This window comes from Strix aluco, unplaced genomic scaffold (assembly GCF_031877795.1).
Source record: "Strix aluco isolate bStrAlu1 unplaced genomic scaffold, bStrAlu1.hap1 HAP1_SCAFFOLD_80, whole genome shotgun sequence".
NCBI classification, from domain to species: Eukaryota; Metazoa; Chordata; class Aves; order Strigiformes; family Strigidae; genus Strix; species Strix aluco.
Window position 1 is genome coordinate 347,382 of NW_027436660.1, and position 72,089 is coordinate 419,470.

The window sequence follows — 72,089 nt, forward strand, 5'->3', positions numbered from 1 at the left end:
GTGCAGCAGGTCAGTGGTGGCCATGTCACTGTGAGCAACAGGCCACTGGTTGCCATGTCACTGTGGGGGCTATGTCAGAGTGGGCAGCAGGTCAGTTGTGGCCATGTCACTATCTGGGCTATGTCACAGTGGGCAGCAGGTCAGTGGTGGTATGTCACTGTGGGGCCCATGTCACTGTGGGCAGCAGGTCAGTGGTGGCCATGACACTGTGGGGGCCATGTCACATTGGGCAGCATGTCAGTGGTGACCATGTCACTGTGGGGGCCATGTCACAGTGGGCAGCAGGTCAGTAGTGGCCACGTCACTGTGGGGGCCATGTCACAGTGGGCAGCAGGTCAGTGGTGATCATGTTACTGTTTGGGACATGTCACAATGTGGAGCAGGTCAGTGGTGGCCATGTCACTGTGGGGGCCATGTCACAGTGGGGAGCAGGTCAGTGGTGGCCATGTCACAGTGAGCAGCAGGCCACTGGTTGTCATGTCACTGTGGGGCTATGTCACAGTGGGCAGCAGGTCAGTGGTGGCCATGTCACTGTGGGGTCATGTCACAGTGGGCAGCAGGTCAGTGGTGGCCATGTGTGGTGGTTTGACCTTGGCTAAATGCCAGGTACCCACCAAGTCGCTCTATCACTTCCCCCCCTTTCCCCTTTTTTTCTCAATAGGGCAAAGAAGGGAAAGAAAATAAGGAAAACAAAACAACCCTTGTGGGTAAAACAACAGCAGTCTTAATATAAGCAAAGCGAAGCAAAGGTCCGCGCGCGGAAGCAAAAAAAGAAAACAGATTTATTCTCTACTTCCCATTAACAGGCGATGTCGGGCCTTCTCAGAAGCAGGGCTCTGATACCCGTAGCGGTTGCCTCGGAGGACCAAGGGTGACCCCACCCCCTTCCTCCTTTCTCCCAGCTTTATACTGAGCAGACGTCATATGGTATGGAATATCCCTTTGGTCAGTTCGGGTCAGCTGTCCTGGTTGTGTCCCCTCCCAAGGTCTTGCCCACCCTGTCCCACTGTGGGGGGGGAAATGTCAGAAAGAGCCTTGGTGCTGTGTAAGCACTACTCAGCAGTAGCCACAACACCAGTGTGCTATCAACACCCTGCCAGCTCCCAGCATAAAACACAGCACCATGAGGGCTGCTACAGGGGAAAACCAATTCTGGCTCAGCCAGACCCGATACAGTCTCCACCCCTTATTCCATACCATTTACGTCATGCCCAGGTCCCACATAACACTCATTTATTCATTCCGTAAGCTTTCTTCACTCCTCTAGATGTTCAGTGACTTGGCTGCCATCTGTCAAGGTGGATGTTCAGGACAGAGCAGTATGTTTGACTGTTGGACTCCAGCACCGGCTAGGTTTGGGTCATCATCGCATGTATCTGGTTCACTCTTCGTCGTTCCTACTTCCTCCATCACTTCCTGCAACATACAACTCAGCTCACAGATTATTTCCCCCCCAAGGTTAAATCTCCTTGCGGCACACACTGAGTAGCCCCATTCTCCCGCATTACCCACCAAGTACATCCAGGTCCCTGAGCAAAAACAATCCCACGAGTGGGCTTGCCTTTTCCCAAGGGAGGAGCAATCCATACTGCCTTCCCCAGCCATTTCCCTGTGTGTACTACAGGGACCTTATCTCCTCCCACAGTATGAAGGGGTTTTGTTTGGGCAGGACCAGGACGGTTAACAGATCCTCTGGTATTAATTAGCCAAGTGGCTTCTGCTAAATTTATATCCCAGTGTTTCCATCCCCCATTGTCCAATGCTCTCAACATAGTCTTCAACAGTCCATTGTATCTTTCAATCTTTCCAGACGCTTGTGGGTAATAAGGGATGTGATACACCCACTCAATGCCATGTTTCTTTGCCCAGGAGTTTATGAGATTATTTCGAAAATGGGTTCCATTGTCTGATTCGATTCTTTCAGGAGTACCATGTCGCCATAAAATTTGCCTTTCAAGACCTAAGATGGTATTTCGGGCAGTGGCATGATTTACAGGGTACGTCTCAAGCTAACCAGTAGTTGCTTCCACCATAGTGAGTATGTAGCGCTTGCCTTGGCGTGTTCGTGGCAATGGTCCAATATAGTCAATTTGCCAGGCCTCACCATATCGAAAACTCAGCCATCGCCCTCTGTTCCAGGGAGACTTTACTCGTGTGGCTCGCTTGATTGCAGCACATGTTTCGCATTCATGAGTGACCTGTGAGATGGCCTCCATGGTCAGGTCCACCCCTCGATCACGAGCCCATCTGTACGTTGCATCTCTCCCGAGATGCCCGGATGTTTCATGGGCCCATCGAGCTACAAATAGCTCACCCTTGCGCTCCCAGTCCAGGTCCAGCTGAGCTACTTCAATTTTAGCAGCCTTGTCTACTTGCTCATTGTTTTGATGTTCTTCGGTGGCACGGCTTTTGGGCACGTGGGCATCTACATGACGTACCTTTAGAGCCACGTTTTCCACTCGGGCAGCGATGTCCTGCCACAGTGCAGCAGCCCAGATGGGTTTACCTCTGCGCTCCCAATTGGTCTTCTTCCACTCCTGTAGCCACCCCCACAGGGCATTAGCCACCATCCAGGAGTCAGTGTAGAGATACAGTACTGGCCACTTTTCTCGTTCAGCAATCTTTAGGGCTAGTTGGATCGCTTTTACTTCTGCAAACTGACTTGACTCGCCCTCTCCTTCAGTGGCCTCAACGACTTGTCTTGTGGGGTTCCACACAGCAGCTTTCCACTTTCGATGGTTTCCTACCACACGACAGGATCCATCAGTAAACAGAGCATACCGCCTTTCATCTTCTGGTAATTCGTTATATGGTGGTGCTTCTTGGGCACGAGCCACCTCCTCAGGCAGTGCTCCAAAATCTCTACCTTCTGGCCAGTCCATGATCTCTTCCAGGATTCCTGGACGGTTGGGTATTCCCAGTCGAGCTCGTTGCGTGATTAACGCTACCCATTTACTCCAGGCAGCACTGGTTGCATGGTGTGTAGAAGGGATGTTTCCTTTGAACATCCAATGTAGTACACGCAATCGCGGTGCCAAGAGGAGCTGTGCTTCTGTACCAACAACTTCGGAAGCGGCTCGAATCCCCTCATATGCTGCCAGAATCTCCTTTTCAGTTGGAGTGTAGTGGGCTTCTGATCCTCGATATCCCCGGCTCCAAAATCCTAATGGTCGACCCCGAGTTTCACCTGCTACCTTCTGCCAGAGGCTCCATGTGAGGCCATGCTCCCCAGTTGATGTGTAAAGTACATTTTGCACATCTGGTCCTGTCCGAACAGGCCCAAGAGCTACCGCCCGAGCTATCTCCTGTTTGATGTGCTCAAAGGCTTGTTGTTGCTCAAGACCCCACTCAAAATTGTTCTTCTTTTGGGTTACTTGATAGAGAGGGCTCACCAGCTGACTGTAACCTGGAATGTGCATCCTCCAAAATCCCACAAGTCATAAGAAAGCTTGTGTTTCCTTCTTGTTGGTCGGTGGAGACATAGCTGCTATCTTGTTGACAACCTCCATAGGCACATGGCGGCGTCCATCTTGCCATTTTATTCCCAAGAACTGAATCTCCTGTGCTGGTCCCTTGACCTTGCTTTTCTTTATGGCAAACCCAGCTCTCAGAAGAATCTCAATTACTTTTTGTCCTTTCTTGAACACTTCTTCTGCCTTGTTGCCCCACACAATGATGTCATCGATGTACTGTAGATGTTCAGGGGCATCACCCTTTTCCAGTGCAGTTTGAATTAGTCCATGACAAATAGTGGGGCTGTGCTTCCACCCCTGGGGTAGTCGATTCCAGGTATATTGGACACCCCTCCACGTGAAAGCAAACTGTGGCCTGCACTCTTCTGCCAAAGGAATTGAAAAGAATGCATTGGCGATGTCGATTGTGGCGTACCACTTGGCTGCCTTTGACTCTAGTTCATACTGGAGCTCTAACATATCTAGTACAGCAGCACTCAGTGGTGGCGTCACTTCGTTCAGGCCACGATAGTCTACTGTCAACCTCCACCCTCCGTCAGACTTCCGCACTGGCCATATTGGGCTATTAAAAGGCGAATGTGTCTTACTGATGACACCTTGGGTCTCCAGTTGACGGATCAGTTCTTGGATGGGAGCCAGAGAGTCTCGGTTCGTGCGATACTGCCGTCGGTGCATGGTCCTCGTAGCAATTGGCACCTGTTGTTCTTTAACTCGCAACAGTCCTACAACAAAAGGATCTCCTGAGAGGGCAGGCAGATTAGACAACTGTTTGACCTTCTCTGTGTTCACACTGGCCACACCAAAAGCCCATCGGTATCCTTTTGGGTCTTTGAAATACCCCCTCTTGAGGTAGTCAATGCCCAAGATACAAGGGGCTTCTGGGCCAGTTACAATGGGATGTTTTTCCCACTTATCCCCGGTCAAGCTAACCTCGGCCTCCAGTACTGACAGTTCTTGACATCCGCCTGTCACTCCTGAGATCCAGATAGGTTCTGCCCCTCTATAACTTGATGGCATTAATGTACACTGTGCCCCGGTATCGATTAAAGCCTGGTACTTTTGTGGATTTGATGTGCCAGGCCATCGAATCCACACTGTCCAATACACCCGATCATCCCTTTCCTCCTCCTGGCTGGAGGCAGGGGCCCTCTATTCCTGTTCTTGGTCAGAGTATTCACTGTCTGACCCTTGCTGTGCCAGGCCGGAAACTCCTTCATCAGGGCCAAGGGAGGTGATCTCAGTCTTCCTGTATCTGGGAGATCGCTGATTACTTTCTTGCGGTTTCACGCCAGCTACATTAACAACCTTCTTGGATGTTGTCTTCTTGGCAGGGGTCTTTCCTCGCAATTCATGTACACGAGCTTCCAATTTGAAGGTGGGTTGACCATCCCACTTCCTCATGTCCTCCCCCTGGTCACGCAGGAAGAACCAAAGTTCGCCACGTGTCATGCGCCTAGGTTTCCCTTTCCCTCTGACTGGGGTGGAAGAGAACCGATTTCTTGGGGTGCTCCTGACATTTAAGGCACTCAACCGTAGAGATGAGGAGGTTCCAAGACTCTCTTCAAAGTTCTGAAGCCAGGAAGAGACTGCCTCCACAGTTGGCGTACATCTTAGTCCTTCTCCCATATCCATTTCTGGATAGTACATCGCAGCCAAGCCCGCAGAACACGAGGATGGTGCACCTTTAATCACCTTCCTCCACATGGCCCGTGTGCACAGGACATCCTCTGGATTTTTAGGGGCTTCATCATTATCTGGATCACTATAGATGACTTCCAGCACTGCTAGTTCTCTCAGGTACTGGACACCTTCATCCGCAGTAGCCCACTTCCCTGGGGAGTTGTCCGTAAGATCTTTCTTGAAGGGATATCTTACTTTAACACTTGAAAGGAACCGTCTCAACAGACTGCAAATTCCTGTTTCTTTTCCAATTCCCCCTTCAATTCCTCGATCTCTAGCAAGGGAACCCAGCTGTTGGGCTTCCTTACCTTCCAGCTGCTGAGCATCAGCCCCATTATCCCAGCATCGAAGCAGCCAGGCAGCAATCCGCTCACCCGGCTGGCGGCTATAGTCTTTCCACAGATCTCGCAGTTCTGATGATGTCAGGGACCGGGTAGTTTCTGCCTCCTGTTTGAGTTCTGTTATTCCCTCTTCTGACCCCTTTGCTGAAGGACCCGCTTCTTCCTCCTCTTTTTCGTCCCTTATTAATCGAGGGTATGGACCTGTTGTTCTCCTTGTCCACTGTTTCTTTTTTACTACTGGGGCAATCTCTGCTGTTATTGTTTTTGTTTGAGTTCCCGTTTCCACCACAGTCCTTTGAGAGCACTGAACTGCAGCTCGATAAGCATAGGCCAGGCCCCAGTACAGCGCTAGGAGTTGCTGATTTTCATCGGGATAGACAAGGCACCCTTCTATCAGGTGTTGTGTCAATTTTGCGGGGTTGCTTGCCTGTTCAGGGGTAAGATCCCAGGCTACAGGAGGTGATAACCGTCCTAGGAATCTGCCCAAATCCTTCCACTCCCCCTGCCACCCAGGGACAGGCCGCCTCAGGGCACATTTTGGTATTCTCTCACCCAAAATTTGCCTTCTCTTACACCAAAAACCTAACGAGCTCCACACAGCCCACAATAGGCAAATAGCATCAATGAACAGTATCAAAGAGCTAACATAAGAATTAATAAGTACTTCGGGAGCTTGCAGAATAAAACCACTCATGATGTTCCCAATTTCTTCCAGCATGTTCCCGAGCTTAGCAAAATAAAGAAAAGCAGAGCAATAAACAAACCCGTGACCAGCACAAGAGCTTGTCGCTTACTAACTGCTATAGCTATAGCACAATTAATATAAACTGCTGTTGTCCCGCCCCACGTTGGGCGCCAAAAAAGACTGTGGTGGTTTGACCTTGGCTAAATGCCAGGTACCCACCAAGTCGCTCTATCACTTCCCCCCCCCCTTCCCCTTTTTTTCTCAACAGGGCAAAGACGGGAAAGAAAATAAGAAAGGAAAAAAAAAACCCAACCCTTGTGGGTAAAACAACAGCAGTCTTAATATAAGCAAAGCGAAGCAAAGGTCCGCGCGCGGAAGCAAAAAAAGAAAACAGATTTATTCTCTACTTCCCATTAACAGGCAATGTCGGGCCTTCTCAGGAAGCAGGGCTCTGATACGCGTAGCGGTTGCCTCGGAGGACCAAGGGTGACCCCACCCCCTTCCTCCTTTCTCCCAGCTTTATACTGAGCAGACGTCATATGGTATGGAATATCCCTTTGGTCAGTTCGGGTCAGCTGTCCTGGTTGTGTCCCCTCCCAAGATCTTGCCCACCCCGTCCCACTGTGGGGGGGAAATGTCAGAAAGAGCCTTGGTGCTGTGTAAGCACCACTCAGCAGTAGCCACAACACCAGTGTGCTATCAACACCCTGCCAGCTCCCAACATAAAACACAGCACCATGAGGGCTGCTACAGGGGAAAACCAATTCTGGCTCAGCCAGACCCGATACACCATGTCACTGTGGGGCCATGTCACAGTGGGCAGCAGGTCAGTGGTGGCCATGTCACTGTGGGGCCATGTCACAGTGGGCAGCAGGTCAGTGGTGGCCATGTCACTGTGGAGGCCATGTCACAGAGGGCATCATGTCAGTGGTGGCCATGTGTAAGAGTCGGTCAGAAGATCAGCATTGTCTCAACATTGTCATCAGGGACATGGACATTGTGGGACCCGACAACGGCCTGTTTGGAACACAGTTGTCGATCCCTGGAGTGGAATGTGGTGCAAAGTCTCCTGAATGCAGAACTGTGTGGCACAGCCAGTGCTCTGCTGTTCTCCTGAGCACTGACCCGTGTGGTGCAGGCAGTGCAGTGCTGTTCTTTGGTGCCTGAGCCGTGTAATACAAAGAGTGTTGTGCTATTGTTCGGTACCTGGGCCTAGCCGGAGCTGTTAGAGATAATTGCACAGCCCTTGTCAAAAAAGATGGATCGCGACTGTTGCCATAACATCGATGAAGAAATCATGAACCTTAGACTAACTTTGTTTCATTATAATACCAAAACACAATGCCTGGTTACCCGCCTCCAAGACTGACCACGCCTCAGACACTCCTCCCCATGCATGCGTGGTAGCCTCGCTCGAGAAGGGCGGAGACCCCCGAGGCAGAGGTGGAGCAAGGTGTGTTACTGAGCATAAAAGATGACTTCTGGACAACGAAAATGAGAAGCTTCCCCACCAAGGACCACGACGATCGACGACGCAGCCTCAGCTGGACCCGGGACCGTTAGGACGTCATGAGATCAGCGGTGGTAGCTATAACCTCTCTCTCCCCTCTCTCTAACCTTAACTTTATTTTTCTCCTTTCTTTCACCCATCTCGAACTATCGCGTGCCGCTTCACAGGCAACACAATAAAGTTTCACTGTTTGATTACTGCTATCGCCTTTGGTGTTGGTCACCTTAATTTTGCACTTTCGAGATTGTAGCAAACGAACCATCACGAGTCCAACGAGTGGACCGTGACGGATGGTGGAGGGTGGATTGTGGAATAGTTGATGGTGAATGTTGGATTGTAGGACGGTGGATGGTGGATGGTTGGAGGGTGGATGGTGGATGGTGGGAAGGTGGATGGGGGATGGGGTGTCGTTGGAAGAAGGATGGTGATCTATTGTGAGATGGTGTATGTTCAATGGTGGATGTTGGGAAGTTGGATGGTGGATGCTGGATTTTGAGATGGTGGATGGTGGATGGTGTAAAGGTGGTTGGAGGATGGTGGATGGTTGATTGTGGGAAGGTGGATGGTGGATAGTCTGAAGGTTGTTGGTGGGTGGTGGATGGTGGATTGTGGTATGCTGGATGGTGGATGTTGGAAGCTGGATGTTCGATTGTGGATTGCGTGATGGCAGATGGTGGATTGTGGGAAGGTGGATGGTAGGAGGTTGGGTGGTGGATGGTGGATTGTGGGATGGTTGAGGGTGGGAAGGTGGATGGTGGATGTTGGACTGTGGTATGGTTGATTGTGGGAAGATGAATGGTGGATGTTGGATCGTAGGATGGTTGATGGTGGATTGTGGATGGTGAATGGTGGAAGGTGGGATGTTGCATGGTGGATTGTGGATTTTGGGATGGTGGATGGTGTGAAAGTTGTTGGTGGATGGTGGATTGTGAGAATGTGGATGGTGGATGTTCGATTCAGGGAAAAAGGATGGTGGATTGTGGATGGTGTATTGTGGGATGGGGAATGGTGGAAGGTGTGAAGGTGGTTGGATGATGGTGGATGGTGAATTGTGGGAAGGTGGATGATAAGTTGTGGATTGTGGGATGGTGGATGGTTGGATGGTGGGTGGTGGATGGAAGAAAGTGGGATGGTGGATTGTGAATAATGAGCAGGTTGATGACTGACTGTGGATGGTGGGCAGTGGGATGGTGGATGGTGGATGGTGTGAAGGTGTTTGGAGGATGGGGGGTGGTGGAAGTTGGAAGGAGGATGGTTGATGGTGTATGGTGGGAACGTGGATGGTTGCCGATGCGGAAGTCTCGGACACAACTTAGATGACCAATTTGATCAAGTTGATGTCACTTTATTAAAGGCTACACAGCAATTTATACTCTATCACAAGCTTCACGCGCCGCTATCTTATTGCTAATAGGCTAAAGCTACTTGTTCACATGCCTTTCTGCCCTCCATGATTGGTCCTAGTGTGGTGTCCACGCGCTGCTCTCCCCCCAGGTAGACCCCCTGTTTTCGACATTCCAACATCTTTATCTCTTGGGCAGGAATGTAGTTTCTCAGGCCATCTCGGCCTTGTTTATGTCCTTGAACACAGCTGCAGCTTGCTGTTACAGTGAGGCCCCTTGGTCTGGACCACTCACAACATGTCCGTTGTTCTCCTGCGATGCCACAGTCCCCCAGTCTGCTATATATCATTATATGGATGACATCCTTATAGCAGCAGAAACACAGGAGATCATGGAAAAGGCTCTTGCTTTAACCAAAGACTCAGTATCTCAAGTGGGGTTGCAAATAGCACCTGAAAAGGTACAGATATCATCACCGTGGCTGTACCTGGGGTGGAGAATTTGTGAACAGACCATTGTCCTGCAACAGGTTAAACTTAAAACTGATGTTAAGACTTTAAATGATTTACAGAAACTGTTGGGAGCCATAAATTGGATACGGCCATTGTTGGGCCTAACTAATGATGATGTGCATAGCTTGTTTTATATTTTGCGAGGAGATCCTTCACTGACATCACTCAGAGTACTTACAGAATCACAGATTCATCTAGGTTGGAAAGGACCTTGAAGATCATCTAGTCCAACCGTTAACCTAGCACTGACAGATCCCAACTACACCATATCCCTAAGTGCTATGTCGACCCGCCTCTTGAACACCTCCAGGGATGGGGACTCCACCACTTCCCTGGGCAGCCCATTCCAACGCCTAACTACCCGTTCTGTAAATACTTCCTAATATCTAGTCTAAACCTTCCCTGGTGCAACTTGAGGCCATTACCTCTTGTCCTATCACTTATTACTTGGTTAAAGAGACTCATCCCCAGCTCTCTGCACCCTCCTTTCAGGTAGTTGTAGAGGGCGATGAGGTCTCCCCTCAGCCTCCTCTTCTCCAAACTAAACAACCCCAGTTCCCTCAGTCGCTTCTCGTACGACATGTGCTCCAGACCCTTCACCAGCTTCGTTGCCCTTCTCTGGACATACTCGAATAATTCAATGTCCTTTTTGTAGTGAGGGGCCCAAAACTGAACACAGTAATTGAGGTGCGGCCTCACCAGTGCCAAGTACAGGGGCAAGATCACTTCCCTGGCCCTGCTGGCCACGCTATTTCTGATACAAGCCAGGATACCATTGGCCTTCTTGGCCACCTGGGCACACTGCTGGCTCATGTTTATCCGGCTGTCAATCAACACCCCCAGGTCCCTCTCTGACTGGCAGCTCTCCAGCCACTCCTCCCCAATCCTGTAGCGTTGCTGGGGGTTGTTGTGACCCAAGTGCAGCACCCGGCATTTGGCCTTATTGAAGCTCATACAGTTGGCCTTAGCCCATCGCTCCAGCCTGTCCAGGTCTCTCTGCAGAGCCTCCCTACCCTCGAGCAGATCAACACTCCCACCCAACTTGGTGTCATCTGCAGACTTACTGAGGGTGCACTCGATCCCCTCGTCTAGATCACCAATAAAGTTCTTAAACAGTAGTGGCCCCAAAACCGAGCCCTGCGGGACACCACTCGTGACCGGCCACCAAGTGGATTTAACTCCATTCACCACAACTCTTTGGGCCCAGCCATCCAGCCAGTTTTTTACCCAGCAAAGTGTGTGCCCATCCAAGCCGTGAGCATCCAGTTTTGCCAGGAGAATGCTGTGGGAAACGGTGTCAAAGGCCTTACTGAAGCCAGGTAGACAACATCCACAGCCTTTCCCTCATCCAATAAGCAGGTCACCCTGTCATAGAAGATCAGGTTTGTCAAGCAGGACCTGCCTTTCATAAACCCATGCTGACTGGGCCTGATCATCTGGTTGTCCTGCATGTGTTGTGTGATGGTACTCTGGATGAGGTGCTCCATCAGCTTCCCGGGCACTGAAGTCAAGCTGACAGGCCTGTAATTTCCCGGATCATCCTTCTAACCCTTCTTATATATGGGTGTCACATAGGAATGGTGTATGGTGGGAAGTTGGATGGTGGATGGTGGGGAGATGGATGGTGATTGTTGGATGGTGGATATAAGAATGTGGGATGGTGTGTGGTGGAAGAGTGATGGTTGATGGTGGGATGGTGGATGTTGGGAAGGTGGATGATGGAAAGTGGGATCGTGGACGGTGTATGGTGGATGTTGTATTGCGGGATGGTGCATGGTGGATGGTGGGTTGTGGGAAGTTCATTGTCGATGGTGGATGGTGTATTGTGGGATGGTGGATGGGGGATTCTGGATGGTGGATGGTGGGAAGGTGGTGGGAGGGTGGATGGTTGGAAAGAAGAATTTGAATGGTGGATGGTGTATTGTGGGATGGTTGACGGTGGGAAAATGGATGGTTGATGCTGGATTGCGGGATGGTTGATGGTGGATTGTGGATAGAGGATGGTTGATGGTGAGATGTTGGATGGTAGATTGTGGGATGGTGGATGGTGTATGCTTGATGATTGATGGTAGATGGTGGATGGTGGATTGTGGATGTTGGTAGGTTGATGATGGATGGTGGATGGTGGACTGGGCGATGGTGTATGGTAGAGGGTGGGAAAAAGATGGTGCATGGCCATGGTTGGATTGTGGTATTGTAGATGGTGGATGGTGGATTGTGGGATGGTGAAAGTTGGATGGTTGGAAGGTGGATGGTGCATTTTGGGATAGTGGATGGTGGTCGGTGAACGGTGGGAAGGTGGATGATGGATGGTGGACTGTGGGATGGTGGATGATGTATGGTGCATGGTGTATGTTGTATTGCGTTTTGGGTAGAAGGAGGACGGTGTATGGTGAATTGTGGGATGGTGAATGGTGGAATGTGAATGTTAGACTGTGGAATGGTGGGTGGTGGGTGGGTGACAGTGGATGGTGGGAAGGTGGCTGGTGGATCTTGTATTGTGGGATATTGGGTCGTGGATGGTCAGAAGGTAAATGGTGGATGGTGGGTTGGTGTAAGATGTATGGTGGAAGCTGTATTGCGTGATGGTGCATGGTGGATGGTGGGTGGTGGGAAGTTGCATTGTAGATGGTGGATGATGTAATGTGGGAAGGTGGATGGTGGGTGGTAGACAGTATTGTGGGATGGTTGATGGTGGGAAGTTGGATGGTGGATGCTGGATTCTAGTATGGTTGTTGGTGGGAAGATGGATGGTGGGTGTTGGATGGTGGGATGGAGGATCGTGCATGGTGTATAGTGGATGGTGTATGGTTTATGGTGCATGGTGGATATTGGATGGTGGGAAGGTGAATGGTGGGTTGTGGATGGTGGGTGGTGCATTGTGGATGGCTGATGGTGTGTCGCTGTTGAGACAGACACGACAAACACCAAATTGTGCAAAATGGCTACGTTATTGTTCTAACAAGCTTTTTTATAACTTTATTAAGAGTATGTATCCATATATGATTGGTTTAATTAGAGACTAACAGTTCATGATTGGATGACCTCTTCTCTGTTGCACCCTCAATAACCTTCCTTTCCTTGCGGTCAGGCAGTTCTGGTCTGGTAGTTCCTTACTCTTGTTTACTCAGCTCTTCTTGGGACTTTCAAGCCTCTTAAGGGTACACGTTTATCTGCTCAAGGTCAATATCAAACTTACATGCTGATCCCTTGGACCAGCCGAGGTCTCCCAAAGGTATTTTTTTTTTAAAAAGTTCTTCTGTGATGTAATAGCATATTATAAAATATTTGGTACAGGTGAAAGCTCTGTTAACGTCTCTTGTTCCAAGTTGTTCACTCTCACCCCTTCTGTGACTTTGCCTCTAATGTCACATGATCAATAACTTGAAGATTCCTTGAATGGAAATATTTGCTCAAGTAATTTGCAGATTGCAGTTAATTGGAGTCAGCTTCAATGGGCTCACCGACCATTTCAAGCTATAGTGTTTCATTTTTGCAATCTGACCCCGAGGCATTCTGCTGTCTACTGGAAGCATTTGCCCAGGTCTCATTAATACTGGAAGGAGATAACGGTTTTTATCTGATTGGATTCCTTTTTTCTAGGTACTTTTGCCTCCCATGTTAATATTTTTTTGTCCTTTCCAATGCTATCCTAAAACCCAAACCAAAATAAGTAATACGGGATAGAAGTAATGTACACATTTCCCTGTGGAGTAAGACATTGCATGCATCTCCTTAGAGTAAGTCAAATAATACTTTTAAAACTAGTGTCTGCCAAACTTCAAACAATGTTATCTTGTAAATGTTATGTGTGGAACAGGTTAGCAAATTGTAAGAACAATCATTTCAAATGCATCTACTTCTATAAATTCCTTGTTTAGGTACTTGTGTAGTAGCTGTCTTGCCTGGGAGTCACGAATGCTGCGTTCCTCTTGAGATTGGCACTAACCTCCTCGTTGTCATCCACGTGCAGATGCATCTGGCTAACACCAAGAAGTTAAACTTCCACAGCTGAAGTTTTTAATAAGGTAATTAAATATAAATACATATTTTATGTGGGTTTTTTCACCAATCATTTTCTCCAGAACACAAACCTGGATATCACAAGTCTACAAACAAGGAAAAAGCTTATTTGTGCAGCAACAAATACTGTAATTCTGTCGTCTTCAGAAAATGTAACCGTTCATTCTATTGCCAGCTGCTTTTAAGGCAATTCACTCCTGTCAAACACTCTCAAGTACTCACTCATGTCAGCTTCCTCCCATGCTTCTATCCTTTGAGCAACTGAATCCATAGGAGATTGCATGGGGACATATTGCCAGCCAAGAACCTTTCAGCTGGCTCATCTGACTACACCCGAAGTTTGAAAGGTCACTCAGGGGGTCTTTGGGGTTTTGCACAGAGCCTGTGCAATCATTTTTGGTGCTGCTTTGAGGCAATAACACATGTCAGAGCAGAAGTACTATTTAAGGGTTATTGACCACAGATGACAGGAAAAGAACATCTAAATCTACCCTGGTCCGTCATGCACACAGAGGCATAGGTGGATAGCTTTCTCCATATGCAGTCAGAATTATCCACTTGACATGGGGTCTCCAAGACGAAGTATACCTGCTCGTAAGGTATGATACCTTCAGGAGATCTAAAATAGACATGCTGTTTAAGGTACTGAGTTATTTCATCTACACATGCTGCCTCTCCTTTATCCACTTCATTTATTTAGCCAGAACTTTCTATTCTTTCTAATCTGACATGAAACAGCACTGAAGCATCACATTAGCAATTCGTCTATGATTCAAAGGGACTTCTTGTTAAAAGCAAATCACACTTTAAACAGTTGAAAATGAAGTGAAAGAGGTGCAAGCTCATTTTACCCAAATTTAATGAATTGAAAAAGCTGATCTTTCAGTTAAACTTCCAAAAACTGTCTTTGTCCCCAGACAAGAGTTTCAGAACTCATTTTTCAGCAGCAATCTGTGAGCACATGGAGGCTTCAAGTGCCCAGCAGGGAAGGTACAATTTGGCATTACGTTCTGAAATAAGCCAAAGCTTGCTTCTCAGAATAATCCTTATTCTCATAGATAATTCAAAGATAAAACAATGTTATAGCACCTACATGAAATGCACCCCTATAGCAGAATACTGCTTTTGTTTAGTGTCAACATCTCTAGGCAGAAAAAAAAAAAAAAAGAGTCCAACTTTATCCATCAATACAAAGACCTATAAATATTGAATCCAGGAACTCTGGAAACAAACTCTCCCTTAATGAATCTGATCTCATCCTTTTTCTCAAGCCTAGGAGGACCTCTAGTTCTGCCCAATGAATTTTACAACGGAAGTACCTTTTGTCTTTGTTAAAAGAGAGTATATAAACTCCTGTGAAACGTTCATGTGCAGCAATGGATGAACAGGTTACAGTAGGCATCAGTGTATATAAACCAACACTTCATCTCAGAATCCTGATCCAAGAAACAAAACCCTGTCCCAGGGCTATATATTCTCATCGCTTGTGTGCACGGGTAGTGTCAAGTGAATTTAGTCCAGCAGGGTCCCGTTCTGCACTTTTTATGCAGCTTGGCTAAACAGGCTGCAAAGTGCGTTAATTTAAAACAAAGCAAAACATTTCCACCCCCCTGCACCTCCCAGATAAAATTCCTGGTGTGGAGACCGGCTATCTCAAGCAGTGCCTCGGCGCCATGTTCTGGGGATTTTGCTGTCGTACGTGAGACATGGTAACTGACTGCAGAGACCCAAGTAAGCATGTTTTACTAAAAATATTTTCTTTTTCCTCTCTCACAGCCCTAATCAAGTTTCATTAACGTTCAAGTACTTACATTATCTATGGAAAGCTATTACTGAAAAATCACCCCAAAAATATTCCGCTCCCTTGTCTCACTCTCAACTCCAGAAACAGTTCCCCTCACTTTATGAGCTGTCTGATCAAATGGTGCCACTGTTCCTCCTTGTTTTCTCAAAGAGAAAAGTTTGACCTATATGAAGTAGTGTCCTCATATTTTCCTTCCAGAAAACTTCATTATGTCTGTAATTGGAGTGCCATGAGCATGGCAAAAGAGAAAGTGTTCACCCCAAACAAGCTGAAGTTGAGTAAGGAATAGTCTTTTCAAAATGAGGCTTAACCACTGGAAAAGTTGGAGCAGCTTGACACTAGTATAGGCTATTTTCTAAGAATTATCCCCAGCGTGACGTGCTCAAAAGGAACTCTTCAAAGACAGCGCTGTTGCTGTACGAGGCACTTTGCAGGATTCAGGTGTTACATACTACAGAAGACTTTCCTTCCTTGTGTGGGAAAACAAAACACCAAAGAAGTGAGGCCAAGTCTTAAGAGACTGTTATTAAAGTTATAAGGTTATAAGCTTATTCTGTTGGGAAACAGAAACTTTAAGTATCAAAAGTTTTCAGTGCATAGAAGAGATTGATACTGAACAAGGTTGTCCTATTGCAGATAGTTTCAGGAACTAGATTTACCCAAATGGGGGTGGGGGGCGGGGAGAGCAAACCAGTGGAAGTCACTGTTGGTACCCCAGGAGACTTTCCTTTGTGGGATTTGAGTTCTCTCAGCACACCAGCAGTGCATGACCGAACTCCATACACAGAAGCTTGTATTCCCCTCGTCAGCCAACGCTGCAGAGATACACACATCACACAACATTGCTGGAGTACAACCTTCCTGCGGCCAAGGGAGTTCTGAAGAGAACAAGAAGAGTTTCAGTATTACCATGTGAAAACATAGACCAAATTACCATGAAATGGTGCTTGCCTTTGGTCTTTGCTAGGTAAAGAATTGAGCTCTCCTCCATTAATAGACTAACACTAATTCTCTGTGCTCTGCAAGCTGATTGATGAATCTTACACTAAGGTAAGACTAAATTAAAGAGTAGGCCTATTCATGCTCAGCTTTTAATCAGTTACAGCACTTATGAGAAAAAGTCAGAAGGCAAAAGGCAAATGATGTCCTAAAACACCTTTTTGCTTCGCTGTCCAGAGGAGCTGAAAGAATGACAATACCAAGCCAGTCTCAGTATTGACCAGGAAAAAAATTATTTCCCATTACTGCCAAAGAACTGAAAGTGACACCTTTATATGTGACAGTACCAAAAAAACCTGCTTCGCTTGAATTCTTTTTTTTCCTTCCTATCACACCTGTGCTCTTCCTGCTCAGGAAATAATTGATAATCCTGACGTAGACAAAGGTGGTACACAAAGTCTGACCCATTTTCTAGGCTTCCAACACACAGGCTCAAACTCCAAGAGCTGTATGAAGTACAGAAATCACCATCCCTTGACCAAAGCAAAGGGAGCATGCTTTATTTCTGTATATATTCAAAATCAGTAACCATGGAGTTTGATAACCAAGTCTCCACCTGTGAAGGAAGTTAATTCAGTGCAATTCTTGCAAAGGCTACCTTAGGGACAGAAAAACAGGGTAAGGGAAACAGACAACATTTTTGTACATGTGTATATAGCTACTCTAATGCCCAGATTATATTGAAAACACCCATTCAAATGACTTCCAGAAAAAACAGGTTGTCATACAGCCTCCAGATAGCTCAGCAACACTGATAGAATTTTAGTAAATATAAGAACTTAGAAAAACTGGCAACACAGGTGGAAATACAGGGGCATCCCCGAGTGTCACAGTGGCTTGACTAATTTGAGAGATTCTTCTTCCTAGTTAGTTGCAGATAACTAAACTAAAATTTACCAGAGTCATTGAAATAAACTGTTAAATGTTTTGACACGTGTTATTTACCAACAAAATCAGAAAGAAGCACAAGTTATTTGAAACTATGAAATATTGTATTTGATACGGGGAGCTATCAATCAGTAATTTCAGAGATGTCAAATGGCTGAAGATATTTCTATTACTTCCACACATTTGAATCAATAAAGAAATCCTACACGCAACAATCAAGTAATTCAGCATTCTTCCAATCCTGCGCTTACGTTGCAGATGTTTTTTGGTGAAATAAGAGCTATAAGGCCATTTGATGATTTAATAAGCAATCAAACTGCCATTCAAGACAACACGATGACATATGAATTTCACTGCAGGCAAGTGCCAGGTTATACACAATGGAAGGAACAATCCAGCTAAACAGGCACATGCTGATGGGTTCTAAAATTAACTGAAACTGTTCAGAGAAAGCAACAAGGGTCAAGATGAACAGCTGACTGAGAACATCTGCTAAAAATGGAGAAAACCAGACAAAATGTTAAGAGAAAGACAAAGAATAACTATTCCAAGTACTGTCCTATTTTTTAAGACTGTTATATGACTTCACCTTGTATGTTTACTGTCTCCAGCTACGAGACTTCTGTAAAATGAGCAACTAGCACCTACATGAGGCAAGAATCTTCACTGCTGTGCTCTTCTATAGCCCTGAAAGATCAATCCAGGTATCTGGACACGGATAGCAGAAAATGGAAGATCTCGGGAAGGACAAAGGGGCTCAAAGTATAAAATCCTGCCTGTAAAGAGATACTGCATTTATTTTTATTTAGAATTATCTGATCATCACCTGAATTTTACATCTTTCTTTTACAGAACGAAAAGAGGGAAGAAAGAAGATGTCAAGAGCAAGCTTGACAAGGAAATCTAAGTTCTCATTCACACAGACAGATGAAGACAAAAAGTTGAAGCAATGGAAGAACTGAATGATTGGTGGATCAGGCTCACTTTGTCACTTTCAAGTTAGAAAGAATAAAATATCAATCTTTCTTTGTTGAAGAGTATAGGGGTACAACTCCATTTTACAGCCATGAAACTAGAGAAAAGACAGTATGAGAATCTGACCTTACAAGTCAGATCTACAGAACTGAACTATGCATTATCCTTATGAAAAGACATTTCATGCTCAGACAATCTACTGGATAACAGCAGAGAAAACCATGTCAGAATTTGTTGCCACTGAACTGACTCACAGCACATTTAAGTTACAGTCACATAAAGAGGAAAGGAAAACTACTTCTACTAAAGAAATACTAATGACCATTTTTACGTTGATTTGCATTTTTAAAGGTATCACATTTGTTAAAACGAAACTGCAACAGGTATTCAAAGTCCCTTTTTTTCCTCTCAAGAAAAACAACTTTAATCTCATGTTCAAGTCAATCTGATTCTTTTTGTCTTCAATCAAACAAAAGACAACAGAGAGCAGCAGTCCAAGAAAATAAACAGAAAACCCCACTTATAACTTAAATCATGGAATCATTTCAAAAGGACAGTAAAGTTGCAGCTGTACTATCAAAAATAAGCAGCACTTATCTGGCTGTATGAGCAAACTATCACTGCCTCTACAGACCAACTGGTTGTTGCTGATGAACCAGTATGGCTTGGAAGGAGGGAACAAAAAAAAAAAAAAAAAATCTCAGACTCAATGTTGACAGAGAATTTCTGAAAAATTTTTGTGGTCAGGACAATACCAAACCTCAAAATGCAATCCTGTAGACAAGATATTCTTCCTGTGGTGCTATACACGTGCAAAACAGACTGATAAGGAGTTCTTTAAACAAAGGCATCATAGAATCATATAGATGATGGGTGACAGACCAAAATGCAGTAATAATCAAAATAATCCAATAGTCCACGTAAAAACAGTGTTGTATGGTTGGCATTAATTCAAGAAAATAAAAATAAGAAAGCTGCATGAGCAACAAGTTAGAGTACCTGATCACTTACTGGGATTGTCTTGTTCCATCCATGCCAACAGCAGGTCCTTGTCAATGTAATTTCAGCTCTTTCTGAAAGGTGATCAGGACTGTTCCTCAAACAGTGCAAAATCCTATGAAATACAGTCACTGCCTGTGACTTCAGTAAATGCTACATTGGTGAAACCAAAAGTGTTTTAAATGTTTACTCAGTCACTGATTATAAGCTGAAACCTTACTACATATAGCTGTTCTAGTTGAGCAGAACTGGATGGTTGGAATAAAACGTCAAATGTCTGAGAGTGGGTCACTTTAATAGCAGATTATAATTATTTATGGATATTATAATCCCCAAAGAAATAATATTGTGCTTATAAATTCCTTTAGAAGAGTAAATAAAAGACAGTTAAACCACACCAGTGATAAAAAGCATATTTCTCCACATAGTGCCAATTCCTTTTTTTGTCACTTCACAGAATTTATTGCATACTCATATTTTTTTCATTAAAAGTTATGGTTGGTATATTGGCCAGCTGAAAAAAACAACTTAAACCATTCCACACAGGCATAGTTCTTACTGCACAATGGATAAATTATGAACACTTCCAGAGACACCATGCCTAAAAAAAAAATATTCAGACACAAACTTCTTGAACAGTATTTCAACTTTAATGGAATCAGAACAGTAACCCATCAGAACAATTCTATACATCTCTATAAACACTTTGGAGCATGACTAAGTACCTATTACTTCCTATATACAATCACCTGAAACGATACACTGTAAATATGCCTTAACTAAGAAAATACAAACATGCTTTTGCAAGATTATTTAGCTCTTTTTGAGCGTAGCTGTCACTTGATGATTAGCTGATCGCTTTCCTTCTCTTTTTTTCTATAAAGACCTGAAAAAGATGATATTTCAAGAGTTACTCAGCATTTCTTCAGTGACAAATGACATGCACTTCTAGACCCATGTAACCAACAACATGTTTTTTCCCAGAAGCTGTTTTCAGAATGAATTTTGCCTATTATCTTCTAGTCAGAGGTCTCCAGAACAGAGACACCATTTTAGTGCATGATAATAAGCAAAAAATACTGGGAACATATGAAATCCCTTTTTTTGCTGAAACAAATATTAAAGTCCAAAGAAAACAGTGATCTGAAAGCAGCTCTCACTTCTTATCTCTAATACTCATTTTGTGAAACAAGAAGCGTTCAGAAAACATATTTTTAGCTTAAATTTCTTTAGCTTTCTGACTTTCCCAGGATTCAGTCTTTAACTTTTCCTTCCACTTCCAAGCTCCTTAGCTTCTTTTGCCCTGCCTTCCTGTCATTTCCTTCAGCCTCCTGTGGACAGCATTTTGGTTACTGCTGCATCTATTCATACAGTTTACAGAAAAGTCAACAGAATAACTCAGTATGGGCAAATGCTCACCAGAGCGAATGAAAAAGGACTGAACAGAATGAAGAGATGTACTTCTAACAGCCAGAGCACGCTCAGCACTTTAGTTACTGACAAAACCATAAAGCTGGATTTCAGAAACCGTCCATCAAGCCCTGGCCTATAAGACTCCCTATAGGCTGGCTTAGACAGGGCAACGCAATTTAAGCACACGCAGAAGGCTACTGAAACTGTGCTTTGAAAAGCATGGGTGTATCCAAATCCTAAAGTAACCCTAATAGCAGCTGGGCAGAAAAGGAATCGGAAATTACCTCAGATGCTCACTTGCCCTGCAAAGTTAATCGTACATGCAGACCTTTCTCTTCAGTGTTTCAATCAGGCTATTCCAAATCTATGGATTCCTTCATGGTCTCTATTTCTGTTATCCCTTCATGCTACTCTTAAATGAACACCAACTACTGGAAAAACAAATTAAGACTCAACTGCTGTACTAGAGGAAAAAGTAACACTCCACATACCCCAGCCTAAGGTATCTAAGACTCCAAATGTGAAGATATCGCCATGACTGCTATATAGGTGATACAACAAGTCAGCAGTCACACACAGAGAAGATAAGTGAGAAAACAGAGAAAATTAAAGTAACACATCAGGAAGAAAAGACCAAAAGAAATAAGTCAGTACTTTCAAACCTCTTCTGCAACTTGACTCAATCAGGTTTGTTCTGTCCCCCCAATAGCTTATTTTAAGCCCAGATTACAGAAATAGATTACAGCGGACAGAACACTAACCCGTAATCACTTACCGAAGAATCAGGGATATCTAGAGGGCAAGAACTGTCCATTGAATACAGCTTTCTCTTAGATCGTTTTGGCTTGAGCTCCTTTCCTTTGACATTTTCTGGTTCTGCAGACTTGGGAGAGCTTATTGTTGCCATCAGCTGCTTTGCTACAAGAAAAAATTTATTGTAAATCAATGTCTTATTGGTTTTATGAGCCTCAAAATTAATGAATAAAGGTTTAATGAATAAAGGTTTATTAAAACCAGTTTAAAAATGAAACAGATGTAGTCTGAAATTTAAACATAAAAATTCAGAAGTGGTATGTATTTGACTACCACAGTCTTCTATATCCTGAAACAGTTTTCTATAGCTTCAAATACAAAAGCTTAAAGGACACATTTAAATAGCACCAAAAAAATCAATTGGGATTCAGATTTCACTGGATGTTAAATACAACAGGAATTGAAAACCAGGCTTAACTTCTTTGTACTGACAGAAGCACAAGGTTGAGTCAATTTTCTCTATGTACTTGTATAGTTTTATCAAACTAGTACCAGCTCTATGAAGAGATGAGTGTGTGCATCTTATGAGCTAGAAGGAAAGAAGAGATCCCAATCAATACTAAGTTATGCAAAGGAGGGAAAAAATACAGGACATGGTAATAAAGGTTACAAATTAGACCTCATTTGCTCAAATAAAGTATTTCCAGGGTGAAATTTTGATTACTCTGAATTTGGCTTCCATTGATAATGACATGTTGTCCTCATGGAACCACTCTGACAAATGTGAAAAATGTTAGAAATCCCACTATCTTAACTGTGCATCGTGAATAATGACTAACCTTGTTTTAACCAGCCAAATAGTAGTGTCTTTTAGAATTTAACACTGGTGATTCTTTGTGCCCTCTGCTAATTTTAATCTTTTTTTTTTTTAAAAAAAAAACAGTAACTCAGAAATCATGTCTTACTGTAGGAAAGAATAAAAATATATTCTTCAATGGAAGGTCCTAGCAGTTAATTTTCCCAAGGCTATACTTAAACTTGAAATCCATTAACTGCTTCAGAGCTAGTTTATTGAAGTCTTCCACATATTTTCTGGAGATACTGGCTTTCAGATTCTGTAGAACTAATCTTCCTCTCCTACATACATACTTCAAAAAACATTAATACAATTTCCACAGAAACAAAACAGGAAGTGGGGGGGAGATTGCTTATAGAACAAGGTCAGATCTGGGTTTGAATTCAACTCTTGATTTTTTTAGATCAACAGGTCAAGTTTCTGAAATTGCCTTTAACTGTTTTACTGTAAGCAAGAACAAAGTAACTCAGACATTTTGAGCTTATCATTGCTTTTATGATAAATTTATACGCACATAGTCCACACTGCATCCTTTCGCTCTACCTGGCTTACCTTTCACACTTAACCTAAACTTTAGAACCATGTGGTCCTTGTAATCCAGTCGGCCTCTTCTACTCTGCAAGATTCAGCAGAGCAGGCCCCAGCTCAGACTCCATTGTTTCATAAATGAAAGAACTGGATGCAGCAGACGTGGCCTTTAACAGCACATACATTAACAGATTACAGTAGAAAAAAGCTATTCTACAATACCCAGATAACATGGAATAAGCCTTATTTATTCTGTACAAACCTTTAGAGTGAAAAATAACAGGAGAACTTTGGAAAATCTCCAATTTTTTGTAGTGTTCCATCTTTCTTTTTAGCTGACTTTTTACGTGAAGTAGATTCTTGCTTTCTTAAGGGGTATTCTTTTCTTTTCTTCTGTGTAGAAGACATCTGTACAGAAATACACAGTCATTGTTTAAGTCGAAAAGTTGACTTATCTTCAAGTTTAATTCCATTTTGTTTGGCTTCAATGTTATTTTCAAGCTGACATTTTGAGCTTTGCTACCGAAACCTCTGCTCATTAATGATACTGCCGCAGCAAGCAATGTAGACAACCTTATTTTATACCCAAAAGAAAAGAAATTGTCAGTTTCACAGAATACATCTAAGGGCATGAGTAATATAGGAAACAAATAGTTTCTTTTAAAAAAGTGGATTCAAAGTTTTAGAGTATTTCATTAGACCAGCTGTTCTAGTTATAAAACAGAAGAAAACTGATGGTGAAAATAAATCTACTGTCCACCCTTTGAGCCTGCCCAGGTTACTACTAAGGCCTAAAATCATACTTTTATAGTTGTCATGCATATAGATGACACAAACCTTAGTTTTACTTCAAAAGGAATTGCCTATAACATGACATATGCTGAGTATGTTCAAACTAGTCTTCATAACTACTCAGCATGCAACATCCTTCCCTGGGAATCCCTGTACGCTGCAGCCAGTACACGTTCTGGGCAAATACAGACTGACTCTCCTTGGTTAGCTTAGAAAGTTTAGTAGGAAGATAACGTACGTGTTTAAGAATCCTATTAAAATACATAGATAAGGATTAAGATACTGCTGCATAAGAATGTTTGCTCCTTTCACAAGTCCACCTTTACAGAAAAGGTGGACTTATGAAAGGAGAAACTAACTTCAAAATTGAACAAAACCAAACTATTTTCTTGTTGCTTGTAGAAGGTGAATTAGTCATAGCAGGTTTTGCATTTTCTTGTTCTCACTTTTCACAAAATCCTAAGAAAATAAACATGACAAATTTTAACTAGGATTCTTCCGGAAAGAATAATGATTACCTATATTACAGAAGCAGCCACTATTTAAATGCTATGACTAACAGTAGGGAGGCATTGACTACTGCTGGATAGAGGTAACTATTCAAACGTGAAATAAACACTAAACAAACTTGTGGAAGGGAACTAGAAATGCCTGTAGTCAAACCATTCTGACATTTACTATTTTCTTCTCTCCGTTATTTCCTATACTTTTGACTTTAAGAGATTTGACAAGCCAACACCCAAATTGAAATTAATAAATCTAAGTGTAAATTTGGATTTATGGTGACAAGTATATAAAAAACAGGTTGGTAGCACAGTGCCATTGTTAAGCTGTCTTTTAATGACATCTTCTATCTTGTGAAGTGGTGCTGAGAGATTTCAGATAACCGACAGCCATACCAACTGATAACAGCATCAGAAAACGGAAAGAGGATTTTGTTCTTTAATTAGAAGGGAGCCTCTGAAAAAGATTTGGTTTTGTTTGTTTCTAAAACACCAGGGAGTTTGTTTCATTTCTAAAAAAATTTGACATGAGCAGTATGTGGTTATTTTAGCACTACAGGTTTCCCCTCAGTTTTAGTTTTCACAATGCTTTTCAGTTTTAGGAAATTTAAAAAAACAAACTGTGTCTTCAGTAGACTTGTAACAGTTAAAGTTACTGAATCATTTTATAATCTGTTTGGCATATGTAACATGAAGATAAATATTTAAATATGGGTACAGAAGGCCCCATATGCAGACCGGACCCGCTTCATAGGGAAGTCTGCTGCCTCCCTGGGGGCCGCGTCAATGACCTCAAGGCAAAACTCCCCACTCTAGTGAGACCCAAGGACTACTACCCTCTCCTGGTTTTTCAGGTAGGTAGTGACGACATTACTAGGAGAAGTCCTAAAGCAATGAAGAGAGATTTCAGGTCCTTGGGGAAAGTGATTAAGGGGTCGGGGGCACAAATTGTGTTCTCCTCCATCCCTTCAGTTGGAGGGATGGATGAAGAAGAATACAGGAGAACTCAACAGATGAGCTTGTGGCTCCAAGACTGGTGTTACAGTCAGGGCTTTGGATTTTTCAATCATGGGTTGGTATACAGGGCGCCAGACCTTTTGGCATTAGATGGAATGCACCTGTCCCAGAGGGGGAAGAGGATCATGGGACAGGAGTTAGCTGGGCTCATTGACAGAGCTTTAAACTAGATTTGAAGGGGGAAGGGGGAAAACATCAGCCCATCTGAAGTACATGTATACCAATGCACACAGTATGGGTAACAAACAGGAGGAGCTTGAAGCCATGATGAAACAGGAAAATTATGATGTTGTGGCTATTACAGAAACATGGTGGGATGTCTCCCATGACTGGAGTGCGCCTGTTGATGGCTACAAGCTCTTTAGAAGGGACAGACGAGGAAGGAGAGGTGGTGGGGTGGCGCTGTATGTTAGGGACTGTTGTGATTGCCTTGAGCACAAGTGTAGCGAAGACAGGGTAGTGTCTTTGCGTTAGAATCAGGGGGAAGGCCAACAGGGCAGATGTTGTAGTAGGAGTCTACTAGAGGCCACCCACCCAGGACAGAGAGGTGGATGAAATATTCTATAAGTATTTAGAAGAAATCTCATGATCGCTTGCCCTTGTTCTTGTGGGAGACTTCAACTTCCCAGACATCTGCTGGAAGTACAGTACAGCAGAGCGAGACCAGTCCCGGAGATTCCTGGAATGTGTGGGAGACAACTTCCTGACGCAACTGGTGAGAGAACCAACCAGAGAAGGTGCCCTGCTGGATCTCCTCTTTGTGAACAGAGAAGGACTGGTGGACAATGTGGCAGCTGGAGGCCGACTAGGGCACAGTGATCATGAAATAATAGAGTTCTCTATTCTTAGAGAGGCCAGGAGAGGGCTAAGCAGAACTGACATCCTGGACTTCAAAAGGGCTGACTTTGTATTGATTAGGCACCTGCTTGAAAGGATCCCTTGGGAGACAATCCTGAACAGTATAGGGGTCCAGGAAGACTGGGCACTCTTTAAGAAGGAAGTGTTAATGGCTCAGGAACAGGCAGTCCCCAGGTGCTGTAAGAGAAGCCAGCAACAGAGAAGACCAACCTGGCTGAACAGGGAGCTTTGGCTGCAACTCAGGGAGAAAAGGAAAGTTTACAGCCTTTGGATGAAGGGACTAGCTACTCACAGTGATTACAAAGACACAGTGAGGCTATGCAGGGCAGAAATCAGGAGGTCTAAAGCCCAGCTGGAAATTACCCTGGCTTCAGCAATCAAGGATAACAAGAAATGTTTCTATAAGTATGTCAACAGCAAAAGAAAGACCAGGGAGAGTCTCCATCCCCTGCTGGATGCGGGGGGAAACATGGTAACAAGTGATGAGGAGAAGGCTGAGGTCCTTAATGCCTTCTTTGCCTCAGTCTTTAATAACAAGACTAGTTGGACTGAGGGAATCCAGCCTCCTCAGCCAGAGGACAGAGACTGGGAGAACGACCCCCCTGCAATCCAGGAGACAGTCAGTGACCTACTGCATCACATAGACACACACAAGTCTATGGGACCTGATGGGATACACCCGAGGGTGCTGAAGGAGCTGGCTGGGGTGCTCGCCAAGCCACTTTCCATCATTATCAGCAGTCCTGGCTGACCGGGGAGGTCCCGACAGATTGGAAACTGGCCAATGTGACGCCCATCTATAAGAAGAGTCGGAAGGATGATCCAGGAAATTACAGGCCTGTCAGCTTGACGTTGGTGCCCGGGAAGCTGATGGAGCACCTCATCCAGAGTACCATCACACAACACATGCAGGACAACCAGATGATCAGGCCCAGTCAGCATGGGTTTATGAAAGGCAGGTCCTGCTTGACAAACCTGATCTCCTTCTATGACAGGGTTGACCTGCTTATTGGATGAGGGAAAGGCTGTGGATGTAGTTTACCTCGACTTGAGTAGGGTCTTTGACACCGTTTCCCACAGCATTCTCCTGGCGAAATTGGCTGCTCGAGGCTTGGATGGTCGCACACGCTTTGCTGGGTAAAAAACTGGCTGGATGGCCGGGCCCAAAGAGTTGTGGTGCATGGAGTTAAATCCACTTGGTGGCTGGTCACGAGTGGTGTCCCCCAGGGCTCGGTTTTGGGGCCACTACTGTTTAAGATCTTTATTGATGATCTAGACGAGGGGATCGAGTGCACCCTCAGTAAGTCTGCAGATGACACCAAGTTGGGTGGGAGTGTTGATCTGCTTGAGGGTAGGGAGGCTCTGCAGAGAGATCTGGACAGGCTGGAGCGATGGGCTAAGGCCAACTGTATGAGCTTCAATAAGGCCAAATGCCGGGTGCTGCACTTGGGTCACAACAACCCCCAGCAACGCTACAGGATTGGGGAGGAGTGGCTGGAGAGCTGCCAGTCAGAGAGGGACCTGGGGGTGTTGATTGACAGCCGGATAAACATGAGCCAGCAGTGTGCCCAGGTGGCCAAGAAGGCCAATGGTATCCTGGCTTGTATCAGAAATAGCGTGGCCAGCAGGGCCAGGGAAGTGATCTTGCCCCTGTACTTGGCACTGGTGAGGCCGCACCTCGATTACTGTGTTCAGTTTTGGGCCCCTCACTACAAAAAGGACATTGAATTATTCGAGTATGTCCAGAGAAGGGCAACGAAGCTGGTGAAGGGTCTGGAGCACATGTCGTACGAGAAGCGACTGAGGGAACTGGGGTTGTTTAGTTTGGAGAAGAGGAGGCTGAGGGGAGACCTCATCGCCCTCTACAACTACCTGAAAGGAGGGTGCAGAGAGCTGGGGATGAGTCTCTTTAACCAAGTAATGAGCGATAAGACAAGAGGTAATGGCCTCAAGTTGCACCAGGGAAGGTTTAGACTGGATATTAGGAAGTATTTCTTTCCAGAATGGGTTGTTGGGCATTGGAATGGGCTGCCCAGGGAAGTGGTGGAGTCCCCATCCCTGGAGGTGTTTAAGAGTAGGGTCGACATAGCACTGGGGGATACGGTGTAGTTGGAAACTGCCAGTGCTAGGTTAACGGTTGGACTAGATGATCTTCAAGGTCCTTTCCAACCTAGATGATTCTGTGATTTAAGAGTAACATTCAGGTGAATAAAACAGCAATAAGATACTTCTAAAATTAGTTCCATGTTATTGAAAAATTACTTAGCTAAATGTTATCCCATCAGGATATGAACATCTACGCTATGAAAGGATTTATAAATGGATTGGTAAAACAGTCTTCTCAAAACATGGATAACTATGTTAGATGAAATATATTCATCTGTAGATAAGGTTCAGTACTTTTCCAGTGCCTTCAGAAGGATGGTTATTTTTACACTTACTTTTCCAGCAGCCTAAGAGAATACTCCTCTCAAAGAAAATTGGTTCAAGACATAGGAAGTTTAAATCAAATCTGGACATTATTCCAGAATGAAGCGTTCAATTCCAGATGAATTAACTTACACAACTTTTAACAGTTACTTTTGCAATCCAAGTTTAACAAAATGACTTTATTGAAGTACTGTTGAACACTAATCACTGAAGTGACCGTTTCTCTTAACTATTTTACTAAGAGATTAAAAAAACATCACTTGAGAACACTTGAATGAGAATGCTAGAAAACCATCAGACACTTCACTCTCCAGCTGAGACAAACTCAGAGTGATCACTTGCCACTTATGCAAATGACCCACAGGTCATCTCCCTATACTCACCTGTCAGCTTCAGAAGTCCTTAGAAGTACAGAGATTCATAAGCCCCACAAGTAGGATTACAAGTAAGTACCACCACAATGAGGTATTAGGGTTTCATAGTCTTTGTGTCTTAGAAATAGCTCTGTTCATGATAATGTTGATAAAAGTCAGAGGAAAGAAATGTGCGGTTCAAGTAGGAGCAGTGAAGATTTTTACCACCCTGAACTGCTGTGAAGCCTTAGTCTCGCACATAAACACCACAGCACACTAAGAACGCTGGCACATATAACCTAGCACAACTGAAGGAATTAAAGAGGAATTAAGTTCTACAGAAAACAGGGAGGTTCAGGTGCTCGTGCAATTAGTTCTGTATATTCCCTTTAAATACAAAAAGATCAAAGAAAACACAGACTGGACAAAAAGTCAAAGGAAGTGGTCTTGAAACTCTGAAATGCAATGATTAAGCCCAGAGGCTTAACTTTTAATTGCCTATTAGAAGAGGTTATAGTTGATACCAATGATTGCTTAAACCAAAAGAAGCAGTTCTATTGAACTGGTCTCTAATCCTGCAGATCACAGCTACAGACAGAAGCAAATCGTAAGAGCAAGGAGAGAGAAATGTAAAAGGTGAAGAGGAAGTACATATCAGGGACAAGCGTCCAGAGTCTGGATAAATTGAAATCTATGACTTTATTCAACATAGGCCAGAGATCCACACCTTGGCAGGAGGTGGGGGGTGGGGGGGAAAGAGGTTTAAATATTCTCTGTATATATCCTTAGGATCTCAGTGAGAATCAAAAGGATAGGATTTTAACAAATGATCAGAGTAATAAATTGAAAGACTACACAACACATTTTGTCAGTTGGTCTAGGTCATACCTCATCCCTCTCTTCACTTGTCCTTTTCTTTCTTGGCTTGAGCACTTTAACTGTAGCTGGTAAGGTGCTGCCCTAGTGTTTCACCTCCATCTTATCGGGTTCCAGAGGTGTGAACTGAATTTCCATCTCTGGTTTTGGGAACCGACTAGTATTTCCACTTTCTGTGGACACTTCTGAAGAGTCAAGGACAATTTCTGAATGCTCCTGCAAATACATGGAAATTTTAAGAACACAAGTTTTAAAATAACTGAGTTAAAAAACCCATAATACACATCTTTCCCCAATGGATTGCAAAGTAAGCATTCCATTTCCCAGCTTTCACTTTCAGAACACTTCTAATTGAAGGAATCTACTTCAACCATAGCAGAGTTTAACCCTTACTTTCTAAAACTTTTTTGTTACATTTTAAAAAGTTAACGTTTCTATCTACAGTGACAGAACTTGAACTCAGCCTGATACTTTGTTTCCAAGTCATTTTGCTCAAGGGCAGAGACAGTCACAGTTTTCACAAGTAGCAGTAGTAGAATGGACATGACTTTCATCTTAACTCTGCTGCTCCTTAGGAGCTAGGCAGTGATAGCAGCTTTTGAGAGAAAAGTATAACCTTTCTCTAGCCTATCTTTAAGGAATTTTCCCTTCCCCTTCTACACCAGAGAAGTTGTGTAAGTAACAAGGTCCAACTAGCAAGCTACAAGCCAAATTCAACCTATGAGAGGCTTCTACATCACTACCTGTTCTCTGGAGGAAGAGCAGGCATTAAGGCAGCCCGCAGCCCACAAGCTGAAAACCTTGTCTTGTACCTGCTCACAGCCAAACTGCAAGAACTGCACAGTGAGGGTGGGATGGAAAAATCAGTTTGACAATTCTTCTTCCTCAGCAGCACTTACCTTCCACCATCCACCCAACCTGTTTTCTTAGCAAAACCAGCAAGTGAGAGCTGTGGTCCTCCCAGCTCCTGCATCTCTGTGGCAGCAGTTCAGCTGCTGGCTAGCATACAGGAATGGATTCAGCAGCTGTTTGAATGAAACCTGAAAGACAGGCTGCTGTGGTGATTGGTGCTTAGAAACTGCAGGTGGCTGCTACTACTGCTGCTGGTGGGGTCCCAAACAGAGCAGCTGCTGTGGCTTCTCGAAGGGCACTCTCCTCCTCTCAAAAAGGAAAGTGATCAAAGCTCATGGAAAGCCCAGAGATAGTCACATTCTGCAACAGGCTCTGCTGGGATTCTGAGTAAGAATACAAGCACCACTGCATTCCCAAGAATGGAGTTGGCTAATATAAACATTTTTCTTTATAACTGCTACTTCATGAGAGTTAGCCATCAAAAAGTTACACAGGAATGGCTAGTGTCATTAGCTAACACAGCTACACACAAGAATCCTGTAGTGGAAGAAAGCAAATCCAATTTGCCCTGCTACTGCTCATCCATTTAAAAGGGTTTATATATTTGTTTCAAGTGACTTATCTAATAATCAGCCACTTCATAAGCATTGGTGAGAGGTAGGATTTCAAGAGCATGCAGCTGAAGTCAGATATAGCTATTCACATGATTATGTTATACATCTTTTATTTCTACCAAAAGCCACTAAAATGAGGTGATCTGATCACCAAGAAAGGTATTTGCAGAATAAAACTTTAGAATTATTCAGACAACAGGATACATTTTCTTCCCTATTCTGCATTTAGCAAAATCCATACAACTGCATAAAATTTTTAAATTTCAGTTTTGTACCAACCTCACTTAATGAAGAGGCACTGCTAGGACAGTGAGATAATGAATAATTCCCTTTAACTGCGTCATATCTAACTGAAATACTTGACAAAGTATAGGATTAGTCCTGCTTTGTTTTTCTATAAACTGTAAATATTTAGAATGAGAAGAGATTATGCTAAACTGTAAACCTCAAAATATTTTGATTTTTCTAAAGCTACAATATAAAAGCTCAAGTGCAGACAGCTAATGAACACCTGGGCTGAGAGACAACACAAGTTTAAGGCAGTAACCTCTACTCACGATGCCATCATGAGATGTGCCCTGCTGGGTCTCACCAACAGTCCGTCTAGTTCAATATTCTGCCCCAAGAGTGGCAAAGGGAGATGCTATTTAAGGATAAGATAGTGATCCTGGTCACCTTGTCATCTGTCCTCTCCATACTCTCCCAGCATTCTTAGCTGTGCATTACAATTGTCAGAGTCTACACCACTGTCTAACCCTCAGAGTATCCATTTAAAAATATATTGATGGATTTCTACTACAAAATTTTTCTAATCCCTGCTGACAGTAACTGTTTCCACCACCTCCAGAAAATTACTAGCTGCTTCATATAGGAATATGTTATTTTAGCTGTCTTAAAATTATTTCCTATTAGTTTCACGAAGTGCTGCCCAGTTCTTGCAGGATTTTAACAAGGACAGTTCTGCCTTCTGTTTACCCACCGCAACCATGATTTTGTAAACCTCAGTCCCACAACCCTCTGGTGGCCTTAACCTCTCCTAATCACAGTGCCAGCTTCTTAGCCTCTCCTCACAAGGCAGGAGACACACATTGTCTTGATCACCTTAGATTTTCTTCTTTATCTCCACTATATCTTTCCTGAGAATTATTTGACTTCCCCCCAAGACTCTACCCCATTCACTTCACACCATAACAGTTTATCACATGATAATCCTGGTAGTAGCCTCTCCTTATTCATAACATCAAGTACTGTGGCTACTGGCTTGAGGTAAATACTTCAGCACCAACTGTTCACAACAATTCTTCTCTGTAACTAATTTTATAGCAAAAATAACTAATTTTATGGTGCTCTCTTAGCTGCCATTACAAAGCTGTATAAAGCAATAACCATTCTGAGAGCTCCTCTCTACTCCCTCATACATCACAAGCTTTATCTATACGGCACCAGCTGAATTGATGAAGTAGCAAGAAACTGGCCAGTCTTATTTGGCAGTAGACAGGAGAGAGATGAAGAGATGCATTTCATCATTCAGCCCAGTTCTGCCACAAGAGGAGAATCACATCTTCTAGCAGCCAGGGGAGGGTCTGCTAGGAAATCCATGTTCAGCTCTCTTCATTACTAGTTAGCAATGGAGTCACGTAGCATTAATTCAGTTTGGGAGGAAAACTACCTCACTGAATACTGCTCACGTAGCACACAGGGATTTGGTCAGAATCAGAAGGCTCAGTACAGGTGCAAGCCTTTCAATTTTTGTTCAGGAAATATGCAAAGTCAATCTTTTCTTTGTGTAAACTTCAAATATTGTTTTGTTTTTAAGTAAGATGCAAGATACCGTTCTGTTCTTGTGAACCCCATACGGGCTGGCAGCTCTAATTACAGAACCATCTCTACTACCACACTATAGGTGGTATCAGGAAAGTTGTCTGAGCTGAAATCCCCTTAGCACTGACATAACCAAACAGAGGTGACATCACAAATATTATGTCTTCAAATCTCTAGAATCTGGATTAGTTAACTAGTTTTTCCCTCAGGTACAGAAGTTTTATAGTGTATAGAGAGGTGGTATTCTCTTAACTAAAGTACTTCTTTTTCTGAGAGGGAACTTGAAAGAGGGAGAGAGAAGAATAAACAAGAACTCAGAATTAGTGATATAGTTAAAGTACGAAGAACTACAGAAAGTAACTTTTGGGAGATTCCCCACATTGCTGAAATATATACTGAGAAAACAACAAAACAAAGATGTTACTAACAACATATCATTAGTACATACTTTCTATAAATATAACAAACATACCTCTTTGTTTACAGACTGATCTATTTTATCTTGTCCTTCAGGTAAAGGTACTTCTGCCAAAGACTGAAGACTTTTATGGTTAACGCCTTGTTTCAATTCCTTTATAAAGTCATCTTTCTCAGCCAGCTGTTTTCTTAGTTCTTCTGTATCAGTTCCCTCATCCTAATAAACATAGCAAAAATTGCCACAAATTGCAGGATTGGCAAGAGAAATTAACATGTGCATGAGCATCATTACAATTACTCGGTAGCACCAGTTTTAGAATTGCAGGCTCAAACAGCCAGCTGTCCAACAAAAAGCCAACAACTTCATGTATGAGTGGCCTCTACTTAAAGCCAAGAAAGGTCATACAACAGCCTGGGAAGATGCAATGCAAAATTTTTATTTTAATCTACTTATGTAGGGTTATAAATTTCACCTCCCATTGTTTATGAAGTTCTTGGTTCTGTGCAAAAGGCAGCCGATGTGATAGTTGTTTCAGATTTCCAGTCTAATCAAATTGCAATCAAATGATCAAATAGACTTGAGTGTTTATTTGAACTACTAAGTTTTTTGAAACTTCAGTTACTGTTACAAATTCAGTTTCAGAAAAGCATAAAGCTTTTTTTTTTTTGTATTAGCTGCAAACAATTTCAATATGTTTGGAATAGAGCCAAAACATAGTGTTTTGCAGAGTTAGTGAATAACAAAAGAAAAATCACAAAAACAACTAAAAAAAAAATCCCACAGAAACGACAGAAAGAATGAGAGAGGACCTTTCCTGAATCATTTACTGCAGCTTGTTTCAGTTCTGCTATTTCTTTATCTTTTTGTATGGTGATAGAAGCCAAAGTCTTGAGCTGTACTTCCAAAGCTTCTATTAATTTATTTCTTTCTTCACGCCACTTTTGAAGATTGTTGTCCTTTTCTACCAGCTGTGCAGCAAGTCTTTCCTGAATGGGGGAAAAAATAGGTTAGAATTGAACACCACTTCTACAAACCATCTGAACTGTTCTGACAGCTTAGTTTGGCATAGTCAGTACTATTTTATGGCCTCAGTAGACTTGAGAGCCTATGTAGATCTTAAAAAGCTCACACAGAACTAGTTTCACTACAAATATACAAAAGCAAACCATGCTTCAAATGAGAAAAAACTGTATCTATATTTATACTGTTTGTGAAGAGAATTTTTGTCAAGAACCACCACTCCTGCTTGCCCACTTTCTGATTTTATTACTGGAAAGTCTCAGGCAAGCAAAGTCACAGACAAAGTGAAAGTAGTCCCAAGCTCCTAACATCCCCCTGTACTGATTGCAGGTCCAGAAGGTCATTGCTAACTACTTCTAGATGCAAGTGCAGTTTTAGATTGCACAGATTCATACAATAATTTCATATGCTTAAGAAATTACAACCTTGATACAGCCCAGTGACCAGGCAAGGTATCCACCTTGTTATTAACTATCAGTCACTCTACTTTGAAAGTGGTATGGGAGCAAAACCACTAGCATTTTGACCAAGTATTTTTACTGGAAAGATCTGGAAAGAGGCTTTTTTTGTCAACTACTGCTTGCTTCTTCTCTTCCTTCTAAAGCCTCATAGGCTTCTCCCCCCCCCCCCCTTTTTTTTTTTTTTTTTCAGAAAAGCCAAGCAACAAATCTTGTTTTTCAAAGTATGTTTTCTTAGCTTCATTAAGTAGCAATTCATTTAAGCATAGGTTACTTATTGGTGTTTTACACACAAGATGAAGTTTGAAGAAGGTGGTGGTGGTGATAGGATAGAAAGGAACAGGCACACTAACTTCCATTGCGTATTACGCTTTTTCATTTTGTGACACTCCTATTCTTCCCTTTCACATTGAGATGATCTCATGTAGGCTTTGTCATGTGATAAATGAGGGGACTTTGACAAAGGCCAGCTCCCCTCAAGCGCCCACACTGTTAACACTTGACACGAGATCTGCTCTGTACTAACGACTTATGCTAGAGGACTCTGACGAGACCTCCAGTCACTTACAATTTCTGCTTGCTGCTCTACATAACATTCTCTGTCATCCGCAAATTTTCTCATTTCTCTGTTGTGATGGCTCTCAGCTTCTTTCACTTCACTCATGAGTCTCATTTTTTCCTCCAGCCAATTCTTTTTATCAGTTTGATACTTTGTCTCACTTTCCTATTTTAGTGGAACCAGAAATAAAGCCATAGGCAGAGATTAAGCAACAAAAAAAAGAAGTCTTAAAATCCAGATTACCATTAAACTCATTAATTTCAAAAAGATAACAGAAATACTAGCACAGTTTTACTCCAGCATATTCCCAAGTGCAAGTATTATATTCTCATTTGTTCCTTTCCAGTTAAAAAAATTGTTCAGCAGTTCTCAGAACTTATTATTCGGACTGGCACATCTTCAGGGAACAGACTTTTTTCCCTCTAAAAAATGCTCTGGGTAGGTCACAAACACTATTAAAGTTACACCAAAGGTAATGGCAAAAAGACCCTTTTTACTTACAAATTCCCAATCTTTTATACTTGCAGAACATGTTAAAAAACCTACTTCAAGACTGAAAGGCCAAAAATGCAGCAAAATTTGAATGGTAGAGAGAGTGTGTAACTAAGAATGTCGCTTCAATCACAGCAACTTTGCCTCCTTCTCTGCCACAATCAAACCTCTTGTCAGACATTCTCCCACATAGGACCTGAAAAGCTGCTTGAGAAAAAAGTCTACTTTCTAATCCAAGGAGAATTAAGAGGTAAATCCTTAGTCTAACAGGAAGGACTTACAGGTCACACAGCAAGCACAAGATCTTTAAACAGTCTGATTTATTTGCCCAAGCAACTGACGGGAAAAAGGCTTGAAACAATCCAACTCTTGACATCTGTTCAAGACAATTTTAAGAGGAGCCCAGCTAGAGAAGCACCGTCCATGGTAGCATAACATAGTGAAGGGTGCACTCCATTATGGAGCATCAGTGATGCTGTATATTACAAAGACACCACATCCAGACTTTGCTGCACTGATGCACGGCAGTTTTTAGAGGAGGTTTCCTTTACCAGAACTTGCCACATTGTGCCCTAGTTCTTGAAGATAGCAACACAAAAAAAATGTAGACTCCTAAATGAAAGTTATGGCTTTAAACCTAAGTATGAATTACATCACCATGTTTTACCTTCAGTTCTTTTCGCAGCTTTATTAATTCCTCATTTTCATCTATGTTTTTTTCTGTGGTTTTGCTCATCTTTTGCTGCCAGTCACTATTGCTCTGGTTATCCAGCTCTCTATATCTCTGCTTCCATGCTTCCAGTTCTAGTCAGCACACAAAATGAGGTTATATAACATAGTCTTAAATGCATATTTGACCACATTCACATCCTTCTACTAAAGTTACTTGGATTTATCAGCCATGACCACAGAGGGACAACAGAAGCCTTTAACTGTTAGAAGTTTGTTATGTACTATATAAAATTAATGCCTAAATAACACTCAGCAAATCAAAACAGAGATTTAAAGCAGCTATCACAATACATCCAAAACAATTTTGTCTCCTTGCTCCCTTTCCATGGAGAGATTACCCCAAACTAATCTGTTGGTCTCTTCTAATTTGGTTTCAATCACTTGATCTTGTTTAATATGAGTCTGTTCTTGTTCTTCTAATGTCATCCGCATATCTTCAATTATTTTTTCCTTTGCACACAGATCTGAAAATATATTTACAGATGAGCCCCCATCCTAGTTCCCACCATTCTCTCCCAAAGTGCCTTCATCACAAGTAATTTCCCCCATTTCCTGAGATCTAAAGCTCTATTAGAAAGAAATAGAGTATCTCTACTAAACTTTCCAAATCCAAAATTCTGAAGTGATTCTCATCAACTTGATTTAGGTGAGCATTTCATTGTTAATGTCAGACTAAGGCTTGTATTATACGAAAACCTAACTATTGTTCCACTGCTAAATGTTTATCAAACCTGCAAAAACTGTTATTGTGCTAGTTCATGTTTCAGGGTTTGACTTTTTCCACAATAGGCTTACTTTCAGAGCAACGTTTTCTTCCCACTTTCAATAGAGTCTCCTCACAATCCTTGAATTGGCTGCTTTCAATCAGTTCATTAGAGTTCTTTTCTGCCAATTTTCTTTTAATGGTAGTTACAGTGTTGTCCTGTGTTAAAATAAGATAAATTACTTTGAAGTTTTACAAAGTGAGCACTTAATAGGCTTAGTAATCTTTTAGATGCAAATATTTTTACAAATCTATCTGGGTAACCTGTATATGGGTTGTCAGAAGAACAAGTCAGTTACAGATCAGTTGCTTAAACAAAAAGCAGGTACACCTTCAGACAGTAATAAGCACAATGCTTTGCACTGTACAGAAAGTAGAGCAAGAGACTAGGAAACTACGAAATGCAAAAGGAGTTTACCACCTGAAGTATCCAGTGTCAAAAGAGTTGAGGAAATCCATGATTTGCTCAAAGGGCCAATGGTCAGCTCTACAAGTTCATCACTTTCTTGTCATAGTTGGTAGAGCTGGGAGTCTTAACCACCTTCAGCAAAGCCACAGATCATTTTTATCATGAAAGATCTGATGCAATTTGAAAGCCTAGTCAGTTCTGTCATACATACTTTAGACTATGTATTTGACCAAGAATAAAGTTTCTTTACTCACAAGATGACACAAGTGGCAAGCCATGCTGGTTGCCAAGGACCAATCACTCATCTAAGTAATTCATTAAAAAAAATAATGATCTATAGAACAGACTTGAGGTTTGTTGTCACATTTTAAGTTTCATCCCACACAGTCTCATAGAAACACTGGACAGAGCTAGAGCCTTTCTCTTGGAAGGAGCAGTGATAGGAAGCAGTCATCACAACTGTTACCACTCTGAGCATTAATACTATTGAAAAGCTAAGTTGCTCAGAGGCAGAGAGGGAATAGAAGATTAAGTATGGTCAAAGCTTTAAGTTCACAGTGGAAGAGAAAAATGGATCAGAGCGCTGCCTAAGTTTAACTTAAAATGTTCTCAGAACTACATTTCAGGTTACAGGGCATCAGGCTCAAAAAAACACCTAACCGCGTGTTTTGATTTTTTTTTTTTTTTAACCTGTGTACATGTAGCCAAGCCAGCCTTTTGGCATTCAGCAGCCAGCAGCAGACTAGCCAGCTGCAAATTTTATTGATCGCATCAAAAGCAGAGATACCCTGGCCATCCACTCTTGGATCAAATGCTGCTCAATACATTCATATTATTGCTCTGCCTTAGAAAGATTGTGTGCATCATGGTAGTAGGTGGGACACACTGATTTTTGTTGCCAATTTACACAACCACTGTCCTTCTCACACTAACTTCTAACTTCAATTAAATTTGAGCTTTTGCTGCAGCAAAACCTCCTTTCCTTCCTCTTCCATTCAGGCAAAAATAAAAAAGACAGTGACATAATCCCTCTCTTCCCACAGCTGGAGTCCTCCCAGTTTGAGTGTTGTTTTTTTCTTTAGAGTGGCTCTTCATAGTCTCATCGACAGTCCTCCAATAATAACTCCAGATCACTGCTTCCAGAAATCCTATTTTCCACACACACCTCTGCACACATTTTGCCGTAACTTCAGTTGTAATGCCAACTTCGCCTGCTACCATTTCAAGAAAGTAGCAATTACTTACAGAAAATTTCAATTTTCCAAAATAGTCAAGTCCGTTATAAGCACAGATTTAATTTTTTTGTAAACAGAAAATTGAGATGTCTAAGACTTACATAGTCTTTTATGGTTTCTTCTAAACAGGATATCAAATCTTGCAGTCTCGTGATAGCATCATCTTTTTGCTCTGCGATGTCCATTAGTTCTTGAATCCTTTTATTCTGCGTATTCATTTTCTTACAAAAGAAAGTAGTTCAGTCAATGCTAAATTCTTGAACTATACAATGCATTTAGAAGCAAGATCAGTTAAGCTGGTACACCACTACTAAATTCTTGAACTATACAATGCATTTAGAAGCAAGATCAGTTAAGCTGGTACCCCACTACCCCACTGACCCGCTGACCACTGTGACATGGCCCCCATAGTGACGTGGCCAGCACTGACCTGCTGCCCACTGTGACATGGCCCCCACAGTGACATGGCCACCACTGAACCACTGACCACTGTGACATGGCCCCCAAAGTGACATGGCCACCACTGACCCGCTGACCACTGTGACATGGACCCCACAGTGACATGGCCAGCACTGACCCGCTGACCACTGTGACATGGCCCCCACAGTGACATGGCCACCAGTAGACCTGCTGCCCACTGTGACTTTGCCCCCAAAGTGAAACGGCCACCACTGACCTGCTGCCCACTGTGACATGGCCCCCATAGTGACATGGCCACCACTGACCTGCTGCCCACTGTGACATAGCCCCCAGAGTGACATGGCAACCAGTGGCCTGTTGCTCCTGTGACATGGCCACCACTGACCTGCTGCACATTGTGACATGACATCAAAGTGACATGGCCTCCAGTGACCTGCTCCCCACTGTGGCATGTCCCATACAGTAACATGATCACTACTGACATGCTGCCCACTATCACATGGCCCCACAGTGACGTGGACACCACTGACCTGCTGCCCACTGTGACTGGCCACCACAGTGACATGGCAACCAGTGGAGTGTTGCTCATTGTGATATGGCCACAACTGATCTGCTGCCCAATGTGACATGACCTCACAGTGACATGGCCACCACTGACCCGCTGACCACTGTGACATGGCCCCCACAGTAACATGGCCACCACTGACCCGCTGACCACTGTGACATGGCCCCCACAGTGACATGGCCCCCATAGTGACATGGCCACCACTGACCTGCTGCCCACTGTGACATGGCCCCCAAAGTGACATGGCCACCACTGTTCCGCTGACCACTGTGACATGGACCCCACAGTGACATGGCCACCACTGACCCGCTGACCACTGTGATGTAGCACCCACAGTGACATGGCCACCGCTGACCTGCTGCCCACTGTGACATGGCCCCCAAAGTGACATGGCCACCACTGTTCCGCTGACCACTGTGACATGGACCCCACAGTGACATGGCCACCACTGACCCGCTGACCACTGTGATGTAGCACCCACAGTGACATGGCCACCACTGACCTGCTGCCCACTGTGATATAGCCCCCACAGTGACATGGCCACCACTGACCTGCTAACCAGGGTGACATGGCACCCACTGTGACATGGCCACCACTGACATGCTATCCACTGTGACATAGCCCCCACAGTGACATGGCAACCAGTGGCCTGTTGCTCACTGTGACATGGCCACCACTGACCTGCTGCACACTGTGACATGACCTCACAGTGACATGGCCACCACTGACCCGCTGCCCACTGTGACATGGCACCAACAGTGACATGGCCACCACTGACCTGCTGCTCACTGTGACATGGCCCCCACAGTGACATGGCCACCACTGACCTGCTACCCACTGTGATATAGCCCCCAGAGTGACATGGCCACGACTGACCTGCTACCCACGGTGACATGGCACCCACTGTGACATGGCCACCACTGACCTGCTATCCACTGTGACATAGCCCCCACAGTGACATGGCAACCATTGGCCTGTTGCTCACTGTGACATGGCCACCACTGACCTGCTGCACACTGTGACATATCCGCACAGTGACATGGCCACCAATGACCCGCTGACCACTGTGACATGGCCCCCACAGTGACATGGCCACCACTGACCTGCTATCAACTCTGACATAGCCCCCATAGTGACATGGCCACCACTGACCTACTGCCCACTGTGACATAGCCCCCACAGTGACATGGCAACAAGTGGCCTCTTGCTCACTGTGACATGGCCACCAGAGTGACATGGCCACCACTGACCTGCTGCCCACTGTGACATAGCCCCCACAGTGACATGGCCACCACTGACACGCTGACCACTGTGACATGGCCCCCACAGTGACATGGCCACCACTGACCTGCTGCCCACTCTGACATAGCCCCCATAGTGACATGGCCACCACTGACCTACTGCCCACTCTGACATAGCCCCCACAGTGACATGGCAACCAGTGGCCTGTTGCTCACTGTGACATGGCCACCACTGACCTGCTTCACACTGTGACATGACCTCACAGTGACATGGCCACCACTGACCTGCTGCCCACTGTGACATGGCCCCCACAGTGACATGGCCACCGCTGACATGCTGCCCACTGTGACATGGGCTACCAGTGGCCTGTTTCTCACTGTGACATGGCCACAACTGATCTGCTACCCACTGTGACATGACCTCACAGTGACATGGCCACCACTGAACCGCAGCCCACTGTGATGTAGCCCCCATAGTGACATGGCCACAACTGACCTGCTGCCCACTGTGACATAGTTCCGATATTGACATGGCCACCATTGACCTGCTGCCCAGTGTGACATAGCCCCCACAGTGACATGGCCACCAATGACCCTCTCACCACTGTGACATGGCCCCCACAGTGACATGGCCACCACTGACCTGCTGCCCACTGTGACATGGGCTACCAGTGGCCTGTTCCTCACTGTGACATGGCCACAACTGACCTGCTGCCCACTGTGATATGGCCCCCACAGTGACATGGCCACCACTGATCTGCTGCCCACTCTGAAATGGCACCCACAGTGACATGGCCAGCACTGACCTGCTACCCACTGTGACATAGCCCCCACAGTGACATGGCCACCAGTGGCCTGTTGCTCACTGTGACATGGCCACAAATGACCTGCTGGACACTCTTACATAGCCCCCATAGTGTCATGGCCACCACTGACCTGCTGCCCACTGTGACATGGCCCCCACATTGACATGGCCACCACTGACCTGCTGCCGACTGTGACATAGCCCCCACAGTGACATGGCCACCACTGACCTGCTGCCCACTGTGACATGACCTCACAGTGACATGGCCACCACTGAACTGCTGCCCACTGTGACATGGCCCCCACAATGACATGGCCACCGCTGACCTGCTGCACACTGTGACATGACCTCTCAGTGACATGGCCACCAGTGACCTGCTATCCACTGTGACATAGCCCCCACAGTGACATGGCCACTACTCACCTGCTGCACACTGTGACACGGCCCCCACAGTGACATGGCCACCACTGACCTGCTGCCCACGGTGACATGCCCCCCACAGTGACATGGCCACTACTGACCTGCTGCCCACGGTGACATGGCACCCACAGTGACATGGCCACCACTGACCTGCTATCCACTGTGACATAGCCCCCACTGTGACATGGGCCACCAGTGGCCTATTTCTCACTGTGAAATGGCAAAAACTGATCTGCTGCCCACTGTGACATGACCTCACAGTGACATGGCCACCACTGAACCGCAGCCCACAGTGATGTAGCCCCCATAGTGACATGGCCACATCTGACCTGCTCCCCACTGTGACATGTCCCAAACAGTAACATGATCACCACTGACCTGCTGCCCACTGTGACATAGCCCCCATAGTGACATGGCCACCACTGACCTGCTACCCACGGTGACATGCACCCACTGTGACATGGCCACCAGTGACCTGCTATCCACTGTGACATAGCCCCCACAATGACATGGCCACCAGTGGCCTGTTGCTCACTGTGACATGGCCACCACTGACCTGCTGCACACTGTGACATGACCTCACATTGACATGGCCACCACTGACCCACTGCCCACTGTGATATAGCCCCCATAGCGACATGTCCACCACTGACCCGCTGCCCACTGTGACATGGCACCCATAGTGACATGGCCACCACTGACCTGCTGCTCACTGTGACATGCCCGTTACAGTGACATGGCCAGCACTGACCTGCTGCCCACTGTGACATGACCTCACAATGACATGGCCACCACTGACACGCTGCCCACTGTGATGTAGCACCCACAGTGACATGGCCACAACTGACCTGCTCCCCACTGTGACATGTCCCAAACAGTAACATGATCACCACTGACATGCTGCCCATTGTGACATATCCCCCACAGTAACATGGCCACCACTGACCCGCTGACCACTGTGACATGGCCCCCACAGTGACATGGCCACCACTGACTAGCTTCACACTCTGACATGACCTCACAGTGACATGGCCACCACTGACCTGCTGCCAATTGTGACATGGCCCCCATAGTGACATGGCCACCACTGAACCGCAGCCCACTCTGTTGTAGCCCCAATAGTGACATGGCCACAACTGACCTGCTCCCCACTGTGACATGTCCCAAACAGTAACATGATCACCACTGACCTGCTACCCACTGTGACATAGCCCCCACAGTGACATGGCAACCAGTGGTCTGTTGATCACTGTGACATGGCCCCCACAGTGACGTGGCCACCACTGACCTGCTGCCCACTGTGACTGGCCACCACAGTGACATGGCCACCAGTGGACTGTTGCTCATTGTGACATGGCCACAACTGATCTGCTGCCCACTGTGACATGACCTCACAGTGACATGGCCACCACTGACCCGCTGCCCACTGTGACATGGCCCCCACAGTGACATGGCCACCACTGACCCGCTGTCCACTGTGACATGGCCCCCATAGTGACATGGCCACCACTGACCGGCTGCCCACTGTGACGTGGCCCCCTTAGTGACGTGGCCACCACTGACCTGCTGCCCACTGTGACATGGCCCCCACAGTGACATGGCCAGCACTGACCTGCTGCCCACTGTGACATGGCCCCCACAGTGACATGGTGTCACGGTCCACTCGGTGGACTCGTGATGATTCGTTTGCTACGATCTCGAAAGTGCAAAATTAAGGTGACCAACACCAAAGGGGATAACAGTAATCAAACAGTGAAACTTTATTGGGTTGCCTGTGAAGAGGCACGCGATAGTTAGAGATGGGTGAAAGAAAGGAAAAAAAAGTAAAGTTAAGTTTTAGAGAGAAGAGGGAGAGAGGTTATAGCTACCACTGCTGATCTCACGACGTCCTAACGGTCCCGGGTCCAGCTGATGCTGCGTCGTCGATCGTCGTGGTCCTTGGTGGGGAAGCTTCCAATTTTCGTTGTCCAGAAGTAATCTTTTATGCTTAGTAACACACCTTGCTCCACCTCTGCCTCAGGGGTCTCCGCCCTTCTCAGAATTAAATTATCATATCTCCACCCCTCTCGAGCAAGGCCATCGCGCGTGCGCGGGGGGGAGTGTCCTAGGTGTGGTCAGTCTCAGAGGCGGGTAACCTTCAACCAGGAGGTGTGTTTTGGTATTATAATGAAGCAAAGTTCATCTGAGGTTCATGATTTCTTCATCGGTGTTATGGCAACAGTCACGATCCATCTTTTTGACAATGGCTATGCAATTACCACTAACTGCTCTGGCTAGGCCCAGGAACCGAACAATAGCACAACACTCTTTGTACTGCACGGCTCAGGCACCAAAGAACAGCACTGCACTGCCTGCACCACACGGTTCAGTACTCAGGAGAACAGCACAGCACTGGCTGTGCCACACAGTTCTGCATTCAGGAGCCTTTGCACCATTCCATTCCAGGGGTCGGCAGCTGCGCTCCAAACAGGCCGTTGTCGGGTACCTCACTGTCCATGTCCCTGATGACAATGTTGAGACAATGCTGATCTTCTGACTGACTCTTACACATGGCCACCACTGACCCACTGACCACTGTGACACGGCCCCCAAAGTGACATGGCAACCAGTGGCCTGTTGCTCACTGTGACATGGCCACCACTGACCTGCTGCACACTGTGACATGACCTCACAGTGCCATGGCCACCACTGACCTGCTCCCCACTGTGACATGTACCATACAGTAACATGATCACTACTGACATGCTGCCCACTGTCACATGGCGCCACAGTGACGTGGCTACCACTGACCTGCTGCCCACTGTGAGTGGCCACCACAGTGACATGGCCACCAGTGGACTGTTGCTCATTGTGACATGGCCACAACTGATCTGCTGCCCACTGTGACATGACCTCAAAGTGACATGGCCACCACTGACCCGCTGACCACTGTGACATGGCCCCCACAGTGACATGGCCACCACTGACGCGCTGACCACTGTGACATAGCCCCCACAGTGACATGGCCACCACTGACCTGCTGCCCACTGTGACATGGCCCCCATAGTGACGTGGCCACCACTGACCTGCTGCCGACTGTGACATGGCCCCCACAGTGACATGGCCAGCACTGACCTGCTGCCCACTGTGACATGGCCCCCACAGTGACATGGCCACCACTGACCCACTGACCACTGTGACATGGCCCCCAAAGTGACATGGCAACCAGTGGCCTGTTGCTCACTGTGACATGGCCACCACTGACCTGCTGCACACTGTGACATGACCTCACAGTGACATGGCCACCACTGACCTACTCCCCACTGTGACATGTCCCATACAGTAACATGATCACTACTGACAAGCTGCCCACTGTCACATGGCCCCACAGTGACATGGCCAACACTGACCTGCTGCCCACTATGACTGGCCACCACAGTGACATGGCCACCAGGGGACTGTTGCTCATTGTGACATGGCCACAACTAATCTGCTGCCCACTGTGACATGACCTCAGAGTGACATGGCCACCACTGACCCGCTGACCACTGTGACATGGCCCCCACAGTGACAAGGCCACCACTGACCCGCTGACCACTGTGACATCGCCCCCACAGTGACATGGCCAGCACTGACCTGCTGCCCACTGTGACATGGCCCCCATAGTGACATGGCTACAACTGATCTGCTCCCCACTGTGACATGACCTCACAGTGACATGGCCACCACTGACCCGCTGACACCTGTGACATGGCCCCCACAGTGACATGGCCACCACTGACCCGCTGACCACTGTGACATGGCCCCCACAGTGACATGGCCACCACTGACCTGCTCCCCACTGTGACATGGCCCCCATAGTGACATGGCCACAACTGACCTGCTGCCCACTCTGACATAGCCCCCACAGTGACATGGCAACCAGTGGCCTGTTGCTCACTGTGACATGGCCACCACTGACCTGCTGCACATTGTGACATGACCTCACAGTGACATGGCCACCACTGACCTGCTCCCCACTGTGACATGGCCCATACAGTAACATGATCACTACTGACATGCTGCCCACTGTCACATGGCCCCACAGTGACGTGGCCACCACTGACCTGCCGCCCACTGTGACTGGACACCACAGTGACATGGCCACCAGTGGACTGTTGCTCATTGTGACCTGGCCACAACTGATCTGCTGCCCACTGTGACATGACCTCACAGTGACATGGCCACCACTGACCCGCTGACCACTGTGACATGGCCCCCACAGTGACAAGGCCACCACTGACCCGCTGCCCACTGTGACATGGCCCCCACAGTTACATGGCCACCACTGACCTGCTGCCCACTGTGCCATGGCCCCCATAGTGACATGGCGACCACTGACCTGCTGCCCACTGTGACATGGCCCCCATAGTGATATGGCCACCACTGACCTTCTGTCCACTGTGACATGGCCCCCATAGTGACATGGCCACCACAAACGTGCTGCCTACTGTGACATGGCCCCCACAGTGACATGGTCACAACTGACCTGCTGCCCACTCTGACATACCCCCCACAGTGACATGGCAACCAGTGGCCTGTTGCTCACTGTGACATGGCCACAACTGACCTGCTGCCCACTGTGACATACCCCCCACAGTGACATGGCAACCAGTGGCCTGTTTCTCCTGTGACATGGCCACCACTGATCTGCTGCCCACTGTGACATGACCTCACAGTGACATGGCCACCACTCACCCGCTGACCACTGTGACATGGCCGCAACAGTGACATGGCCACCACTGACCTGCTGCCCACTGTGACATGGCCCCCATAGTGACATGGCCACCACTGACCTGCTGCCGACTCTGACATAGCCCCCATAGTGACATGGACACCACTGACGCGCTGACCACTGTGACATGGCCCACATAGTGATATGCCCACCACTGACCTGCTGCCCACTGTGACATATCCCCCATAATGACATTGCCACCACTTACGTGTTGCCCACTGTGACATCGCCCCCATAGTGACATGGCCACCACAAACCTGGTGCCCACTGTGACATGGCCCCCACAGTGACATGGCAACCAGTGGCCTGTTGCTCACTGTGACATGGCCACCACTGACCTGCTACACAGTGTGACATGGCCCATACAGTAACTTGACCACTACTGTCATGCTGCCCACTATCACATGGCCCCACAGTGACGTGGCCACCAGTGACCTGCTGCCCACTGTGACTGGCCACCACAGTGACTTGGCCACCAGTGGACTGTTGCTCATTGTGACATGGCCACAACTGATCTGCTGCCCACTGTGACATGACCTCACATTGACATGGCCACCACTGACCCGCTGACCACTGTGACATGGCCCCCATAGTGACATGGCCACCACTGACCTGCTGCCCACTGTGACATACCCCCCACAGTGACAAGGCAACCAGTGGCCTGTTGCTCCTGTGACATGGCCACCACTGATCTGCTGCCCACTGTGACATGACCTCACAGTGACAAGGCCACCATTGACCCGCTGACCCCTCTGACATGGCCCCCACAGTGACATGGCCACCACTGACCCGCTGACCACTGTGACATGTCCCATACAGTAACATGATCACTACTGAAATGCTGCCCACTGTCACATGGCCCCACAGTGACGTGGCCACCACTGACCTGATGCCAACTGTGACTGGCCACCACAGTGACATGGCCACCAGTGGACTGTTGCTCATTGCGACAAGGCCACCACTGACCTGCTGCCCACTGTGACATGGCCCCCACAGTGACATGGCCACCACTGACCTGCTGCCCACTATGACATACCCCCCACAGTGACATGGCAACCAGTGGCCTGTTGCTCACTGTGACATGGCCACCACTGACCTGCTGCACACTGTGACATGACCTCACAGTGACATGGCCACCACTGACCTGCTCCCCACTGTGACATGTCCCATACAGTAACGAGATCACTACTGACATGCTGCCCACTGTCACATGGCCCCACAATGACACGGCCACCACTGACCTGCTGCCCACTGTGACTGGACACCACAGTGACATGGCCACCAGCGGACTGTTGCTCATTGTGACATGGCCACCAGTGACCCGCTGACCACTGTGACATGGCCCCCACAGTGACATGGCCACCACTGACCCGCTGACCACTGTGACATGTCCCATACAGTAACATGATCACTACTGACATGCTGCCCACTGTCACATGGCCCCACATTTACGTGGCCACCACTGACCTGATGCCAACTGTGACTGGCCACCACAGTGACATGGCCACCAGTGGACTGTTGCTCAATGCGACATGGCCACCACTGACCTGCTGCCCACTGTGACATGGCCACCACTGACCTGTTGCCCTCTGTGACATACCCCCCACAGTGACATGGCAACCAGTGTCCTGTTGCTCACTGTGACATGACCACCACTGACCTGATGCACACTGTGACATGACCTCACTGTGACATGGCCACCACTGACATGCTCCCCACTGTGACATGGCCCCCATAGTGACATGGCCACAACTGACCAGCTGCCCACTGTGACATGACCTCACAGTGACATGGCCCCCACAGTGACAAGGCCACCACTGACCCGCTGACCACTGTGACATGGCCGCAAGAGTGACATGGCAACCACTGACCTGCTGCCCACTGTGACATGGCCCCCATAGTGACATTGCCACCACTGACCTGCTGCCGACTGTGACATAGCCCCCATAGTGACATGGCCACCACTGACCTGCTGCCCACTGTGACATGGCCCCAATAGTGACATGGCCACCACTGACCTGCTGCCCACTGTGACATATCCTCCACAGTGACATGGCCACGACTGACCTGCTGCCCACTGTGACATACCCCCCACAGTGACATGGCAACCAGTGGCCTGTTGCTCACTGTGACATGTCCACCACTAACTTTCTCCCCACTGTGACATGTTCCATAAAGTAACTTGACAACTACTGGCATGCTGCCCACTGTCACATGGCCCCACAGTGACGTGGCCACCACTGACCTGCTGCCCACTGTGACTAGCCACCACAGTGACATGGCCACCAGTGGACTGTTGCTCATTGTGACATGGCCACCACTGACATGCTGCCCACTGTGACATGGCCCCCATAGTGACATGGCCACCACTGACCTGCTGCCCACTGTGACATAACCCCCACAGTGACATGGCAACCAGTGGCCTGTTGCTCACTGTGACATGGCCACCACTGACCTGCTGCATACTGTGACATGACCTCACAGTGACATGGCCACCACTGACCTGCTCCCCACTGTGACATGTCCCATACAGTAACATGATCACTACTGACATGCTGCCCATTGTCACATGGCCCCACAGTGACATGGCCACCACTGACCTGCTGCCCACTGTGACTGGCCACCACAGTGACATGGCCACCAGTGGACTGTTGCTCATTGTGACATGGCCACCAGTGACCTGCTGACCACTGTGACATGGCCCCCACAGTGAAATGGCCACCACTGACCCGCTGACCACTGTGACATGGCCCCCACAGTGACATGGCCACCACTGACCCGCTGACCACTGTGACATGGCCCCCACAGCGACATGGCCACCACTGACCTGCTGCCCACTGTGACGTGGCCCCCACAGTGACGTGGCCACCACTGACCTGCTGCACACGGTGACATGGCTCCCACACTGACATGGCCTGCACTGACCCGCTGCCCACTGTGACATGGAACCCACAGTGACATGGCCACCACTGACCCGCTGACCACTGTGACATGGCCCCCACAGTGACATGGCCACCACTGACATGCTGCCCACTGTGACATGGCCCCCATAGTGACATGGCCACCACTGAGCTGCTGCCCACTGTGACATAGCCCCCATAGTGACGTGGCCACCACTGACCTGCTACCCACTGTGACTGGCCACCACAGTGACATGGCCACCAGTGGACTGTTGCTCATTGTGACATGGCCACCACTGACCTGCTGCACACTGTGACATGACCTCACAGTGACATGGCCACCACTGACCTGCTGCCCACTGTGATTTGGACCCCATAGTGACATGGCCACCACTGACCTGCTGAACAATGTGACATGGCCCCCACAGTGACATGGCCACCACTGACCCGCTGACCACTGTGACATAACCCCTATAGTGACATGGCCACCACTGACCTGCTGCCCACTGTGACATGGCCCCCATAGTGACATGGCCACAACAGACCTGCTGCCCACTGTGACATAGCCCCCACAGTGACATGGCAACCTGTGGCCTGTTGCTCACTGTGACATGGCCACCACTGACCTGCTGCACACTGTGAAATGACCTCACAGTGACATGGCCACCACTGACCTGCTGCCCTCTGTGACATGGCCCCCACAGTGACATGGCAACCACTAACCTGCTGCCCACTATGACTGGCCACCACAGTGACATGGCCACCAGTGGACTCTTGCTCATTTTGACATGGTCACAACTGATCTGCTGCCCACTGTGACATGACCTCATAGTGACATGGCCACCACTGGCCTGCTGCCCACTGTGACATACCTCCCACAGTGACATGGCAACCATTGTACTTTTGCTCCTGTGACATGGCCACCACTGACCCGCTGACCACTGTGACATGGCCCCCGCAGAGTGACAAGGCCACCACTGACACACTGAGCACTGTGACATGGCCACCACAGTGACATGGTCACAACTGACCTGCTGCCCACTGTGACACGGCCCCCATAGTGACATGGCCAGCACTGACCTGCTGCCCACAGTGACATGGCCACAACTGACCTGCTGCCCACTGTGCCATACCCCCCACAGTGACATGGCAACCAGTGGCCTGTTGATCACTGTGACATGGCCACCACTAACCTGCTGCCCACTGTGACATGTCCCATAAATAACTTGACCACTACTGTCATGCTGCCCACTGTCACATGGACCCATAGTGACGTGGCCACCACTGACCTGCTGCCCACTGTGACTGGCCACCACAGTGACATGGCCACCAGTGGACTGTTGCTCGTTGTGACATGGCCAGAACTAATCTGCTGCCCACTGTGAAGTGACCTCACAGTGACATGGCCACCACTGACCTGCTCCCCACTGTGACATGGCCCCCATAGTGACATGGCCACCACTGACCTGCTGCCCACTGTGACATACCCCCCACAGTGACATGGCAACCAGTGGCCTGTTCCTCACTGTTACATGGCCACCACTGACCTGCTCCCCACTGTGACATTTCCCATACAGTAACATGATCACTACTGCCATGCTGCCCATTGTCACATGGCCCCACAGTGACGTGGCCACCACTGACCTGCTGCCCACTGTGATATGGCCCCCATAGTGACATGGCCACCAGTGGACTGTTGCTCATTGTGACATGGCCACCACTGACATGCTGCCCACTGTGACATGGCCCCCATAGTGACATGGCCACCACTGACCTGCTGCCCACTGTGACATAACCCCCACAGTGACATGGCAACCAGTGGCCTGTTGCTCACTGTGACATGGCCACCACTGACCTGCTGCATACTGTGACATGACCTCACAGTGACATGGCCACCACTGACCTGCTCCCCACTGTGACATGTCCCATACAGTAACATGATCACTACTGACATGCTGCCCATTGTCACATGGCCCCACAGTGACATGGCCACCACTGACCTGCTGCCCACTGTGACTGGCCACCACAGTGACATGGCCAGCAGTGGACTGTTGCTCATTGTGACATGGCCACCAGTGACCTGCTGACCACTGTGACATGGCCCCCACAGTGACATGGCCACCACTGACCCGCTGACCACTGTGACATGGCCCCCACAGTGACATGGCCACCACTGACCCGCTGACCACTGTGACATGGCCCCCACAGCGACATGGCCACCACTGACCTGCTGCCCACTGTGACGTGGCCCCCACAGTGACGTGGCCACCACTGACCTGCTGCACACGGTGACATGGCTCCCACACTGACATGGCCTGCACTGACCCGCTGCCCACTGTGACATGGAACCCACAGTGACATGGCCACCACTGACCCGCTGACCACTGTGACATGGCCCCCACAGTGACATGGCCACCACTGACCTGCTGCCCACTGTGACATGGCCCCCATAGTGACATGGCCACCACTGAGCTGCTGCCCACTGTGACATAGCCCCCATAGTGACGTGGCCACCACTGACCTGCTACCCACTGTGACTGGCCACCACAGTGACATGGCCACCAGTGGACTGTTGCTCATTGTGACATGGCCACCACTGACCTGCTGCACACTGTGACATGACCTCACAGTGACATGGCCACCACTGACCTGCTGCCCACTGTGATTTGGACCCCATAGTGACATGGCCACCACTGACCTGCTGAACAATGTGACATGGCCCCCACAGTGACATGGCCACCACTGACCCGCTGACCACTGTGACATAACCCCTATAGTGACATGGCCACCACTGACCTGCTGCCCACTGTGACATGGCCCCCATAGTGACATGGCCACAACAGACCTGCTGCCCACTGTGACATAGCCCCCACAGTGACATGGCAACCTGTGGCCTGTTGCTCACTGTGACATGGCCACCACTGACCTGCTGCACACTGTGAAATGACCTCACAGTGACATGGCCACCACTGACCTGCTGCCCTCTGTGACATGGCCCCCACAGTGACATGGCAACCACTAACCTGCTGCCCACTATGACTGGCCACCACAGTGACATGGCCACCAGTGGACTCTTGCTCATTTTGACATGGTCACAACTGATCTGCTGCCCACTGTGACATGACCTCATAGTGACATGGCCACCACTGGCCTGCTGCCCACTGTGACATACCTCCCACAGTGACATGGCAACCATTGTACTTTTGCTCCTGTGACATGGCCACCACTGACCCGCTGACCACTGTGACATGGCCCCCGCAGAGTGACAAGGCCACCACTGACACACTGAGCACTGTGACATGGCCACCACAGTGACATGGTCACAACTGACCTGCTGCCCACTGTGACACGGCCCCCATAGTGACATGGCCAGCACTGACCTGCTGCCCACAGTGACATGGCCACAACTGACCTGCTGCCCACTGTGCCATACCCCCCACAGTGACATGGCAACCAGTGGCCTGTTGATCACTGTGACATGGCCACCACTAACCTGCTGCCCACTGTGACATGTCCCATAAATAACTTGACCACTACTGTCATGCTGCCCACTGTCACATGGCCCCATAGTGACGTGGCCACCACTGACCTGCTGCCCACTGTGACTGGCCACCACAGTGACATGGCCACCACTGGACTGTTGCTCGTTGTGACATGGCCAGAACTAATCTGCTGCCCACTGTGAAGTGACCTCACAGTGACATGGCCACCACTGACCTGCTCCCCACTGTGACATGGCCCCCATAGTGACATGGCCACCACTGACCTGCTGCCCACTGTGACATACCCCCCACAGTGACATGGCAACCAGTGGCCTGTTCCTCACTGTTACATGGCCACCACTGACCTGCTCCCCACTGTGACATTTCCCATACAGTTACATGATCACTACTGCCATGCTGCCCATTGTCACATGGCCCCACAGTGACGTGGCCACCACTGACCTGCTGCCCACTGTGATATGGCCCCCATAGTGACATGGCCACCAGTGGACTGTTGCTCATTGTGACATGGCCACAACTGATCTGCTGCCCACTGTGACATGACCTCACAGTGACATGGCCACCACTGACCCGCTGACACCTGTGACATGGCCCCCACAATGACATGGCCAGCACTGACCCGCTGACAACTGTGACATGGCCCCCACAGTGACATGGCCACCACTGACCCGCTGACCACTGTGATATGGCCCCCATAGTGACATGGTCACCACTGACCTGCTGCCCACTGTGACTGGCCACCACAGTGACATGGCCACCAGAGGACTGTTGCTCATTGTGACATGGCCACAACTGATCTGCTGCCCACTGTGACATGACCTCACAGTGACATGGCCACCACTGACCCGCTGACACCTGGGACATGCCCCCCACAGTGACATGGCCACCACTGACCCGCTGACCACTGTGACATGGCCCCCACAGTGACATGGCCACCAGTGACCCGCTGACCACTGTGACATGGCCCCCACAGTGACATGGCCACCACTGACCTGCTGCCCACTGTGACGTGGCCCCCATAGTGACGTGGCCACCACTGACTTGCTGCCCACTGTCACATGGCCCCAGAGTGACGTGGCTACCACTCACCTGTTGCCCACTGTGACTGGCCACCCCAGTCACATGGCCACCAGTGGAATGTTGCTCATTGTGACATGGCCACAACTGATCTGCTGCCCACTGTGACATGACCTCACAGTGACATGGCCACCACTGACCTGCTGCCCACTGTGACATGGCCTCCATAGTGACATGGCCACAACTGACTTGCTGCCCACTGTGACATAGCCCCCACAGTGACATGGCAACCAGTGGCCTGCTGCTCACTGTGACATGGCCACCCCTGACCTGCTGCACACTGTGAAATGACCTCACAGTGACGTGGTCACCAGTGACCCGCTGACCACTGTGACATGGCCCCCACAGTGACATGGCCACCACTAACCTGCTGCCCACTGTGACTGGCCACACAGTGACATGGCCACCAGTGGACTGTTGCTCATTTTGACATGGTCAAAACTGATCTGCTGCCCACTGTGACATGACCTCATAGTGACATGGCCACCACTGGCCTGCTGCCCACTGTGACATACCTCCCACAGTGACATGGCAACCATTGTCCTGTTGCTCCTGTGACATGGCCACCACTGACCTGCTGCACATTGTGACATGACCTCACACTGACATGGCCACCACTGACCCGCTGACCACTGTGACATGGCCCCCACAGTGACAAGGCCACCACTGACACACTGACCACTGTGACATGGCCACCACAGTGACATGGCCACCACTGACCTGCTGCCCACTGTAACACAGCCCCCATAGTGACATGGCCACCACTGACCTGCTGCCCACTATGACATGGCCTCCACAGTGACATGGCCACAACTGACCTGCTGCCCACTGTGACATACCCCCCACAGTGACATGGCAACCAGTGGCCTGTTGCTCACTGTGACATGGCCACCACTAACCTTCTCCCCACTGTGACATGTCCTATAAAGTAACTTGACCACTACTGTCATGCTGCCAACTGTCACATGGCCCCACAGTGACGTGGCCACCACTGATCTGCTGCCAACTGTACTCGCCACCCCAGTGACATGGCCACCAGTGGACTGTTGCTCATTGTGACATGGCCACAACTGATCTGCTGCCCACTGTGACATGACCTCACAGTGACATGGCCAGCACTGACCTGCTCCCCACTGTGACATGGCCCCCACAGTGACATGGCCACCACTGACCCACTGACCACTGTGACATGGCCCCCACAGTGACATGGCCACCACTGACCCGCTGACCACTGTGACATGGCCCCCATAGTCACATGGTCACCACTGACCTGCTGCCCACTGTGACATAGCCCCAATAGTGACATGGCCACCAGTGACCTTCTGCCCACTGTGACATGGCCCCCACAGTGACATGGCCACCACTGACCTGCTGCCCACTGTGACATGGCCCCCATAGTGACATGGCCACAACTGACCTGCTGCCCACTGTGAAATACCCCCCACAGTGACATGGCAACCAGTGCCCTGTTGCTCCTGTGACATGGCCACCACTGACCTGGTGCACACTGTGACATGACCTCACAGTGACATGGCCACCACTGACCTGCTGCCCACTGTGACATGGCCCATACAGTAACATGATCACTACTGACATGCAGCCCACTGTCACATGGCCCCCACAGTGACATGGCCACCACTAACCCGCTGACCACTGCGACATAGCCCCCATAGTGACATGGCCACAACTAAACTTGCTGCCCACTGTGACATACCCCCCAAAGTGACATGGCAACCTGTGGCCTGCTGCACACTGTGATATGACCTCACAGTGACATGGCCACCACTGACCTGCTCCCCAATCTGACATGGCCCCCATAGTGACATGGCCACCACTGACCTGCTGCCCACTGTGACATGGCCCCCATAGTTACATGGCCACCGCTGACCTGCTGCCCACTGTGACATGGCCCCCATTGTGACATGGCCACCACTGACCTGCTGCCCACTGTGACATGGCCCCCATAGTGACATGGCCACAACTGACCTGCTGCCCACTGTCACATACCCCCCAGAGTGACATGGCCAGCACTGACCCGCTGACCACTGTGACATGGCCCCGACAGTGACATGGCAACCAGTGGCCTGTTGCTCACTGTGACATGGCCACCACTGACCTGCTCCCCACTTTGACATGTCCCATTCAGTAACATGATCACTACTGACATGGTGTCCACTGTCACATGGCCCCACAGTGACGTGGCCACCACTGACGTGCTGCCCACTGTTACATACCCACCACAGTGACGTTGCAACCAGTGGCCTGTTGCTCCTGTGACATGGCCACCAATGATCTGCTGCCCACTGTGACATGACCTCACAGTGACATGGCCACCACTGACCCGCTGACCACTGTGACATGGCCGCAAAAGTGACATGGCCACCACTGACCTGCTGCCCACTGTGACATGGCCCCCATAGTGACATGGCCACCACTGACCTGCTGCCGACTGTGACATAGCCCCCATAGTGACATGGCCACCAGTGGACTGTTGCTCATTGTGACATGGCCACAACTGATCTGCTGACCACGGTGACATGACGTCACAGTGACATGGCCACCACTGACCTACTGACCACGGTGACATGGCCCCCACAGTGACAAGGCCACCACTGACCCGCTGACAACTGTGACATGTCCGCAACAGTGACATGGCCACCACTGACCTGCTGCCCACTGTGACATGGCCCCCATAGTGACATGGCCACCACTGGCCTGCTACCGACTGTGACATAGCCCCCATAGTGACATGGCCACCACTGACCTGCTGCCCACAGTGACATGGCCCCCATAGTGACATGGCCACCACTGATCTGCTGCCCACTGTGACATGGCCTCCACAGTGACATGGCCACAACTGACCTGCTGCCCACTGTGACATGGCCCCCATAGTGACATGGCCACAACTGACCTGCTGCCCACTGTGACATACCCCCGACAGTTAAATGGCCACCAGTGGACTGTTGCTCATTGTGACATGGCCACAACTGATCTGCTGCCCACTGTGACATGACCTCACAGTGACATGGCCACCACTGACCTGCTGCCGACTGTGACATAGCCCCCATAGTGACATGGCAACCAGTGGCCTGCTGCACACTGTGACATAACCTCACAGTGACATGGCCACCACTGAACCGCAGCCCACTGTGACATGACCTCACAGTGACATGGCCACCACTGACCTGCTCCCCACTCTTACATGGCCCCCATATTGACATGGCCACCACTGACCTGCTGCCCACTGTGACATGGCCCCCATAGTGACATGGCCACCACTGACCTGCTGCCCACTGTGACATGGCCCCCATAGTGACATGGCCACCACTGACCTGCTGCCCACTGTGACATGGCCCCCATAGTTACATGGCCACCACTGACGCGCTGACAACTGTGACATGGCCCCCACAGTGACATGGCCACCACTGACCTGCTGCCCACTGTGACATGGCCCCCACAGTGACATGGCCACCACTGACCTGCTGACCACTGTGACATGGCCTCCACAGTGACATGGCCACAACTGACCCGCTGACCACGGTGACATGGCCCCCATAGTAACAAGGCCACCACTGACCCTCTGCCCACTGTCACATGGCCCCACAGTGACGTGGCCACCACTGACCTGCTGCCCACTGTGACTGGCCACCACAGTGACATGGCGACCAGTGGACTGTTGCTCATTGTGACATGGCCACCACTGACCTGCTGCCCACTGTGACATGGCCCCCATAGTGACATGGCCACAACTGACCTGCTGCCCACTGTCACATACCCCCCAGAGTGACATGGCCAGCACTGACCCGCTGACCACTGTGACATGGCCCCGACAGTGACATGGCAACCAGTGGCCTGTTGCTCACTGTGACATGGCCACCACTGACCTGCTCCCCACTTTGACATGTCCCATTCAGTAACATGATCACTACTGACATGGTGTCCACTGTCACATGGCCCCACAGTGACGTGGCCACCACTGACGTGCTGCCCACTGTTACATACCCACCACAGTGACATTGCAACCAGTGGCCTGTTGCTCCTGTGACATGGCCACCAATGATCTGCTGCCCACTGTGACATGACCTCACAGTGACATGGCCACCACTGACCCGCTGACCACTGTGACATGGCCGCAAAAGTGACATGGCCACCACTGACCTGCTGCCCACTGTGACATGGCCCCCATAGTGACATGGCCACCACTGACCTGCTGCCGACTGTGACATAGCCCCCATAGTGACATGGCCACCAGTGGACTGTTGCTCATTGTGACATGGCCACAACTGATCTGCTGACCACGGTGACATGACGTCACAGTGACATGGCCACCACTGACCTACTGACCACGGTGACATGGCCCCCACAGTGACAAGGCCACCACTGACCCGCTGACAACTGTGACATGTCCGCAACAGTGACATGGCCACCACTGACCTGCTGCCCACTGTGACATGGCCCCCATAGTGACATGGCCACCACTGGCCTGCTACCGACTGTGACATAGCCCCCATAGTGACATGGCCACCACTGACCTGCTGCCCACAGTGACATGGCCCCCATAGTGACATGGCCACCACTGATCTGCTGCCCACTGTGACATGGCCTCCACAGTGACATGGCCACAACTGACCTGCTGCCCACTGTGACATGGCCCCCATAGTGACATGGCCACAACTGACCTGCTGCCCACTGTGACATACCCCCGACAGTTAAATGGCCACCAGTGGACTGTTGCTCATTGTGACATTGCCACAACTGATTTGCTGCCCACTGTGACATGACCTCACAGTGACATGGCCACCACTGACCTGCTGCCCACTGTGACATGGCCCCCATAGTTACATGGCCACCACTGACGCGCTGACAACTGTGACACGGCCCCCACAGTGACATGGCCACCACTGACCTGCTGCCCACTGTGACATGGCCCCCACAGTGACATGGCCACCACTGACCTGCTGACCACTGTGACATGGCCTCCACAGTGACATGGCCACAACTGACCCGCTGACCACGGTGACATGGCCCCCATAGTAACAAGGCCACCACTGACCCTCTGCCCACTGTCACATGGCCCCACAGTGACGTGGCCACCACTGACCTGCTGCCCACTGTGACTGGCCACCACAGTGACATGGCGACCAGTGGACTGTTGCTCATTGTGACATGGCCACCACTGACCTGCTGCCCACTGTGACATGGCCCCCATAGTGACATGGCCACAACTGACCTGCTGCCCACTGTCACATACCCCCCAGAGTGACATGGCCAGCACTGACCCGCTGACCACTGTGACATGGCCCCGACAGTGACATGGCAACCAGTGGCCTGTTGCTCACTGTGACATGGCCACCACTGACCTGCTCCCCACTTTGACATGTCCCATTCAGTAACATGATCACTACTGACATGGTGTCCACTGTCACATGGCCCCACAGTGACGTGGCCACCACTGACGTGCTGCCCACTGTTACATACCCACCACAGTGACATTGCAACCAGTGGCCTGTTGCTCCTGTGACATGGCCACCAATGATCTGCTGCCCACTGTGACATGACCTCACAGTGACATGGCCACCACTGACCCGCTGACCACTGTGACATGGCCGCAAAAGTGACATGGCCACCACTGACCTGCTGCCCACTGTGACATGGCCCCCATAGTGACATGGCCACCACTGACCTGCTGCCGACTGTGACATAGCCCCCATAGTGACATGGCCACCAGTGGACTGTTGCTCATTGTGACATGGCCACAACTGATCTGCTGACCACGGTGACATGACGTCACAGTGACATGGCCACCACTGACCTACTGACCACGGTGACATGGCCCCCACAGTGACAAGGCCACCACTGACCCGCTGACAACTGTGACATGTCCGCAACAGTGACATGGCCACCACTGACCTGCTGCCCACTGTGACATGGCCCCCATAGTGACATGGCCACCACTGGCCTGCTACCGACTGTGACATAGCCCCCATAGTGACATGGCCACCACTGACCTGCTGCCCACAGTGACATGGCCCCCATAGTGACATGGCCACCACTGATCTGCTGCCCACTGTGACATGGCCTCCACAGTGACATGGCCACAACTGACCTGCTGCCCACTGTGACATGGCCCCCATAGTGACATGGCCACAACTGACCTGCTGCCCACTGTGACATACCCCCGACAGTTAAATGGCCACCAGTGGACTGTTGCTCATTGTGACATGGCCACAACTGATCTGCTGCCCACTGTGACATGACCTCACAGTGACATGGCCACCACTGACCTGCTGCCGACTGTGACATAGCCCCCATAGTGACATGGCAACCAGTGGCCTGCTGCACACTGTGACATAACCTCACAGTGACATGGCCACCACTGAACCGCAGCCCACTGTGACATGACCTCACAGTGACATGGCCACCACTGACCTGCTCCCCACTCTTACATGGCCCCCATATTGACATGGCCACCACTGACCTGCTGCCCACTGTGACATGGCCCCCATAGTGACATGGCCACCACTGACCTGCTGCCCACTGTGACATGGCCCCCATAGTTACATGGCCACAACTGACATGCTGCACACTGTGACATGGCCCCCATAGTGACATGGCCACCACTGACCTGCTGCCCACTGTGACATGGCCCCCATAGTTACATGGCCACCACTGACGCGCTGACAACTGTGACATGGCCCCCACAGTGACATGGCCACCACTGACCTGCTGCCCACTGTGACATGGCCCCCACAGTGACATGGCCACCACTGACCTGCTGACCACTGTGACATGGCCTCCACAGTGACATGGCCACAACTGACCCGCTGACCACGGTGACATGGCCCCCATAGTAACAAGGCCACCACTGACCCTCTGCCCACTGTCACATGGCCCCACAGTGACGTGGCCACCACTGACCTGCTGCCCACTGTGACTGGCCACCACAGTGACATGGCGACCAGTGGACTGTTGCTCATTGTGACATGGCCACAACTGACCTGCTCCCCACTGTGATATGGCCCCCACAGTGACATGGCCACCACTGACCTGCTGCCCACTGTGACATGGACCCCATAGTGACATGGCCACCACTGACCTGCTGCCCACTGTGACATACCCCCCACAGTGACATGGCAACCAGTGGCCTGTTGCTCACTGTGACATGGCCACCACTAAACTTCTCCCCACTGTGACATGTCCTATAAAGTAACTTGACCACTACTGTCATGCTGCCCACTGTCACATGGCCCCACAGTGACGTGGCCACCACTGACCTGCTGCCCACTGTACTCGCCACCCCAGTGACATGGCCACCAGTGGACTGTTGCTCATTGTGACATGGCCACAACTGATCTGCTGCCCACTGTGACATGACCTCACAGTGACATGGCCAGCACTGACCTGCTCCCCACTGTGACATGGCCCCCACAGTGACATGGCCACCACTGACCCGCTGACCACTGTGACATGGCCCCCACAGTAACATGGCCACCACTGACCCGCTGACCACTGTGACATGGCCCCCATAGTCACATGGTCACCACTGACCTGCTGCCCACTGTGACATAGCCCCAATAGTGACATGGCCACCAGTGACCTTCTGCCCACTGTGACATGGCCCCCACAGTGACATGGCCACCACTGTCCTGCTGCCCACTGTGACATGGCCCCCATAGTGACATGGCCACAACTGACCTGCTGCCCACTGTGAAATACCCCCCACAGTGACATGGCAACCAGTGCCCTGTTGCTCCTGTGACATGGCCACCACTGACCTGGTGCACACTGTGACATGACCTCACAGTGACATGGCCACCACTGACCTGCTGCCCACTGTGACATGGCCCATACAGTAACATGATCACTACTGACATGCAGCCCACTGTCACATGGCCCCCACAGTGACATGGCCACCACTAACCCGCTGACCACTGCGACATAGCCCCCATAGTGACATGGCCACAACTACACTTGCTGCCCACTGTGACATACCCCCCAAAGTGACATGGCAACCTGTGGCCTGCTGCACACTGTGATATGACCTCACAGTAACATGGCCACCACTGACCTGCTCCCCAATCTGACATGGCCCCCATAGTGACATGGCCACCACTGACCTGCTGCCCACTGTGACATGGCCCCCATAGTTACATGGCCACCACTGACCTGCTGCCCACTGTGACATGGCCCCCATTGTGACATGGCCACCACTGACCTGCTGCCCACTGTGACATGGCCCCCATAGTGACATGGCCACAACTGACCTGCTGCCCACTGTGACATACCCCCCAGAGTGACATGGCCAGCACTGACCCGCTGACCACTGTGACATGGCCCCGACAGTGACATGGCAACCAGTGGCCTGTTGCTCACTGTGACATGGCCACCACTGACCTGCTGCACACTGTGACATGACCTCACTGTGACATGGCCACCACTGACCTGCTCCGCACTTTGACATGTCCCATTCAGTAACATGATCACTACTGACATGGTGTCCACTGTCACATGGCCCCACAGTGACGTGGCCACCACTGACGTGCTGCCCACTGTTACATACCCACCACAGTGACATTGCAACCAGTGGCCTGTTGCTCCTGTGACATGGCCACCAATGATCTGCTGCCCACTGTGACATGACCTCACAGTGACATGGCCACCACTGACCCGCTGACCACTGTGACATGGCCGCAAAAGTGACATGGCCACCACTGACCTGCTGCCCACTGTGACATGGCCCCCATAGTGACATGGCCACCACTGACCTGCTGCCGACTGTGACATAGCCCCCATAGTGACATGGCCACCAGTGGACTGTTGCTCATTGTGACATGGCCACAACTGATCTGCTGACCACGGTGACATGGCCCCCATAGTCACATGGTCACCACTGACCTGCTGCCCACTGTGACATAGCCCTAATAGTGACATGGCCACCACTGACCTTCTGCCCACTGTGACATGGCCCCCACAGTGACATGGCCACCACTGACCTGCTGCCCACTGTGACATGGCCCCCATAGTGACATGGCCACAACTGACCTGCTGCCCACTGTGACATACCCCCCACAGTGACATGGCAACCAGTGCCCTGTTGCTCCTGTGACATGGCCACCTCTGACCTGGTGCACACTGTGACATGACCTCACAGTGACATGGCCACCACTGACCTGCTGCCCACTGTGACATGGCCCATACAGTAACATGATCACTACTGACATGCTGCCCACTGTCACATGGCCCCCACAGTGACATGGCCACCACTGACCCGCTGACCACTGCGACATAGCCCCCATAGTGACATGGCCACAACTACACTTGCTGCCCACTGTGACATACCCCCCACAGTGACATGGCAACCTGTGGCCTGCTGCACACTGTGACATGACCTCACAGTGACATGGCCACCACTGACCTGCTCCCCAATCTGACATGGCCCCCATAGTGACATGGCCACCACTGACCTGCTGCCCACTGTGACATGGCCCCCATTGTGACATGGCCATCACTGACCTGCTGCACACTGTGACATGGCCCCCATAGTTACATGGCCACCACTGACCTGCTGCCCACTGTGACATGGCCCCCATAGTGACATGGCCACAACTGACCTGCTGCGCACTGTGACATACCCCCCAGAGTGACATGGCCAGCACTGACCCGCTGACCACTGTGACATGGCCCCCACAGTGACATGGCAACCAGTGGCCTGTTGCTCACTGTGACATGGCCACCACTGACCTGCTGCACACTGTGACATGAACTCACTGTGACATGGCCACCACTGACCTGCTCCCCACTGTGACATGTCCCATACAGTAACATGATCACTACTGACATGGTGTCCACAGTCACATGGCCCCACAGTGACGTGGCCACCACTGACGTGCTGCCCACTGTTACATACCCACCACAGTGACATGGCAACCAGTGGCCTGTTACTCCTGTGACATGGCCACAACTGATCTGCTGCCCACTGTGACATGACGTCACAGTGACATGGCCACCACTGACCCGCTGACCACTGTGACATGGCCTCAACAGTGACATGGCCACCACTGACCTGCTGCCCACTGTGACATGGCCCCCATAGTGACATGGCCACCACTGACCTGCTGCCGACTGTGACATAGCCCCCATAGTGACATGGCCACCAGTGGACTGTTGCTCATTGTGACATGGCCACAACTGATCTGCTGCCCATGGTGACATGACGTCACAGTGACATGGCCACCACTGACCTGCTGACCACGGTGACATGGCCCCCACAGTGACAAGGCCACCACTGACCCGCTGACCACTGTGACATAGCCGCAACAGTGACATGGCCACCACTGACCTGCTGCCGACTGTGACATAGCCCCCATAGTGACATGGCCACCACTGACCTGCTGCCCACAGTGACATGGCCCCAATAGTGACATGGCCACCACTGATCTGCTGCCCACTGTGACATGGCCTCCACAGTGACATGGCCACCACTGACCCGCTGACCACTGTGACATAGCCCCCATAGTGACATGGCCACCACTGACCTGCTGCTCTCTGTGACATGGCCGCAATAGTGACAAGGCCACAACTGACCTGCTGCCCTCTGTGACATAGCCCCCACAGTGACATGGCAAGCAGTGGCCTACTGCCCACTGTGACATGACCTCACAGTGACATGGCCACCACTGAACCGCAGCCCACTGTGACATGACCTCACAGTGACATGGCCACCACTGACTTGCTCCCCACTCTGACATGGCCCCAATAGTGACATGGCCACCACTGACCTGCTGCCCACTGTGACATGGCCCCCATAGTGACATGGCCACCACTGACCTGCTGCCCACTGTGACATGGCCCCCATAGTTACATGGCCACCACTGACCTGCTGCCCACTGTGACATGGCCCCCATAGTGACACGGCCACCACTGACCTGCTGCCCACTGTGACATGGCCCCCATAGTTTCATGGCCACCACTGACCTGCTGCCCACTGTGACATGGCCCCCACAGTGACATGGCCACCACTGACCTGCTGCCCACTGTGACATGGACCTCATAGTGACATGGCCACCACTGACCTGCTGACCACTGTGACATGGCCCCCACAGTGACATGGCCACCACTGACCCGCTGACCACTGTGACATAGCCCCCATAGTGACATGGCCACCACTGACCTGCTGCCCTCTGTGACATGGCCCCAATAGTGACATGGCCACAACTGACCTGCTGCCCACTGTGACATAGCCCCCACAGTGACATGGCAACCAGTGGCCTGCTGCTCACTGTGAAATGGCCACCACTGACCTGCTGCACACTGTGACATGACGTCACAGTGACATGGCCACCAGTGACCCGCTGACCACTGTGACATGGCCCCCACAGTGACATGGCCACCACTGACCCGCTGACCACTGTGACATGGCCCCCACAGTGACATGGCCACCTCTAACCTGCTGCCCACTGTGACTGGCCACCACAGTGACATGGCCACCAGTGGACTGTTGCTCATTGTGACATGGCCACAACTGATCTGCTGCCCACTGTGAAATGACCTCACAGTGACATGGCCACCACTGACCCGCTGACACCTGTGACATGGGCCCCACAGTGGCATGGCCACCACTGACCTACTGCCCACTGTGACTGGCCACCACAGTGCCATGGCCACCACTGACCTGCTGCCGACTGTGACATAGCCCCCATAATGACATGGCCACCAGTGGACTGTTGCTCATTGTGACATGGCCACCACTGACCTGCTGCCCACTGTGACTGGCCACCACAGTGAAATGGCCACCAGTGGACTCTTGCTCACAGTGACATGGCCACCACTGACACGCTGACCACTGTGACATAGCCCCCACAGTGACATGGCAAACAGTGGCCTGCTGCTCACTGTGACATGGCCACCACTGACCTGCTGCACACTGTGACATGACCTCACAGTGACATGGCCACCAGTGACCCGCTGACCAGTGTGACATGTCCCCACAGTGACATGGTCACCACTGACCTGCTGACCACTGTCACATGGCCCCCACAGTGACATGGCCACCACTAATCTGCTGCCCACTGTGACTGGCCACCACAGTGACATGGCCACCAGTGGACTGTTGCTCATTGTGACATGGCCACAACTGATCTGCTGCCAACTGTGACATGACCTCACAGTGACATGGCCCCAACTGACCCGCTGACACCTGTGACATGGCCCCCACAGTGACATGGCCACCACTGACCCGCTGACTACTGTGACATGGCCCCCACAGTGACATGGCCACCAGTGACCCGCTGACAACTGTGACAAGGCCCCAACAGTGACATGGCCACCACTGACCCGCTGACCACTGTGACATGGCCCCCACGGTGACATGGCCACCACTGACCTGCTCCCCACTGTGACGTGGCCCCCATAGTGACGTGGCCACCACTGACCTGATGCCCTCGGTGACATGGCCCCCACACTGACATGGCCAGCACTGACCCGCTGACACTTGTGACATGGCCCCCACAGTGACATGGCCACCACTGACCTGCTGACCACTGTGACATGGCCCCTAGAGTGACATGGCCAGCACTGACCTGCTGACCACTGTGACATGACCCCACAGTGACACGGCCACCAGTGACACGCTGACCACTGTGACATGGCCCCCACAGTGACATGGCCACCACTGACCTGCTCCCCACTCTGACATGGCCCCCATAGTGACATGGCCACCACTGACCTGCTGCCCACTGTGACATGGCCCCCATAGTGACATGGCCACCAATGACCTGCTGCCCACTGTGACATGGCCCCCATAGTGACATGGCCACAACTGACCTGCTGCCCACTGTGACATAGCCCCCATAGTGACATGGCCACCACTGACCTGCTGCCCACTGTGACATGGCCCCCATAGTGACATGGCGACCACTGACCTGCTGCCCACTGTGACATGGCCCCCACAGTGACATGGCCAGCACTGACCCGCTTACCACTGTGACATGGCACCCACTGTGACATGGCCACCACTTACACGCTGACAACTCTGACATGGCCCCCACAGTGACATGGCCACCACTGACCTGCTGCCCACTGTGACATGGCCCCCACAGTGATATGGCCACCACTGACCTGCTGCCCACTGTGACGTGGCCCCCATAGTGACATGGCCACCACTGACCTGCTGCCCACTGTGACATAGCCCCCATAATGACATGGCCACCACTGACCTGCTGCCCACTGTGACATGGCCCCCATAGTGACGTGGCCACCACAGACCTGCTGCCCACTGTGACATGGTCCCCACAGTGACATGGCCACCAGTGACCTGTTGCTCACAGTGACATGGCCACAACTGACCTTCTCCCCACTGTGACATGGCCCATACAGTAACATGATCACTACTGACATGCTGCCCTTTGTCACATGGCCCCACGGTGACGTGGCCACCACTGACGTGCTGCCCACTGTGACTGGCCACCACAGTGACATGGCAACCAGTGGCCTTCTGCTCACTGTGACATGGCCACCACTGACCTGCTGCACAGTGTGACATGACCTCACTGTGACATGGCCACCACTGACCTGCTCCCCACTGTGACATGACCTCCACAGTGAAATGGCCACCACTGACCTGCTGCCCACTGTGACATGGACCCCATAGTGACATGGCCACCACTGACCTGCTGCCCACTGCGACATGGCCCCCATAGAGACATGGCCACAACTGACCTGCAGCCCACTGTGACATAGCCCCCACAGTGACATGGCAACCAGTGGCCTGCTGCTCACTGTGACATGGCCACCACTGACCTTCTGCACACTGTGACATGACCTCACAGTGACATGGCCACCAGTGACCTGCTGACCACCGTGACATGGCCCCCACAGTGACATGGCCACCACTAACCTGCTGCCCACTGTGACTGGCCACCAGAGTGACATGGCCACCAGTGGACTGTTGCTCATTGTGACATGGCCACAACTGATCTGCTGCCCACTGTGACATGACCTCACAGAGACATGGCCACCACTGACCCGCTGACAACTGTGACATGGCCCCCACAGTGACATGGCCAGCACTGACTCGCTGACCACTGTGACATGGCCCCCACACTGACATGGCCACCAATGACCCGCTGACAACTGTGACATGGCCCCCACAGTGACATGGCCACCACTGACCTGCTGCCCACTGTGACATGGCCCCCATAGTGACATGGCCACCACTGACCTGCTGCCCACTGTGACATGGCCCCCATAGTGACATGGCCACCACTGACCTGCTGCCCACTGTGACATGGCCCCCATAGTGACATGGCCACAACTGACCTGCTGCCCACTGTGACATCCCCCCCACAGTGACATGGCAACAATTGGCCTGTTGCTCATTGTGACATGGCCACCACTGACCTGCTGCCTACTGTGACATGGACCCCATAGTGACATGGCCACCACTGACCTGCTGCCCACTGTGACATGGACCCCATAGTGACATGGCCACCACTGACCTGCTGCCCACTGTGACATGGCCCCCATAGTGACATGGCCACAACTGACCTGCTGCCCACTCTGACATAGCCCCCACAGTGACATGGCAACCAGTGGCCTGCTGTTCACTGTGACATGGCCACCACTGACCTTCTGCACACTGTGACATGACCTCACAGTGACATGGCCACGAGTGACCCGCTGCCCACTGTGACATGGCCCCCACAGTGACATGGCCACCACTAACCTGCTGCCCACTGTGACTGGCCACCACAGTGACATGGCCACCAGTGGACTGTTGCTCATTGTGACATGGCCACAACTGATCTGCTGCCCACTGTGACATGACCTCACAGTGACATGGTCACCACTCACCCGCTGACCACTGTGACATGGCCTCCACAGTGACATGGCCAGCACTGACCCGCTAACAAGTCTAACATGGCCCCCACAGTTACATGGCCACCACTGACCTGCTGCCCACTGTGACATGGCCCCCATAGTGACATGGCCACCACTGACCTGCTGCCCACTGTGACATGGCCCCCATAGTGACATGGCCACCACTGACTTGCTGCCCACTGTCACATGGCCCCCATAGTGACATGGCCACCACTGACCTGCTGCCCACTGTGACATGGCCCATACAGTAACATGATCACTACTGACATGCTGCCCTTTGTCACATGGCCCCACGGTGACGTGGCCACCACTGACCTGCTGCCCACTGTGACATGGCCCCCATAGTGACATGGCCACCACTGACCTGCTGCCCACTGTGACATGGCCCCCATAGTGACATGGCCACAACTGACCTGCTACCCACTGTGACATACCCCCCACAGTGACATGGCCACCAGTGGACTGTTGCTCATTGTGACATGGCCACAACTGATCTGCTGCCCACTGTGACATGACCTCACAGTGACATGTCCACCACTGAACTGCTGACAACTGTGACATGGCCCCTATATTGACATGGCCACCACTGACCTGCTGCCCACTCTGACATAGCCCCCACAGTGACATGGCAACCAGTGGCCTGCTGTTCACTGTGACATGGCCACCACTGACCTGCTGCACAGTGTGACATGACCTCACTGTGACATGGCCACCACTGACCTGCTCCCCACTGTGACATGACCTCCACAGTGAAATGGCCACCACTGACCTGCTGCCCACTGTGACATGGCCCCCATAGTGACATGGCCACCACTGGCCTGCTGCCCACTGTGACATAGCCCCCATAATCACATGGCCACCACTGACTTGCTGCCCACTGTGACATGGCCCCCATAGTGACATGGCCACCACAAACGTGCTGCCCATTGTGACATGGCCCCCACAGTGACATGGCAACCAGTGGCCTGTTGCTCACTGTGACATGGCCACCGCTGACCTGCTGCACACTGTGACATGACCTCACAGTGACATGGCCACCACTGACCTGCTCCCCACTGTGACTTGTCCCATACAGTAACTTGACCACTACTGTCATGCTGCCCACTGTCACATGGCCCCACAGTTACGTGGCCACCACTGACGTGCTGCCCACTATGACTGGCCACCACAGTGACATGGCCACCAGTGGACTGTTGCTCATTGTGACATGGCCACAACTGATCTGCTGCACACTGTGACATGACCTCACAGTGACATAGCCACCACTGACCCGCTGCCCACTGTGACATGGCCGCCATAGTGACATGGCCACCACTGACCTGCTGCCCACTGTGACATGGCCCCCATAGTGACATGGCCACAACTGACCTGCTGCCCACTGTTACATACCCCCCAAAGTGACATGGCAACCAGTGGCCTGTTGCTCCTGTGACATGGCCACCACTGATCTGCTGCCCACTGTGACATGACCTCACAGTGACATGGCCACCACTAACCCGCTGACCACTGTGACATGGCCCCCACAGTGACAAGGCCACCACTGACCCGCTGACCACTGTGACATGGCTGCAACAGTGACATGGCCACCACTGACCTGCTGCCGACTGTGACATAGCCCACATATTGACATGGCCACCACTGACCTGCTGCCCACTGTGACATGGCCCCCATAGTGACATGGCCACCACTGACCTGCTGCCCACTGTGACATGGCCTCCACAGTGACATGGCCACAACTGACCTGCTGCCCACTGTGACATACCCCCCACAGTGACATGGCAACCAGTGGCCTGTTGCTCACTGTGACATGGCCACCACTAACCTTCTCCCCACTGTGACATGTCCCATAAAGTAACTTGACCACTACTGGCATGCTGCCCACTGTCACATGGCCCCACAGTGACGTGGCCACCACTGACCTGCTCCCCACTGTGACATGTCCCATACAGTAACATGATCACTACTGACATGCTGCCCACTGTCACATGGCCCCACAGTGACGTGGCCACCACTGACCTGCTGCCCACTGTGACTGGCCACCACAGTGACATGGCCACCAGTGGACTGTTGCTCATTGTGACATGGCCACAACTGATCTGCTGCCCACTGTGACATGACCTCACAATGACATGGCCACCACTGACCTGCTCCCCACTGTGACATAGCCCCCACAGTGACATGGCCACCAGTGGACTGTTGCTCATTGTGACATGGCCACAACTGATCTGCTGCCCACTGTAACATGACCTCACAGTGACATGGCGAGCACTGACCTGCTGCACACTGTGACATGGCCCCCATAGTGACATGGCCACCACTGACCTGCTGCCCACTGTGACATAGCCCCCATAATTACATGGCCACCACTGACCTGCTGCCCACTGTGACATAGCCCCCATAATGACATGGCCACCACAAACCTGCTGCCCACTGTGACATGGCCCCCACAGTGACATGGCAACCAGTGGCCTGTTGCTCACTGTGACATGGCCACCACTGACCTGCTGCAGACTGTGACATGGCCCCCACAGTGACATGGCCAGC

At 49.7% G+C, this 72,089-nt stretch overlaps 1 protein-coding gene across 2 annotated transcripts; it reads right to left on the reverse strand.

The window, feature by feature from the left end:
- Positions 1-21,499: 21,499 nt before the first annotated feature.
- Positions 21,500-39,201, reverse strand: LOC141919115 (kinesin-like protein KIF20B). Of its 2 annotated transcripts, XM_074814090.1 has the most exons (10): positions 39,086-39,201; positions 37,373-37,499; positions 36,916-37,041; positions 36,513-36,649; positions 35,363-35,518; positions 34,126-34,302; positions 33,371-33,532; positions 29,624-29,827; positions 23,045-23,190; positions 21,500-21,563 (listed from the first exon to the last, which is right to left on the reverse strand). In XM_074814090.1, the coding sequence occupies exons 1-8, from the start codon at positions 39,167-39,169 to the stop codon at positions 29,696-29,698; spliced, it is 1,101 nt and encodes a 366-aa protein (XP_074670191.1). In that variant the 5' UTR covers positions 39,170-39,201; the 3' UTR covers positions 21,500-21,563; positions 23,045-23,190; positions 29,624-29,695. The 2 variants fall into 2 exon arrangements, with proteins under 2 accessions (XP_074670191.1, XP_074670192.1); XM_074814091.1 differs by lacking the exon at positions 36,916-37,041.
- Positions 39,202-72,089: the final 32,888 nt, after the last annotated feature.

Bases quoted from the DNA above. Each gene is read 5' to 3' on its own strand.
- LOC141919115 (XM_074814090.1), bottom strand. From the start codon at position 39,169: ATGGACATCGCAGAGCAAAAAGATGATGCTATCACGAGACTGCAAGAT. The intron at 37,042-37,372 runs GTAAGCCTATTG...ATATATTTTCAG, and splicing joins AAGAAAACGTTGCTCTGAAA to ATCTGTGTGCAAAGGAAAAA. The intron at 29,828-33,370 runs GTATGTTTGTTA...ATGTATTTGCAG, and splicing joins ATCAGTCTGTAAACAAAGAG to GAGCATTCAGAAATTGTCCT.